Consider the following 72089-nt stretch of genomic DNA (forward strand, 5'->3'; position numbering starts at 1 on the left):
CGCTGTGCATATGGATAATTGTCTTTACCGGATAGGATCTCTCTTGGAAGAAGGGCTTGCTGACAGTTATATCCGATTAAAAGACCTACTTCGCAATCCAATGGTGGTGGAATCTTGTCTGCCAACTGTTCCAAATGTGGCCATTTTAGAGCTGTCTCTGAGGTAGGAATGTGTGACCTGTCAACTGGAATGAACTCTCTTGTGAAAAGAGGTGGCAAAGGAATCATTTTTTCCAGGTCGTATCCCCTCACTTGAAGTTCTGTCAGTTTCTGACAGGGTATGACTGTTGACTTTGTTGACATTGTAGATAGCCGCAAACGAACATTTTCTTTGTTTGTGTCAAGATTTTGGGCCACTTCATCTAGAATGAAAGTCGTGTCACTCTGTGTGTCCAAGAGTGCGTAGACAAGAACTTCTTGTTCTGGCTGTTTTGTGGATGAGACCCAGACTGGTATGATTGCGGACGTTAGTGTGCTTGGGCCTTCTTGTATGACTCTGTTGGTGGTTGCAGCGATTTCTTTGGTGTCTGTTTTGTCCTTTGAGATGTCGTCTCCATTAAAGGTAGTTGACATTTTGCCTTTGAACTTGTCGTCATGCAAACACGTTGGATGTCTCCTCTGACACTTTTCACATGTGCTTTTGTCATTGCACGCCTTTGACTGATGACCAGTATTCAAACATCCAAAGCATAGCCTTTCTGCATACACAAACTTGATGCGATCTTCAACTGTCTTTTCTACAAACTTTCTACACTTTGGGAGGACGTGTCCTGTTCCTTTGCAAAGGATGCATGTTGGGATGCTACTTTGTGTTGTGTTTGTGGACAGTGTCTTTGCTTGAATAGTTTGGCTTCTTGGATTCTTTGTTTTTTCACTTTCGACACTCCTGATAGCTTGTATCGAGGATATGGGATCACATGCGAGATCTGCTTCCTTTGATATGAAATCTACAAACACTTTGAATGGTGGGTAACCACCATTTGCATGTCTGGCCTCCATTGCTTTTCGGTTCCAGCCGGATACCAACCAATCTGGCAGTTTCATCAATATTTGTTGACTCTCGTTGCAGTCATTCAGTACTTCTAATGTCTTAATGTGGGGCATTGCAGCCTCACAGCTCTTAAGGAAGTCTGCAAATTCTCTTAGTTCGCTGCCATCTTTAGAGCTTATCTTTGGCCATCCATGTAGCTTGTCTCTGAAGGACTTCCCAATAATAAATGGGTCTCCAAAACTTTTTTTTAACAGCTGCCAGGCAGAGTCATATGCTGCTTCGGTGCCTAACAGGAAGAATCCTTCTACTGCTTTCTTTGCAGCACCTCCTATGTACTTTCTAAGGTAATACAGTTTTTCATTCTTTGGAATGTTTTTCCTGTCTATTAAAGTTTCAAAGGATAGTTGCCAGTCTTTGAATTTCAAAGGATCTCCTGTGAATAATGCAGGCTCTGGTGTTGGAAGGTGATTTGCACTTATTGCTTCTGCTAGTATTTTAACCAAGTCAGCACTATTCTGCATCTGAGCTAAGGGCATTGAGGTTGGTAGAGCTTGTGGTACTTGCTGTGGACTGTGGAGACTATAAGCTTGACTTGCAGGTTGTAGAGGTTGAGGTATGAACGGAGGACTTGAAGCATTGATGACTTGTGCTGTTACTGGCTGAGACTGATAAACGAATGGTGGAGTTGTGGAGTACAGAGCTTGGGTTTCTCTAGCTGGTTCAACATCATACAGTGAGTCGATTGCTTCATAATTTTCTTCCATTCGATTGTACACCTTGACTCGAGCTCTTGCGGCTTTCAGCTTTTTAACCTCTTCTAGGCGTTCAAGCTTTCTGCGCTTTTCTTGCATTGCCTGAAGTCTGGCTTGCCTTTCGAACTCAAATTGTGCCATCTGTTTTTTATCTTCAGTCTCCAGCCTTTGAAGTTCTGTTGCTTCCTTTTCTTGTTCACCTAAAACTGCTAGGACTTCCTGAGATGCAGCGGCTTCAGCTGCAGCTTCAAATGTTTTGAGAAGACTAGAATGAGCGTAGCTACACTTTGATCGACAAGACAGTGGAGATAATGAAGAGTCAGTTGAGTTTAGAACAGATCCAACTTCGGGCCAAGATTCTTCCTTTAAGTCTGCTGTATTCTCTTCAAGCTGTCTCTCTGCCTTTCGAATAATGAATCCTGAGAGTGATATGCATGTATCAACTCTGCGTCGCAGGTTCGGTTCAGGAGTATGTATGAGACGTAACTCTTCATACAAGGCTTTTACATCTGAGCAAGAGCTTTTTATATTTGCAATAAGCTCTCTCAATTCATCCTTGGAGGCGTCATCATTCAGTATTTCTTTGCCTATTCTCACATGGTACCTCCATTTCTCATAGACGATTCTGTAGTGACGTTGTACACTTTTCAACTTTTCAGCTTGGAGTTCTTTTCCTTTTTCTGTTAGTGTTCGATTTCTTTCACTTCTTCGTAGCTCTTCCACTTCTTCTGCCAACTCTGTTTCTGTTGTTTCAAGTTGAGCAGATGATTTGGCATTTTTGTGGCAGGTCTCAGTCCCTGCTTCTGACATTTTGAGATTACTTAATAACTTATAACCGACTGTAATAGAGCATGTGTAACTACTAAGCTTGAATTGGATCTCTGAATGTATACATAAGTAATCAGTGAGGTTATCAAATGTATGCACTCATTAACAAGTTTAACTTGACCTCAGCTTTACAACAAAATAACAACAAGAATAAGATTTAGCTTGTTACTAATAAACCTTAAATGTAGTGAAATATGCTTAGAAAGGCATTACATCACTTATACTTTACAAAGAAAATGTTTTTGTCAGTGGAATTACCCTTTAAAGCTCAAGTAAATTGTCCTTTAAGTGTAATACCTTTCATAAAATGTGAAAACGTTCTTCTTTTTTAACTTGAACTTATAAATAATATCTTCTTTCTTTAATATTAACTTATAATTTCTTTACTTTCTTATATGATTAATTTTCGTCTTTAAACCCTTTGACATGTACCATTCATGAACACCAACACATTAGCTTCATCACCAGCATAGGCTTAGCATAGATGATAGACCTGAGTCCTTATTTGCAATTTCCAGATTAACCACTTCTCACACCACCTTTAACTTGAAGGATGTGGTAGAGCACTTCCTGGCTTTATCCTGAAATGTTGCGACTTTGACACAGTCTAATCACCGTAGCTTGCGGTCGTCATGCCGACAGTGCACCGCTGGCGTTGCTTCTCTGATGTGCTGGATGGTCCTTGAACGCAGCGTCGTCTCTCGCTCCAGTCTCGTTGTCTTTCCCACCCGCGCTGAGCAGGCGAGTTCTCACTGTAGCTCTTTTCACGACACAGACACAGGTCGGTTCTTTAAAACGGGCGTTTATTTCTTGGGAGTTTTCATCCTGTAGTCTTCCCTCTTCCGTTACACCGTGAGAACTACAACACCGAAATGACACGCATACATAGCCAAACACATTAGCATATTGTGCTACACATATGAATGAAAACAAGAAAATGAAAACACAAAACAAATACCTCGTTGGCCGCTTGTCGTGAAAGGAGATTCATTTAGTTCCTTTTCTGCATAACTTCGTCACAGACCTCCCGTCACACTAAACTGTATCACAGACCTCAGCAGAGCTTCAAAAAGACGTCAACCCACATGGAGTTGTACAGTGTAACAGCAAAACACGCAGTACCAGCACATGAACAAACATTAGTTCCTAGGCACAAGAAACACATACGCATATCGGCCCAAGATGTAAAACAAACTGTATTAAATCATGCCATATTTAACGATTATAAATAACATGAAATAAAGTATTCATTTATCCAATTGAACTATGACATTAACCGTGTTACTCCTTTTAATTAAGGCAACTTCGTTACGTCATTTACACGCACGTAACATTGAGGTAGGCCCGCCCCAAGGCCGCTTACGTCTATAGAAATCTCAGTAGGCGAATGCTTGCATAGAGGGTAGTACCCATAGAGTCCAGTAGAGGGCGGAGAGAGAGAGAGAGAGAGAGAGAGAGAGAGAGAGAGAGAGAGAGAGAGAGAGAGAGAGAGAGAGAGAGAGAGAGAGAGAGAGAGAGAGAGAGAGAGAGATAGAGAGAGAGATAGAGAGAGAGAGAGAGAGAGAGAGAGAGAGAGAGAGAGAATGTAGATGAGTCTTCACAGTGCTGTGGGGGAATGGGCTGCGGTTGGCTGGCCTGACTGCAGGCCGCTCTGTGGAAAAGAATGACTTTTTAAATTACCCATACATCACTGTCACTACAGCACAGACTAGGGCTACTGTGCTGCGATCGCATACACACACTCACACCTCTCTCTACCCCTCCTCATTCAACAAACTCAATCCCATGTTTACAGACATGCAAACAAACTATTTTGCAATACAATCCTGAACACACAAACATGTTGGAACATGCAGAAAGGGAACATATGGAAACATGAACTCCCTAATACAGAATTCAACCTGGGAAAATGTGAAGCTAGGCATAAAAAACGTAATTGCAGACCCATTAGCATACGGTGAGTCCTTCTCCAAAACTGATCTCCTTTCCTTTCTGCTTGGCATTCTTCCTCCTTCTCCTCCCTCTCATCTAATGAGCTGGATCTTAATTGCAGGCAATTAAATTGCTGGTGGCTTACAGAGCCAAGAGTGCAAGCACCATACAGTATGTGTCTGCTCTAAACCCAGAGACATGACACTGCTAACGGCTAGCCTGGTTTACATATGGTCAGAACTCGGATGGATGTTGCTTCATTATCACTCCGGTTCCTCCTTGCAACTTGTAATTAGAAACTCAGGAGATGTGGAACGCACGCCGGACGGCCACTCTGTTAACATGCAAATACACACACCCACATGAACTGCACATGCTGCTATCTGAGCTGATATGTGTGATGAAGTGTTTGAGTGATAGCTACTGGGAAATGATAGAGGAGCGAAGCAGTGTTTGCTGGAGGGCTGGTCCATGTCTTACAAATGATGCTTAAAATAAAGTAGAGGAAACATTATCACACACTAATCAGATTTACAGATCTGGATTGTTTTGGTAAATGCTCTTAACCTGCTTAATTAGTTGAATACTGCAGGTTTGCCACCTGCTCTGTACAACTGCCATCCTCCTTCTGTATCAGATCCTGTTCTTCCTCCATTTTCTAATAACTGAGCATGAGTTAGGAACCTCTTTCTCAGGTAAAACAGTAGAAAGGTTGCTGGCCCTTACTCATTCTTAGTTGCTGAAAGTGTGTGTAGATGGGTTTGTGCCTATTTCAAATATGATTTGCTGTGGGACTCCTTCAAAAATAATATTAAGCCTGCTGACAATAACGCTAACATTTTTCAGAAATTAATAAGGTATGTTCTAATCCTTCCTTCCTAAGAATTTGCTAAATCTAAGCAACGTAATATCTGAAAAGGAGATTTTCTTAGACATATCTTCCGTGCCCTAGATTGGTCAGTGGTGTTAAAAGCCTATTAATTTATGCATCTACACAGTATGTGATTATTAGCCAGCTGTTCTTTCTGCATCTGGAATAGAGGACAGCATTTGGAAACAGCAGATCAGATCATCGCAGAATGTACAGAATGAAGATAAGAAAAAACATATTGTTATTAGGCTGGTGGCAAACAGGACTGGAAGAGGACCACAGGACTGGAAGATGACCACAGGACTGGAAGAGGACCACAGGACTGGAAGATGACCACAGGACTGGAAGATGACCACAGGACTGGAAGATGACCACAGGACTGGAAGATGACCACACCTGGATTTTTGCAAAATCCTGTCTTTCTTAGAGATTAAGATGATCTCTATACCATCAGGTTGACAGTTTACAGGTTTAACTCACTACACTTTTGTAGCCAGGTTAAGAAACAACTTTATTCTACATGCAAACATATCCTGTGATAACTGGCCTCGGTCGAAGTCAGTCCCTGTAGTCATCACAACAAACCTGATCTACCTACATTTCATGCATATGGATGGGATTGTTTCCTGTCGCATGAACGCCACCTGTGATTTCTTCTCATAGATTAAACATCAGCCTTGAACCGAGACAGGGGGAAATGAGATGCTCCCTCTGTCAGGGTGCATGATGGACAGCTGTGGTGGAAGTGTGTTGTAACTACAGATACATTTTCATAAATTAATGAGGAATAAGGTGTTTACATCATAGACATGTACTGAGATGGGAGGTGGTACTTGAAACTAGGGTGGAGCTGAAATCAACTTGTATTAAAAATTCGAATTGCTCAGCATTGTCTGATGGGGGATTGTTTTTGATTGATCATATATTGGAGCTCAGTAGTGAAGCACTAAACTGACGTTATGCTTCCAGTTTGAATTTTCTTTTAAATAATAAAGCTGGTATTCTGTATATTTCTTCTTTTCAACAATCCCAGCAATATATTGATTGCTTTTCGTTTCCAACGCGTTCACTTTGAATGGGGTGACGTCACTTTTCGCCGAACTGCATTGTGGGAAGCAGAGCGTAGCTTTTCCTGGCGTTTCACAGCCCGTCCACACAGCGGCGTGCGTTGAAGCTTCCAACGCTTTTGCCCATTCACTTTGAATGGGGTGACGTCACTTTTAGCCGAACTGCATTTTGGGAAGCGACGTGGAGCGTTGCTGGCGTTGCTCGCTTCAAAAGTTGAGCAATGTTCAACTTTTGGCGCCTCGGCAGAAGCGTTGGCCAATGAAATCCCGTTTATGCAAATCTGCCAGTACAAGCGCTAGCCAATCAAACCGCGTGTATGCTGGGAGAGACTACGCAGGTCATTTCCTCATATTCCAAAAAATGGAGGGAAAATTCATTATAGCGGTAGTGAATCACCCGGTGCTGTATGATTAGTCTCTGTTCATCTACCGGGATACAAACCGGAGGAGCGAGGCATGGAGGGAGGTGGCAGAGACAGTGGGTGAAACTGGTAGGTTTTCGCCTGTTTGGGGATTTCATATCCAGTTTACTTCGTTTTAACATTGCTATTGCTTTGTATGTCGGGGGCGGGAGATTCATGTGATTGGTTGTTGGTCGCGTTGCTCGCAAAAAATCCCCAAGCTTCAGATACGCCCACCCCCAAGCGTCAACGCACGCCGCTGTGTGGACGGGCCGTCAGGCTGCAAAAGTTGAGCAATGTTCAACTTTTGAAGCTTCTGAAGCTTTCGGTGGAAGCGTCAGCCAATCAAATAATATGCCAGTACAAGCTCTAGCCAATCAAATCACTGCTTGTGTGTCAGGGGCGGGAGATTCATGTGATTGGTTGTTGGTCGAGCTTCAGACACGCCCAGCTCCAAGCTTTTTTTGAAGCTGTAGTGTGGACGGGCCGTAAGAAGGCTCTGCTGCTCCGCGATGATGGTCTAGATTCAGCAGCTACATTACCTACGGGTGCGTTCGTTAATATTAACTGTGTGGTCCGGAGTGACTGTGGCACAGACTAGACCGCTGGTGAACAGCTGTTAGAACGGGGCGTTCAGGTGTTCAGAGCAGAGCTCCCTGTCGGAGCGGCAGACCATGATGTGAACTGAAAAATGTTTCTGTCGCAATATTATTTAAGGACTCGTTGAGCTAGCTAACTAGCATACATTGTCACTATCTGCTAACATTAGCTTTAGCCTTCGTTTTCTAATATATATATTTTATTTATTTTTTCATAGGCTATAAACGGAGGTGGTATAAGTATAGATATTGTACTTGAGTAAAAGTAGAAGCACCCAGATCTTGTACTAGAGTAAAAGTAGAAGTACTCAGATCTTGTACTTGAGTAAAAGTAGAAGTACCAGAGTGTAGGAATACTATGTTACAGTAAAAGCACTGCATTCAAAATGTTACTCAAGTAAAAGTATACAAATATTCTCATCAAAATCTAGTGAAAGTAGCGACAGTAAAAGTAGTCATTGTGCAGATTGGTCCATTTCAGAATAATATATATGATATGTTTTATAATGATTGATCATGAAAGTGTTCTCAAAGCTGGTAAAGGTGCAGCTAGTTTGAATGACTTTGTATACTGCAGGGTAGCTGGTGGATTTACTCCAGGTGGAACTGGTCTGATTTAAGAGTTCATTACATTTCACATCATTCATCCAGATCTGTAAAGCAACTAAAGGTATTAAATACATGTAGTGGAGTAAAAGTACACCATGTCCCTCTGAACTGTAGAGGAGAAGAAGAACAACGTAGCAAAACATTGAAATACTTAATAAAGTACAAGTATCTCAAAATTGTACCCAAGTATAGTACTTGAGTTTATGATCTTAGTTAAGCCTTACACAGAGGCATGAAAATACATTTTCAAAATGCTCAACAGTGCTGCCAAAATTATAAACTGACTGCTACACAATTAAAATAAATGCTTTTATATATTTCTATATGTGACTCTTTGGCGTTCCTGTTATTATTAACACTGCTGCTTTAGTTGTTCTGACTGCTACAATCCTCTGTTATTCCTAATTTTAAAGCCGATATTCCGTGGGGTCGGGGGGCTCGGGTCCTTGTCACCTTTTTCATACCTGATGAGTTAGCATCCCTTGGCCTTTATGCCCCACAAATAATTGTACGTCCTCCTACGGCCACCATGGCCTTTGTGCCCCTCACACTGTTACAATCTCGCTTTAAAAGCGTCAGAGCAGTGGTCTGGTCTCTGAACTGCATTAGCCTATGCGAATATTTGCATTGCTCTAATCCCTGGAGTCTCACTGCGGCTGTCAGCTGTGTTTTCCCCTGTCATTCAAACAGGACGCGCTGGAGAGGGGGCGGGGCTTATCTCCATGTAAATACTGTGGTAGACTCAACTACAACAAAATTAACATATTTTACCGTGATTTAATTGTAATACACGTTTCAAAATGATGCCCAATTAACAACATACTGATAATGGTTAGTAAAAAACATGAACTAATGCTTTGACAAGTCTGCAGACAAGAAGGCAGGCGAAACACCTTTTAAAATACGTGTTTTCTGAATGGAGATCGGATCGATCAGGCTAAATTAACCTGTGCTCCGTCCACACTCACAATAACATGATACAGACACAACAGCGACTGTATTCACCATGACACAGACAGTCTGTGGTTTGTACTTGTTTAACTTTTAACAAATATTTGTGTCACTGCATCCTGGTAAAATACAAATATAATGTATAATGTCTGTACTACGAAGCCAGTTCAACATACCCTGGACATGTTTGAGTAACAAACAAACTAACAACAACAAACTAACAAACGAGATCTCGCTAAGCGGTCCTACGACGCTGGTTATCAACTCCGTAAATCAAGCCAGGGTTTCTCTCTCCAGCTGAGAGCGCGTTCACGTGAAAGGGGCGGGGTTAGCTACATTTGACCAATCACAAACAGGGACAAGTGTACTAACAGCGCAGCGTCATACTTCATTAATGAAAAGTAAACTAATATTAGACAAATATGAGCTTTAAACATCCATGACTTAAACATATAATCCAGGAAACCACAGAGTTGCACCTGCAAGGTGAATACAGAACAACTGGTTTAAAATAACTAGGCCTACCGAGTGTTTGAAAGCGTATAGTTTTATGATATCACTGCCCCATCTAAGACACGAGTGGATCTGACTTTAATTACATTTGACTCGAGTGTTTCGTCAACATAATGTGTTGCTTAAAATAATACTTCTGCATACAGTATGTGACACTGTAAGTGTTGCACGGCCAGATACGGCTGGAGAAGCTGACTCAGATAAGGAAATATATGATATATTATGATATTATATGATCGATGATCTGATTGATGATGTAATATGAATGATAAGTGCGACACGTCGGCGTCTTCTCTGCATACGGCAGTTTAAACTGTATTTCCTTTATCCTGTAATATGACTTGAGAGATTTAAACTCCGCACACTGAGTTGATCTCTTTTCTATAGACGACGGAGGCAGGCAGCGTCAGGTAAAAAAAGTTATTTAGCCTTCCCAAACCTGAGCCTCACGCGCCGCCTATGCATATACCTATTTATTTTGAGTGCAAACATAATGTAATAACTCTGATAAATGTGTGTCCACTTTGCTGGCAGTTATCGTGTGCCTGAATGAAATCATCTCAGGTTTCATTAAAGTACATTTGAAATCAAATGCTCTGAAGACTAAAGGATTGTTCTTTAGTCTCTCCATGTGAGATTAAAGAAAAACATGTCTCAATGATCTGCTGTTTGCATTCTCTGCATTTATTTAATGTATTTCAAAAACTGAATTTAAATACTAAACAGATTACTACCTACATACTGATATTTGATCCTTTCTGTAAACACAGACACAACCTGCTTTGTGACAATCCTCATACTGATTTAGTTTACCAAGTTAAGTACGAAATATTTTAAGCAGTTAACATTTGGTTATAGTTTTCTTTCTCAAGGAAATCATAGTGTTTTTCAATCTCATACATGTGAATATCCACATTAAAATTGATCATTTCATTTATACCCATCCAATATATGAGAGGTAAATATTGAGGTATTATAGAAGGAATAGACTTTACTGTTGGCCTGAAGCTGATTTATGGAGTAGTGTCGCCACCTGCTGGTCCTATGAATGTATTGTTAGTCTGATTTCAATGTTGCTCCTAGATTTGTGACAAGCTAATCTTTTAATTCATCAGATCATTTCCTGGTCAGGCCATGAAGGCCACAGTGTTTAGCTGTAGATGAAGAAGTCCTGGTGCTCCATAAAGGTTGAATAAGTGCTATGTTGCAAATCGACCAAAAATATTCAAAATAAGATTCATGGAACTTTTATTTTGGAAATGTGGTTTTCAGGCAGTTGCTCCATTTTTATAATGAAAAAGAAAAAAGATACAATCAAATAAGAAATTGAATAGGAATACTTATACAAACATAAGAAGTAAGCAAGAATTAAAGTTAAAACAAATATGTATAAACATAAGAATGTAAAAAAATCCTTTTGATTAATAGTATAAGGAAAAAAAAAAATCAAGATATTAATATAGTGGAAGGATTAAAAACTATTTTTAAATAGGTTTTAAGAAAATCTTATGTATTCATAAGTGTATAATTGTACTATCAGTAGTGTTTTTTACTGACTTTTTGATCGATCAATGCTCGACTATTTTAAGATTGTATTACCTAAAAAAGTCAATACACTTGTTGACGTTCACTATATCCTCACGCAAGAAATCAATCAAGACATTTCAAATTCAGGAAAGTGACCCTCAGACAGGCGTAGGTGAACAGAACATGGTGTGTCTACTTTTAAATTGTTTTACACACAGCTGGATTAAAAAATAAGCAAACCAGCACACCGCCCTGCAGCCTCAGACACCCAGGGGCCCATAAAGCACCAGGTTTGTGTCAGTTGTTGTTTGGAAACTTGACTAATTGGAAAAATGTACACTGCAACATCATCTTTGTCCTGCATATCACGTTATTTCCTTGTCTAACAAAATCATATTAAAAAACATTCCGATTATACTCTTTGCAAGTCCATTTACAATCTAAATGTGTTCATATATTTTTTAAATACGCAGAGTTTAATGTTTTTATTGTATCCTTCTTCTTTTTGATGTATTTGTGTACAGTGTGTCAGGACATCGACACTAACTGATGAACCCAAATGCACGACCCAGAGACAAAGTCTTGAATATAAAAAAAAGAAGTATATTTATGTATACAGTTCAGGTAATCCCTCTTCACAGAGTAGGTGGTGGAAATTAAAGGCACTCACAAAGAGGACTTAATAAAAACTCAAGCCTAACAAAATAAACAAACATAACAAAACCTGACATGAGAGAAAAGCGATCCTTTCTGAGTTGAGGCTTGGCTCGACCATACGGGAAAACAAACCAGACGAACTGACACAGGACAGGGGGGAGACAGGACTATTTAAACATGATGTGAGTGGGGACAGGTGGAAACAATCAGGGGCGGGGCAGACACTGATGATGGCGGGAAAACACACAGGGGGAGGAAGAAACAGGGCCTGAAATGAAAGACAAGAGGTAAGTAGAAAATAAAACAGGAAATGACAGACAAAATATATAAACATAACCAACACATTTGACGAGACACAGCACAGTGTTTACTTATTCATGCATTTTACTTGCACTTTTTTATGTTATTTAAATGTCTTCTTTCACCTTTTTTTAATTTATTTTGTCATTTATGCCTTAGGTTTATTGTATGTTGCATTGTTGAAGGAGCATGAGACTTCACATTTTCATTACCAAAACTATGGTGAAGCTATTGTGGATCTGTGAATCTTGAATAATCTGACATACAGAAGTGTGGGTGTGTGAACAAACAGTGAACAAAAGGCAATATGTATAATGCCATCCTGTCCAGACCAGATGAACTGAAGTCTGAGAGCACATTCAAATCAGGATTAGTGAGACAGTTTGGTGCATGTGATCCATTGTAGTGACCCTCTGCTGTTTACTGGTCATAAACCTACAACCCAAGACAGTATATATGTGATTTATTTATGAGTTGATAAGATAAGATAAGATAGTTTATCTTATGGGTGGAGGACACCTCTTCTTTTGTCAGATTTTCTTCAGATTAGGTGCTCAGGTAATAGAACCATATAGATTCCAATGTTCAAAACCGTTTGTTAACAGATCACAGAGAAAAGGTTAAAAAGGCAGGCACGTTCAGGCAGATAATTAGAAGTGTGGTGCTCTTGGTGCTCTTGGTGCTCTGTGGTGCAGTGTGTGAGTCCTCTGTAATGCTGCTGATCTGCCTCGCTGTGCTCGGCCTCACCAGCAGCTCTCTGTCTGCTGCTATCCCACCACCAGATGCTACAGGATCCAGAAACAAGCTACTGCTCATCTCCTTCGATGGTTTCCGCTGGGACTATGACCAAGACGTGGACACCCCGAACCTGGATAAGATGGCCTGGGATGGGGTGAGGGCAGAATACGTCACCCCACCCTTCCTCACCATCACCAGCCCAGCACACTTCACCCTGCTTACAGGTATTCTGAAAATCATCTCAAACTATTTACCTTGTTGATAGGATGTTTAATTCACTTTTTTCAGAAGATATTAACAATCAAATATATGAGAGGGTAATGGATACACAACATCTTCGGTATCAAAATGAAATTGGCTGTTGTATCCCCCTCTAAATTTAAAAAACATCCACATTTAGATCATCAGGAAACTGCATGCATGCAGCCTGTGTTATTTTGTTTGTTAAATATTCATAAGAGTTATGCATATCCAACATCACCAGTACGAAAATTGGTCTGTTTACAACTTTTGTTTCTCCATAAAACAATTCAGACAGGAATGCTGTTGTTTGCCACCTATATATTACAAAGAGTTATGGTTCAGATCATGAGGAGACTGTGGCTGCGAGGGGGTGTGGTCGCTTTCGACCAGAAGGTTGTGGGTTTGATACCAGCCCGTTTAGTCAACAAGTCGACGTATCACGGTCAAGATACTGAACCCTGAGTTGCTCCCGATGGCCAACAGTGTTTGAATGTGTATGAATGTTAGCTTCCCTAGAGCAAGTGGCACTGTTCTGTATGAGTGAGGTGTGAATGGGTGAATGACTTGTATGTATGTAAAGCGTTATGAGGGGTCGAACAGACCTAATAAAGTGCTATTGAAGTGAAGTCCATATAGCCTTACGTTGTAATATGAGATATGTTTTGAGTTAGTGTATAAGTTTTCTTACAGGAGCCCCCCCTGGAGAAAAATGCACCAGCCGCCACTGGTACCATCATATAAATGAATAATCTATAATAGGATCTAAATGTTATTTTCCTTGGCTTGCTTCTCTTCATCTTGCTCTTTCATATGTATTTCCTCTTTCCAACAGGACGTTATGTTGAGAATCATGGAGTAATCCACAACATGTGGTTCAACACTACCACTCAGGAGAAGAAGCAGTACTACCAAAGTCAGTTTGTTGATTCCTACTGGGACAACGGCAGCTTACCCATCTGGATAACAGCACAGAGACAGGTAATTCAGTTCCATCTCTTTTCTACCTGCATATCTCAAAGGCTACTTGTCTTCCTGGTTTTTATATCTTCAGCTTCATGTGTCATTTTTTGAGGAGCCCCTTATTCTAGGTAACTGTGTTTTTTTATTCTTCCAGGGTCTAAAAGCAGGTTCTCTGCATTTCCCTGGAACAGCAGCCACCTACAGAGGGGAGACTGTGGGGGTTAGACAAGTGGAACCTTTTCTCTATGATCATTCAAATGAGACCGATTGGAGGCTGAACATTGACAAGGTGATTGGAGAATGGTTCCACCAACAGGATCTGGACTTTGTCTCCTTGTACTTCGGAGAACCAGATTTGATTGGGCACAAATATGGACCAAATTCTGAAGAACGCCGTGAGATGGTCCAGCAAGTAGACCGTACAGTGGGCTACATCCGGGACAAGGTCCAAGAACATGGCCTTACTGACCGGCTCAACATTATCATCACTGCCGACCACGGGATGACTACAGTTTTAAGAGGTGGAACCTTTGAGGAGATCACCCTCTCTAAGATCCCTGGATTCAGCTTCAAGGATGTCAAATTCCACCTGGTGGATTATGGTCCTGCTGGGATGCTGCTTCCTAAAGAGGGGATGCTGGAGAAGGTCTACCAGGCTCTGAAAGGAAGCCACCCTCACCTTCATGTGTACAAAAAGGAGGAGATGCCAGCTAGACTGCACTACGGTAACCATCCTCGGCTCTTGCCCATCATCCTCTTTGCTGATCCTGGATATGTAATCAATGGGGTAAGAGAGCTGAGAACCTATTCACTGTCACCATGCTGTCATTAGATAAGTCTTGCTCATTCAAAGGCCTACTTCCACATATTCTTACTATTTCAGATAGTAAGAATATCAAAATGTACCATATAATGTTCTTGTCTTTCTCCATACAGTTTTTCCCTGTGCAGTTCCACAAAGGAGAACATGGCTTTGACAATCAAGTGATGGACATGAAGCCTTTTTTCAGGGTGGTGGGACCTGATTTCAAGACAAACGTGGTGTTCCGGTCTTTTGAGACAGTCAATGTGTACCCACTGATGTGCCATCTACTGGGGATAAACCCAGAAGTCAATGATGGACACCTGGACAATACCAAAGACATGATGGTCCCCAACAAAAAAAACAGTAAGAAACGTTGTGGTTTGACATTCTAGATATCAATTACTTTTTGGTTTATCTCACATTTTGCTTGTGAAACTTACTGATCAGCATTTAACCATGATGGTCTCTTCCTCAAATCAAGGTATGTTGCTCTTAACTGACCCTACAAATTGGTGGCTTTGCTGCTGACTTGAGATGACAATAAGTTTCAAAACGTCTTTCTATGCAACACACACACTGCGCAAGATGCACGATGGTGTCCCTTTTGGTGCAAACCGTCACCCTAACAGTAATCATTTTGAAAGAACAGAGCACTGGTGTAATTCCCCCACTGGTTGGACAAAAAACTAAAATAGTGTGTTTCTTTTAGCAACAACTAAACAGTGCTACATTTTTTAGATAGTCACTGGAAAACACTACACTATATCAGCTTGGAGTGTCAGGTTTATTGTGTTGCATGTATGAAGACATAACAAGACAATAATACAGGTAGATACATGTTTTAATTACATGTAATGGAACAGCTCAGTTCAAGATGAGCAAGCTCTTATCCCAAAGAAACAATTTGGTGTACATCTGATTGTTAATAATAAGGGAAACCGTTTTTCTAGAAGACAAGAGGTGTTTTAAACATTATACCAGGTGTGTTACAATGTGTTACAGTTACTATGAAAATGAAAGATCGATCCTGTAATACGGTTGGTCTGTTTCGTGTTTCTGCACTCATCATTGCAGTTCGTCTTCCATCCAATGCAACACTGGTACATTTTTTATGAAGGCCATATAAAACCAACTGCATCCTTATCTCTGTTCTCTACTGACTCCAAAAAGTAGTTAACAGTCAGAATCTGTTTGTCATTTCTCTAACATGCACTTTGATTTAAGGTGTCTCTGTAGCTTGCACTAAAGTGAGAGTACAAAAACTGAAAAGCAGATTATTTGATAAGCATGGAAGATAATAAAAAGGATTAAGGACTATCAGATCTCATATTGCACTTGTTTTATGGAATGTGCTGTTCGGTGTGCCAGTAAGTAGGCCTGGTAACTGGCTGGGAACTTGGGCTGGGTTTAAGTCCAGAGTGTGGACTAGTACTTTGAGCGTTGCCAGTTCACCACCTGGGCACTGCCAAGGTGCCCTTGAGCAGAGCAGCGGTCCCCCACACTGCATATATGAACTGCACTTGGTGGTCATGGGTCAGGCAGGTCAATAAAATATCTTGTAGGCATTATCTAAAAGTTTCACTGCACTTACAATTTTTATTTTACAAAGTAAGATGGAGTACACACAGTCTATAGTAGAGATCAACATGAAAAAAGATGACATCAATTTGAACTGTTGTCTAATTTCTCTAGAAAAACATGTCATAAAATCATTTTAAAAACATTTGATCCCATAATCTCTACACATAATGACTTTAAGTAACATAAAGTGATAAGGAACAGATGATAGCCATATGATTGACTTTTGACTTGACCTGACACTGTAAATCATCACCAAGCAGATTACGATAGCAGATAGAGCAGCTATGGACTGAACAACACAAGGTAAACTCCAGATGAACAAGAGATCCTAATGTTCATCATGACAGCCCTAGGGTGACCATATTGACCGGGTCTTGGCATTATCACTCAGATGTAATGAAAATGCTTATTAGTAAATACAAATGTTGTATTACATTATCGAATACTTTTTTATTTTTACATTACAAATCTTGAAAAACTGACCCTTTCTGACATTCATAGAACAAACACAAACAGAGAGGGATTGTATCCTCTCCGTTTGTGTGTGTTCTATGAATGATCCGCCCCAGTGTTGATTGAATGAACTATGAGAGTGCATGTAGACTACTTATGTGACACTGAATGTATCTGTACACAACCACTGGAGGGTTAGGGCTAGGAAAATAACTTTTTGTAACAGGCCTGTTGGCACGGTTAGTAAAACTGCAATCAAGAACACACAGCTTGTGAAAGTGCCAAATCCAGATCAGTAAATATGTGAAGGACGTAAGTAGGGAAAGTAGTTTTAGTGCAAACTGTCCCTCCTGGCATTGAAACAAATAGGAACGTCAGCCACTTGGTCAACACATTTGAACCTGCACATCGAGTGAAAGCATTTGACCGGTTTGAAATAAATAAAAAGAAGAAATGAAAGTGAACTAGTTTATTTATGGAGGTAAGAACCACATTCAATTATTAGTTCAATTGTGAAACTATGACTGCGAACTTGTTCATTTTCATCTCTGATAACTGACCTTTGAGCTAGCTCTCCAAGTCTGCACTTGCACAACACCTTGTCTGTGTTTTAGTGTGTTTTTTCAAGATGGTTAACTTTTTTTAAAACAATATTTCTGCTCTCTGTCTCCACATCAAGAACTGAATGCCCTGTCTCAAGTGGTTGTCGGTTTATCTGCAGTGACCGTTTTTCTCGCACTGGTGTTCATAATGACCACTTCCTATGCTGGGTGTAAAAGGAATCGAGTAGAAAGGAGGTAACATGCTGTCATTATACCATGAAAATGCATTATAATTGACTTGTTGCCCTCTCCTGGCCAAGTCCCCCTTATTCCTTATAACGATGCAACTTGACAATGTGTATTCAACTTGTCAGGTTAATCATATTACGGATTAAACACTCTGTACAGATACATTTTACATCCTTTTCAGATTGCATACATTCCTTATTCCGTGTTAACTCTCACTCCACCTCTCTGTGGTCTTTTCTTTCTTTCTCAGTTTCAACATGGAACATGCAGCTGGGTACATTGGGGAAGAAAAGACAGACATCAAGCAGAGCAGCTTTTAAAAATTAAGACTGATTTTGTTTTTTTCTAATCTTCTTTCTTATTCAATCCACATCCTTCCATTAATGACAGATACAACATTCTGGTACAGAAGCACTTCTCTATCAAAAGGTAATTGTCACTAAATATTACCATGTCCATACATGGAGTGGATGACATGTAGCCTACTTGATTTGATGGAAGAACTTTTTACAATTTTTTCATGAATGACAAAATATAGCAAATCTATCCCAAGACTGTCACTGTGTATATTTGAATGGAGATCACAATAAAAATGCAGATTAGAAATATAGAGAAATGTTTTAAGTTTAGCCTTTTTGAGTGCTTTTCCGTCGACTTTCATTCATTGTGAATTCTTTATGATGGCTTTATCCTTTTTTTCACATCATCTTTGCCAAAAGCTACAGTTAACACCTTTTATTAAAAATATAAATGTACATTTGTGTGGTTCTTATTTTATCCTTTTATTAATACAGTAAATTACCATAACATTAAAGTCCTATGATTGAATGATGATCCGAGCCTATTCTCTGGTGATTGTGATAGCATTATTCTGCCTTGAGTATTGCAAAGACATGACCCTCCTGTCTTCTTCAAAATAGTACCCTTCCTTAATATTGACCTCATTATTACTCCGTGTTTGTTTTTTATTAGTATACATGTTGTATTTTTACAAGGTGTTTTAGCCCGTTTTATTATGAAGTCATATAGTCTTGGTGTTTTTTCAAAAGACACCATATTATTACCGCTTTATCATAGAGCTGTAAATAGGAAGGAAGGTACATTCAGCTTGGTAGTAGTTTTTCTTACATGACAAAAAGGAAATACAGTTTAATCTGGAAGCTGTCCCATTGTTTTAGGTGTGAATAAAACATGTATGTTGTCCTCTATTGGAGCCAATATTTGAACAAATATTTTCACATTAGTTGAATTCAGCTACAAACTCACAAATTAAAAGAACACTTGCTATACCAAATCATGTTTGTGTTTAATGCATATTTGTTCAAACTCTACTTAATAACAGAGACACTAAGGACAAAGTGCCAAATATTGGAGGCATTCATTGTAATGCATGTGTGTACTGTATGTCTACTCTTTGGCTGTCTGTAATTGTGTTGGGTGTTGACAAATACAGACATTGTTTCAATCAAAAACCTCTACCTTGGGAAACAGCAGTTTTAAAGAAGGAAGAAAGGAGGTGGAGAATAACTTTACCTTGTAATGAATGTTGAATATAACATTTTAAAGATTCTAATAAATCAGTTTTATATTTGTTTCAAGTCAAAAAAGTAATAAATCCAATCATAAAAGGAACTTTAAGGGAACAGCTTTTTTCGGTTTACGGTCAAAGTTTGAGAATTATTCTCAGATATCTGTTCTTCAAAGACAAACATTAACCCTGTCATATCACTGCACTTTGCTAATAAAGGTATAAAATATATCATTATAGGTTGATAAGGGCTGCAATCAATACCGCAAGCATTGATTAGAATGTGTCCCGGACATTTGTTTCAAGATAATTCAAGTCATATTTCAGTAAGACTAGACGGATGGATACATTATTCTGAGACTAAACTGACCCTGCTGAAGAAAGGTTACATAGTTGACCAGTGGATTTTCAGGTGAAAGTCCTCCGTCATGCTGCTGCTCTGCCTTGCTGTCCTCTGCCTTGGTGCTAGCTCTCCCTGTGCTGCTGCATCACACCAAGGCTCCACCAACCCCACCAGAAACAAGCTGCTGCTCATCTCCTTTGACGGCTTCCGCTGGGACTATGACAGGGATGTTGAAACCCCTAACTTGGATAAGATGGCCCAGGATGGGGCGAAGGCACTCTATGCTACTCCACCCTTTGTGACCATTACCAGCCCTTCTCACTTCACAATGCTGACAGGTAAAAGCAACAGTTTAATGTGTTATTGTTTTTAAACTGTAGTAAGTCTGCCAAGACGTATCAATAGACTCAGAGTGTGTATGTAAATGCATAACAACTAATGTCATGCACATATTCTGTCAACTCACTGACAGGAAACTGTTTTGAAAAAGATGTTCTCAATTGAGGTCCGTTAGATGTTGTTTATTTGACCACTGTAAAAAAAAAATCATAACAGGAAGGTTTATCTTGAGTAATTAACAACCGGTTACCAAGTCTAGGATTGTTTTTCACAAACATGTGTTAATAGCTTAATACCTTAGCTCTAGCACTTCAGAAGCAACCTTCTTCATAACTTGTGTCTACAAGGTTTAACATAATGGGGCAGAGAAAAGTGGTAATGCAGCAATCAAACAAAGGACCATGTATTGTTTTAACGGGGTTATGTTATCCAAACTCAAACATTTTAAAGCACAAAACAAAGTCCACCTTAGACGGAGCCTCCTACTCTCTGCCACTATTAACTCCTCAGTTGCCTTTGTCTAACTAGTTGTGGAGATCAGCTCCAGGTTTGTGGCTCTCCACACCTGCTCACAATGCTGTTAATTAGCAGTGGGTAGAGTGTAGGAGTGTAGCAATTCCATTTGCAACAGTCCCTGTAAATATAGAAAACTCTCCATTCAAATGTAAACTTGTTCCGTTTTCTAGACTTAAATAAAATAAAATATAACCATGAAGTTGTTAACAATATATATATAAATATGACAATATTAAACGTCCATCTTGTTTTTTGATGATGTGTGCCTGCTGTGAGAAAAAAGCACGATACTTTTCCAATGAGCTCTTATGAGTTGTTTTACACAGGCTTTATGAACGTGGACCACATTGAGATATATTCTTCATGGTCAAGGTTAGAATTGAATCTTAATGGTTGCTTTGCACTCAACCTCTTGTCCACACGTATTAATCCACATGAGTCCAAATTTGTATGATGATCGTATGACAATATTTGACCCAAATACCAAATATATGTAATATATGCAGAACTAGTTAGGAATACACATGTATCACTGTGTATATCACATATCACCAAGAAACCCCACACAAGTCAGTAAACATTTAAATGTGGAAATGTGTTTCAAATCCCTTTTTTTTAATTTATTTATTTTTTATTTATGTTTAACGATCAAAACTTTTGCACGTTAAGGCAGATGTTGTTAAATTCTGAATAAGCACTGTAACTTACATGATCCGCGTTTCCCGGTCATGGTGGGTTGTTTCTGTTAATGAGGGAATGTTGTGTCACGGTAAATCTTGCGGCTGTAAAGTATTGTGGGACAGCATTTTCTCCTTTCCTTTCCAAAAGAATGGTCCAGTGTATCCTGAGCTAAAGTAGATTATGAATGAAAGTTTCTAAAGTCCTTTCCTATCATCGAGAGCAGGATTCCTCATTGTATGGTATCGGCCGATACTGATTCCGGCGATCGGCCCCAAAATTGGCGATCGGAGCATCCCTAGGTGATAGATATGATTATACAGTGCATACACATAAAAACATTCAAAACAAGCAGTGCTTTTACATATAACCCATTAAAAAACTGAACGTGTTCACTCTATTAGCCTACAAAATATTATATAATAATAGTTGATAAAAGATGCAAAAATAGACAAGAAACAACATATTTAAACTTGCCCGCCGACACTGTTGACTCTATCAAGCACTACATGGCGAATGTGCTCTTAGACGGGTAGATACATGGTGGGATAGTCTAAAAAATAGTATCTTATCATGTGCATGCTCATGAATATGGACATTTACCTCTCAATATATATCTGTCATAGTCTGCTCCATCATTTACCAGTAGTTTTCCATTCACCTGTCTCACCTGTTTTCCACACCCACTCGTTAGCTCACTCTCTTTCTCTTCTGCACCCATTAGCTTCTGCCAGTATTTAAACCTGCACCTTACACACACTCTTTGCCAGATTGTACTTTGCCTCATGCTTGTCTTTCCCGCGTTTGAAACTAGATTGCCTACCCGGTTCCGACCCTGCCTGTCCTCGATCTGCCTGCTCTGCCTGTTCCCTGATCCTGCCTGTCCCTCGACTATCCTGTCTGGCCTGTTATCCGACCCTGCCTGTATCCCCGCTGACCGCCTCGCTTACTCCCTGACTCTCTGCCTGTCCCTGACTCACCTTCTGCCCGCTGTCCTCCGGTGCGTTAAACTGCTCGGTTGGTATTCCTCAGATCCAGTAGAATCTCCAATAAAGTTTATTACCAATTCTCCTTGGTTTCTCGAGTGCTGCATTTGGGTTCTCCTTAAGATTGTGACAATATCGCTAAATTGGAGCATTTCAATTGGAGGATACTACGACCAACCTGGCACTTTATTACTCTCGCTAGCTTGGCTCTCCATTCCATGCTTAGCAAGTGTTTTTGGATAGAAAAAATTAGCGATTTCTCATAAGAAAAGAACCGGGTGAACAGAAAGAAAGCGTGACAACGAGGGAAATGAGGATTTGGCTTTAGAGCATCCAACAACCGCAAATCAAGAGGAAGATGCTAGAGATGGGGTTTGTGGGCAGACATCAGGAGTTCCCGCTAAAAAAAGAAAGGTACGAGCCGTACAAGACGAGCATAGAACATTTCAGGAAAAGTGGACAGAGGATTTGTATTTGTCCTCCACAAATCGAACCCTTTGTGCTTAATATGCAAACAAACCCGCACTGGTTTCAAGCGAAGTAATTTGGAGTGGCATTTCCAAACTACGCATCCAAAATTCAATTAAACTTACGCTCCTGGAAGTGAAATTAGGAGGGGAAAAAATAGAGCAGCTTTCTTCTCATCTTTCTGGACAACAAAGGCTCATACACAGGACAACTAATAAAGCTGAACGACTAACTGAGGCATCTTTTGAGACCCGGGCAAAAAAAACATGATCAGACTCAGACATTTTGAAAGACTGCTTTTTGGCTTCAGCAGAAATATTGTTTGCAGAGTTTGACAACAAGGAGGCTATTATAAAGCAAATTAAAGGATTACAATTATCCGATTCTGTCAGTGTAGAGCGAAGCAGACAGGACCCAAATGCAGGTTTCACAGAATATTCCTTTATTTCAAGGTTAACTAGAAACAAACAGAACTCGTCCCTGTGAACACAGTCAAGACCAGGGGCGTCGCCTGGCCTGGGCATTCGGGGCTTTTTTCTGTGACCCCGGACAATTCTCCCTCAATAATATAATACATTAACCGTGCTTTACGTGAACCTCATCATGACACAAGAGAGGACGGCAGGACTGTAATTTCCCAATCTGAGAGTTGAATGGAAATAAACGTGTGCTTGTGTCATTCAAGCTCGGCTCTGTGTGTGTGTGTGTGTGTAGCGATGTGTGGCTGACCAGGAGCGGGGGAGCCTCACTCCCCTTTGACTCGCCGCCGGGAGACCCTGTCTCTGGGGTGGCGGGGGAGCGGAGACGTGGGACGGAGCCCCTGCAGCCGCCGAAGGGCGAGTCTGACGCCGAGGCGGTTGCTGTGGGCGTCTCTCCGCTTGCGGCCTCCTGTGGCCAGCGTGGACGCCGCGGCTGCTGCGGGCGTTGGTGCCACTGTGGGCGATCAGCAGGCTGGAGCCAGCTGGAGCCAGCTGTACATGCTGGCGAATGCCATCCGCCTGTTCCGCGGCCGTCTTCATGGACTCCACCATGGCGTGGAACTGGGGTCCGAACAGCCCGTCCGGGCTGATTGTCCAGTAGCACTTTTCTGGCCGTCTCCGTAACAGACGCCTGCTGCAGCCAGAGGTGGCGCTGGATCTGTTTCACCCACGCGGAAATCCTCGCCTGGGAGACAGCGACGGACGCGCACAAGAGTGAGCGCCGTGCTGGCCGCCTTGCTGATTTCCTCTGCCTTAATAATAATAATAATTCCTTACATTTATTATAGCGCTTTATCAATGACTCAAAGCGCTTTACATATACACACATTACACATATATGATACATGCAATGGTCAGATACTGTGGACAATACTGGAACCTCCTGATGGCCAGGAAGCGTGGCCAGATCGGGTCACTCCTGACTTGCTATCCCGATTCGTAGTCCAGCACACTATCCACTGAGCCACAGCCACCCCAAAGAACAAAAACAATAAAGAAATGCGCAGCAACTCATTTGATGCCTGATGTTGCACAGTATGAATTATATCTTTAGGGTTGTAGCTGGTGATCAATATAGGCCACATTGGTAGAGCAGCCAGAAGAGGAAAACATTTAGACTGCTCCAAAATAGTGGCATTATCCTAGAAATCACAGAGGGATAGAGAGTGCCTATGATGGTCCTTCCTTGGGGCTAGGTTAACACATCCAGGAAATGGGTTGTCTGTATCAAGGTGTTTTGATTTTGTTGGTGGACCACTGGATATGGGACGAGAAGGTCTGGGAATGAACGCTTGATGGACATACACTTTATCTCGGACATGAATAAGGAGGTGACATACATGCATGTAGACGTGTTAAAGGGGGACCTATCATGCAAAATGCACTTTTTGATGTATTTTATACATAAATATGTGTCCCCGGTGTTTCAAGGAACTCACAAAGTGTCAGAAATGAAAACCCTCTCTCTATTCCTCTGTACCCAAATCTCTAAAAACGGGGTTTCAACAGAGAATTTAGCGGTATCTGCCGGGTAATTCTGAGCAGGCATTAGCTCCCCCCTGCTCTTTTTTTTTTCAAGCTAAGGACTGTTAGATGTATTCGTTGTTCTCGCGTCCCAGGAGCGAAGCTTACAATAAGGAGACTAATGGAGTCTCTCAAAAGGTTCAAATGGAAGTTAAGCTCACTGTTGATATTCCGGAGACTTCTTCTGGTAAAGCTTTTCAAAATAAACTTTAGCAACAACGTTAGCCACAGACCGAATTTTTCAGAATAAAACAGTTTTAAGCTTACTGTATGTTTAAACTAAATTACGTCATTAAACATTGATTTTAATTTCTTACAGGAGCCAGAATCTACGTTTCTCTAACAGGGCTGGAATAGTGAACAGTCCTAAAACCCGGAGGTAAACTTATTCCGGTTCCTTCGTCAAAAAGCAATGAGATTTCTCAATAGGAAGACACAAGACACAAGGTTTGAGGGGGGTCTGACACAGAATGCTCTCTGGAGTCCAGAATTTATTTGAGTTCCTCTGACCCTTCATCTGAAAGTGGAGAGGACACTGACGGTCCGTTCTACCATCCACCACCACGGGGGGGGTTTTTCTCACAATCTGTGAGGACACCCTGGTTTTCCCTAGCTCCTGGGAGAACGACCTCCGTTCTTCTCTGTCCCCTCACTGTGGACGGGACCCTCAGTGTCTTCTCCACTTTCAGATGAAGGGTCAGAGGAACTCCAAGAAATGCTGGACTCCAGAGAGCATTCTGTGTCAGACCCCCTTGAACCTTGTGTCTTCTTCAGATGAGTCCTGCTGCTTGCTAGCAGAAGAAGGCTACAAGATTAGAATCTTTAATGACCACACAGCCAGGCTGGTGGAATTTGTGTTCAGTGCAGAGTATTACAGCTTGTTCCATACAATTCAACATACAATAAACAGACAATAAAAAGTACAACACACAGCACAGGGCAAATACATACATCATGACATATAATACATAAAGTTCAAGGTGTGATTGATTGTGATTGTTCATTGGGGTTATTTAGAGTCCATTTAGTGTCCGTATTGCAAAGGGGAAGAAGCTGTTTTTGAAGCGGGCGGTTTTGGTGGACAGTGACATATAGCGCAGAAATGATTTTCTTTGCCCTTGTGACAGTTCGTTGGTGGTGAAGTGATTCGAGTGATGGAAGGGGACTGCAGGTGATGTTTGATGCTTTATTGACGATACGTTGAAGTTTATTGCGGGAGAGGTTATCTGAACTGCTGTACCAGACTGTGATGGATGATGTGAGGATGCTTTGGATGATGGCTGTGGAGAACTGGATTAGGAGATGTTTCCTCACTCTGTATTTCTTGAGCTGCCGCAGAAAGAATAGCCTTTGGTTGGCTTTTTTGTAGATGTGGTCTGTGTTGGTCTCCCATTTGAGGTTATTGCTTATATGAGTGCCAAGACATTTGAGTGATTCTGTGGAAATGAGTTTGCCGGAGATAGATAGAGGTGATTTGGGCTGTGGCTTTCGCCTGAAGTCGATGATTATTTCTTGGGTTTTTGCTGTGTTAAGTAGGAGGTTGTTTTCTGAACACTAGGTGACTGCTTGATGGATCTGAGTGAGGTATTGTGTTTCATTATTATTTGAGATGAGTCCTGTTATTGTTGTGTCATCTGCGTATTTATATATGTTGACTGTGGGGTGCTGAGATGTGAGTTGGTTTGTGTAGAGTGAGAATAACCAGGGGGATAGGACACAGCCTTGTGGAGCTTCTATACTGAGGTGCAGAGGGAGAGATGTGGAGTTATTTATTTTTGACCCGTTGTCTGTTCCAGAGGAAGCTGTGGATCCAGTGACAGATGCAGGGGTCAGTGTTCATGTCCATTAGTTTATTGAAGAGTTTTTCCGGGTTGATGGTGGATTCCAGGTGTTGTAGAGTGTGATGGATTGCCAGGTTGACAGTGTCATCCACTGATCTGTTGGTTCTGTAAGCAAATTGATATGGGTCCATGAGGGGGGAGGTGCTGGGTTTTAGGTGCCTGAGAATGATGCGCTCAAATGATTTAATCGCCACAGATGTGAGGGCTATGGGTCTGTAGTCATTGAGGCAGGATATTTTATTAGACTTGGGTACAGGGATGATAGTGGATTCCTTAAAACAGTGAGGAACTGAACACTGGCAGAGGGAGGAGTTGAAGATGTTGGTGAAAACAGGGGCCAGTTCTGCAGCATTATTTCTGAAGTCTCTTCTGCACTGACATGCTTCTTCATTTTAGTTCCTTCTCTTTGCTCCAGGTCTTTCTCCTTCTCTGCTCACTAATGAAATAAACCCTTGGTCAAACTGCATGTATATCTTTGGCAGCCAGGTGCATAAACACACTAACAGTTGTTTTTGAGTAATCAAGCAGCTCTTCAAAGACACATCAAACACATCCCTCAAAAGATGGCCTTTTATTTACCCATGAAATTATCCGTGCATGCTTACAGACACACACACACGGAGAGGGAGGAGAGGTGTGTGCTGGTTGTGCACAGGCCTAAAAATAGTTGTTCTATCACCTGAGAGAGCACCAGGTCACATGCTGCAGGACCTGCTAGTCTGCTGCAAATGACACACACACACACACACACACACACACACACACACACACACACACACACACACACACACACACACACACACACACACACACACACACCTCGGGGCCCCCTGGTAGTCAAATGGCTCCATAATATAACTGGCAAAAATGTAAGAATTTCATGCATCGGCCCACAGTGGGAAAATGGTTGAATCTGTTGGAATAGAGTAGAAATATCAAATATCACTACTTTTCTTCTAAATGAAATTACAAAATGCATGGTTTTATACTGCAATGGCAGTGAGATCAAAAAATGTGGTCTGAATGAAAGTCAATGAGGCATTTTTGAGAGAAATTAAATAATTCAAATAATGAAACAGGCATTTAAATTCAAGATTAAATTCCTGCCAATGATTGAATGTTTGGTAGTTTTGAGTACGTTAGAAGTTGTTTGTGATTCATGAAAAAAAGTAGAAAAAAATATTGATGTATGATGATTTAATAGCAGTTATTATGGGCGTGTACATTTTTGCCACAAAGGTGTCCAGAGGTAGTACCTGACACTACGTAAAAAATAATAATGCAGTCAAATCGATTTTGCTGCTAATCTTTGACACATCCAAGACTCTAATAACCACCAAAGTTCCATCCCTCGACTAATTATTATATTGAAAAAAAATAATTTTTTGTTTTTCCGTAAGAAAAAATGAAATAATTCAAATAATTAAACAGGCATTTAAAGGGTTAAAATCCAGAAAATGATTGAATGTTTGGTGGTTTTGAGTACGTTATAAGTTGTTTAAGTGATTCATGAAAAAAATATATAATAAAAAAATATTGATGTATGATGTTGTATGATGATTTAATAGCAATTATTATGGGTGTGTACATTTTTGCCACGAAGGGGTCGAAAGGTTGATAATTTGAGGAGGGCACAAGGGTTAAAGACACTGTTTGAGTTTAATGATGAACTCAAAATGTAAAACAAAGTATGAAACATGTTTCTGGATTGATTAAACAGCAAAATAAAAGAAATAAAATGCACCCAGTGAAAAGACTTAGTTTGAGTGTGATGAACTCAAAATGTAAAACAAAGTATAATAATACATTTTATTTATATAGCGCTTTTCTACAACTCAAAGACGCTTTACAGTATGAGGGAGGGTAGACAAACAAGGACAGGCAAACAAATAAATATAGTAAAATAAAATAAACAGAAAAGGCAGTCAAGAGGAAGTTGATTGAGAGGGGGGAGGGGGGCTTATGTGTATGAAACATGTTTCTGGACATATGTGTTTACATGTGAAAAGACACTATTTTTCTGCCACCTTTTAGGAGAGGACGTTGGAAGTTCACTAGTAGGTATCTTTCTGGATATCCATTTGCTTGGGGATAGCAATGTTGATGTGCCGAAATGAAGAGCTGGTTTTATTTTTCTCCCGGCTGGGAACAGTACACATTATGTCCTTAAAAAGTACTTTGTAATATTTATAGAGGTTCTCCACAATCACATTTCTGACAGTGCATTCACCGCAGTGAAAGAGTTCAGCCAGATGAAGGTGTGTGTAACTATGACGCAGTATCATGAGTGTCATGAAAACTTGGTCTTCAAGACTCAGTGCTTTGGGGAACCAACCTTCTGGCAGTGGCGGCTGGTGGATAATATTTGTGGTGGGGCTTTTGATATAGTGAGTAAAAAAATTGTTTTGGGGAGAAATTACCCCTTGAATTAGGACTTCTGGTGATGTAATGGCGCGTTTCCAGTGCAGCGCGGAGTTCGCTTTAATGCTGCGTTCAGACCGGACGCGATGCGAATATTCGCTTTGCTCTAAACGCTCCTATCGCATCGCTCTAGTCGCTCGAGTTTCACCGCGGCTGCCAGCTGTGTTTACTCGCATCATTCAAACAAGACGCGCTCGGGAGCTACAACTACAACAAAATTAACATATTTTACCGTGATTAAATTGTAATACACGTTTCTAAATGATGCCGACGTAACAACATACTGATACCGGTTCGTAAAAACCATGAATTAATGCTTTGACAAGTCTGCAGACAGACGGCAGGCGAAAAACCTTTTAGAATGCTTGTTTTCTGAATGGAGATTGGGTCGACCAGGCTAAGCTAACGTTGTATATGCTCACTCCACACTCATAACAACGGCCTACAGACATAAATAAACCAGCGACTGTATTCGCCATGACACAGACAGTGCCGAGCCGTGCGGGGCCCGTTTTTGGTTGCGTTTCCACTTGGCCTAGTACCGGCTAGCGGGTCCTAATTCGCAGTTTTTCTGGCCCCATAAAATCGTGGTTCTAGGGCCAGGAACAACCAGGCTGAGTCGGGCTGAGTATGCTAAACTAGAGAGATAATCGCTGGCAAGGGGGCTACAACTACAACAAGATGAACATATTTTACCGTGATTTAATTGTAATACACGTTTCAAAATGATGCCGAATTAACAACATACTGATACCGGTTAGTAAAAACCATGAATTAATGCTTTAACAAGTCTGCAGACAGACGGCAGGCGAAAAACCCTTTTAAAATGCGTGTTTTCTAAATGGAGCTTGGCTAAGCTAACGTTATATGCTCCGACCGTCCACACTCACAACAACGGCCTATACAGACATAAATAAACCAGCGACTGTATTCTCCATGACACAGACAGTCTGTGGTTTGTACTTGTTTAACTTTTGTCTAGTTTCTGAACAGATCGTATCTGTCCCCGGCTGTTTGAAGAGCAAGCATGGGAAACAAAAGACAGCATTTACCTGTTTGCATCCAGCTTGCCATGCCTTTCTGGTGTACCAGCTACGTGAGAAGCCTCGTTGATACGTTTTGTCTTTTTCACGAGCTTGCTGCGATATATACAAATCGGGTTGGTCCGGTCCAAGGTCTTTAAGCAACAGTTTATCTCCCAAACTTCTCCTTTCGAAAGGATTGGAGATTAGCTCTTGAACGGAATTGGGCGGGGACCGAGGTCCGGCGACTCCACCTGCACACAAAGCCATTCTCATCCAACTACTGCGTCACCTTGGTCACTGACGAGTCTAAAAAACAACTCACGTCAACGCACGTAAGCAACGTGGGCGCCAACGTGAGCGCCCTCCTGACCAAAATATTTGACGGCGCTGATTGGCTGAAATTATGTTTCGGCGGCACAGTTTACTATTGAGACTTTTGCAACGTGCTGGTTGCTGCTGTTTGGCTCGGGGGCTCCTTGCACGGCGCCCGGTAATGATAAACTAATGCCACGGGCAAGGCCAGGCAGGAAACATGTGACTTATCAGTAACTTTAGACATCGTAACACAATTTTAAACGAGATTTTATTGTAGATTATACATTTTACTGATACCAATTGTATGATATTTACCTTGTTCATGAAGGATAAAGATAAGGCAAATGTGGCAGTGAATATAAGATATAGTGGGCCTATCATGGAAAAGCTAAGACATTGAGCTGTCTGAGTGGAAAAGTACAGTACTGTGTTAAAGTCCAACTGCTGAGAAGCCTCAGTGGAAATATACTATGTGAATACTGTGTGCAACAAAAACGCGGGGTCAACCAGATTAAGAACAGAGGCATCCTGTTATGTCCAAACTGATAAGCCACAAGGTTGCAGAACTCATTATTCTCACACTAAATCACCCACCAAGCAGGCGCAACAGTTCACAAGGGCAGTCTTGTGAGTGAAACCAGATAAGGAAGTGAGTGAAAGCAAATAAGGAAGTAACAAAAGCGCGCCGAAGGCTAACCTAAGAGTTGCTAGGGTAGCAACGGCAGATTACACCACAAGAAAGCAGCGAAGGTGGGGGCTCCGCTAGGAACAGTATATAAGCAGGATGTATTCAGTACTCGAGGCTCTCTTCAACTGGGATCTTACACTGACGAGCTTGTCACGGTGAGAACTCAAGAAGGAGTCCAAGGCGCTTTGTGGTATAGTATCAGATTGATGTATCTTTGTTGAACTGTGTAATAAAGTGCTTATTTGAAGAAACAATCCATTGGAGTGCAAAGTCTAGTTTTGTACAGCTAACAGAGAATAGTGTCTAGGACACAATTCCTTTTCCCTCAGAACTAAGAAACGGTCATCGGCAGATCCGGACAGCGACCCCGCTCTAGCCATATCCAAACGATCTGCGCGGAGGACGGACCTGGTCCGGTAGACTCCAACATTCATAAAAATAAAAATATAAAATATATATATTTAAAAAAAATAAAAAATAAAAATAATTTTTTTTAATTTAATTTAATTTGTTATATATATTTTTGTATGTGGGAAGAGGTGGGGCGGCGCACCTAGCGCCCCTATGGGCCGGCCGCCACTGCCTTCTGGGTATGTAATGGAACCCTCAAAACGAGCAACATACTCACACACAGCACTGAATGTGTCTCCATCAGGATTGCCAGATAGACACATTCAGTGTCTCTATCTGGCAATCCTGTCTCCATCCGAAGAACCTTTTCACTCAGCTGAGAGGCAGAATACTTGTCACGGCAGTAACTCTGCTTTGCCTTGGACTCCTCTATCTGGATCTCTAGCTGCATTATGTGTCTTTGCTGAGGCTGAAGTTTTTCTTCTACTGTGGTTGCTTGCTCCTCGGCATTCTCAGATAGTGGTTGAGGATCTTCATGTGTTGATGGACCTGCTTCCTCCTCAGTCATTAGACACGCAGCTTCTTCCTCCATTCCATCAATTATCCCTCTCAGACAGTTGGCTCTTCTACATTCTGTGCTTCAAATGAAACACGCCTTTTTCTCTTTTGTAAAGGAAAATGACAGCTGCAGATGCGGGAACAGGTATTGGGCTTCCTGTCAGCTCGTCTGTTGGGAAGATATAAAATATTAGTTTCATGGAAGTCACATATAAGACCATTAAGACATAGGCTAAAACAAAACAACTAAAGATATAACCTTGCACTTTGATAAGTCTCGTGAACATTTTCACTATTGACATTTTTATAGATCAAAATTGAACTAAAGAAATAAATGTTAGATTAATCCATATTGAAAATAGGTGTCAGCTGCTACACTAATTATAATAGTTATATTTCTTAATTAAGATATTACTTTATTGATCCCAATTTGGGAAATGTTTGTGTTGCAGCAGCATAAAAAGAAAAAGAAAATATAAGTTATTATATATACAAAAGTATGTGAGGGATGGAATATTAAATAGAATATAAATGTAAAATGTACATGTGATTTTACGTCCAAGAGAAGCTATGGAGCAGAGAGTTCTCTGCCAGCCAGAGGTGATTTGTTATTAGTTCAATATGTCAAACTGATTTCCCTGACTACAATCTTTAGTTACATGGTGAAACGTTATGCTGCTTGTACTAATTTGACTTATCATAAAAGCCACACAGGTTTTAATAGGATTTATTCATTATCTTTACTTATGTTGCGGTCTTTTCAGCAGCGCCATCTCTTAAATGACGATACAGTCACTACCCATCATTTAAATGTCACCGTGACATGGACAAAAATGTAACGTCAGCTTACCTAATAGCACGAATCCATACTCCCCTTTGGAAAACATTAGCCGGGAAACGATAGAACAAGCACGTTTCATGCGAAGACCTGTGGCTGCAACCCGGAGCAAAGCAACAAACCATTGCGTAGATAACTACTGTAGAAGCGCTAGTTTTAGCTAACGAAACGAACTGCCGAGTAAAATTGGAAAACACTGGTAATTAATTATTCTATAATTTGTAAAACGACGGTGTTAAAAACGACAATTTCAAATACAGATTATAATGGTCAGATATAGATATACAGATACTAAATATACTAAAGATAGGCAGGTACTTGCTTTCAAGCAGAACACAGGGGAAAACGAACTTAGCGGGAGTGTTTACGTGTTCGGCGTAATGACGTACAACGGCCTTGACAACTTCTGTAGTCCTATTCAGCCACTTGTTAACAACCATCGTTTTTCAGACACGTAAACTCTTCAAAAATCATCAGTGGGGTCACTGCTGATGTATTTAATGTCGTAGAACAAAACGTGATCTATCTCTTCAATTTGTGTCAACCACAGACCTTATTTCCAGCTATTTTCCAAAACCCTATGGAGAAAATGCAATGCTTTTTGACGAAGGAACCGGAAGTGGTAAAAATGCTAAGTTACTTCCGGGTTTTAGGATGCGTCACTGCGGTTCTCTATAGAGGGATATGAGGGATGTCTAAAATGCATGATCCGTTTGGTATTTTGAGTAAAACACATCATAGACATGTTTTTATATATTTTTATATATCTAAGACCCATAATATATACCTAGAAATAGCATAATAGGAGACCTTTAAGTCAATAAAGTTGTCTCATCTGAAATTAAAGCAATGTCTATGGATAGTTATTTACCATCTCCATGTCATCCGGTCAGTTAACCACATAAAGGTATGCTACAAGAAGAGTCTATTTAAAGTGATCAGCTAGCCTGGTCTGGCTAAAAATAAACCTAGCTTGGCAAGGCCGTCCAGTATGATACACAGTCGGTTCATGTAAGTAAAAGTGTAAAGTAAAATCCTGTCTTAAAGGTCTCTTATCACGCAAAATGCACTTTTTTTATGTCCTTTATAAATATAAATGTGTCCCCGGTGTGTGAGGGAACTCACCAAGTGTCAGAAAATAAAACCCTCTCTCTTTTCCTCCTCCCTCGGATCAACGGAGCTGATCCAGATTTGCTGCCGATATTATGATGTGGGCTGGTTTTACACTCATGGCCCTATCAGAAACGTTGCTATATCAGAAACAATGTGCGACGTGTTTTGGAAGTTAAATGGTCTTTGTTTACATTAGCAAGCATCGCTAACACTCAGAGTTAACACTGTACTGGAGAGTAGGGGTTGTTGGAGCAAGGTGTGGTCTGAAACCCACCTCGGCTCCACGTGTCCTTTTGATGAGCTGGGTCAGAGTTATAAAAGGAAGGAATTCAGAGCACCAGATACAGGGTTAAACAATAATCTGTTTTAATGATAAAAGGTAAGAATACAATACACTTTTAAAAGGGGTAGGCCCACCCCTGCTCTGGTCCTAATGCCGGGAGATCTCATCATCTTGACGGCAGGAGGAAAGAGACCGGACACAAGGACTCAACAGGAGATATTGTAAGAACAACGGGAGGAGCTGTGTGGATGCTCCTCCCATACAGGTCATCTATTGGGCGATATAAAAACGACAGCCTGTCGCAGCGAATCAGCACGAGCCAGCCAGGAGGCAGAAAGGAAAAAGAGTCTCTTCAGTTTGAGGGCAAAACAAACACATCTGGTGTCCGTTGTCTCACATTCCTGCACACACACATTTTCTGCATAGACTTCCCTCTCTGCTCCCCCTCCCCCATCAGTTTAACCCACACGCAGTAGATATGTCTAAAATATAGCTGTTTATAGTTGGCCAATACAAGCAATACATGTAAATGACCTTAATATCAATAATAACGAGGAAAACATTACCTCTGCTCTCAAGCAGTGAAATAGTAGAACTCTTACATAAACATATATAGAGAACACACACTCATTTCATTATGCAGCCCTCCACACAAATGTCACCTGCTTTCCTCTCTGAAAGCTATGCTTGGATAGGTTTTAACGGTCCTTTTCCCATGACCTCCCCAGGATCAGTCAACCAAGAAAAGTTAACTGTTCCCATACCCTCAGGCCCTCTTTGTGAGCCTTGCAGGAAATGATTCATTAACCAACAAGACTTCAACTGGATTATATCTGAGGAAGATCTCTCTTGGAGTTCCCCTGTTAATTGCAAAAACCATTGATGATTAACAAAGAGATTCAGGGCAGGGCCCCTCTTGATATCTAGAAACTGCAACAAGACTTTCTGCCATTCAAATTTAACACACTTCTTATATATCAGAATAAAATGAATATACCAGAAATACGCTGTATTAAACCTTCTGCTGTAACACTTTACTTCAGGGTGCATACCGGTACCCCGTATTACCAAAATACCAGTTACTGGCGGCTACGGTATACCGTACCGTAATCAGATCCGGTTTTCGATACTCTAATTTTTTTTATTTTAAAGTGAGGCTTAATATCCTTAAACTCACATCCAAACCGTCGAAATTACGATGTCAATTTCGCCGTGAAGCGTCACTGCACCACTTGCATAGACCTCACAGCGGGCGGAACTTGTCATAAAGTCCGCGAAAATAAAGCCCGCCCATTTAGAGGGAAGATATGATTGGTCAATTGTACTGTCATTTGACATTACTCTCTCGTTGAGTTACTATAGCTGGCCCTCTGTGAATGTAGAGAGGGACCAACAAGCTCTCCCGTCTTCACATAACTCGCAGAGACGGCATTTAACCCTTCACATTCCAACAGAAACTGAAAAGGCAGATTCGAAGGATTTATTTATTTGAAAATGTTATTTTAAATACAATTAAATCAAGTTATTTTGGTAAAACTAATGAAAAATGTAACAACAAAAACATATATAAAAAAAAATATTTAAAAAAAAATGTTTTTTTTGTTTTAATGTTTTCAAATATTATTTTGTAGAATATCTTAGGCCCTCACAGAGGGCCTAGAGGGCCCTGACGGCTCGCCACTGACTATTTGTTTAGTTGCTTTTTTTCCCTTCAACAGAACCGATAGAGTACCGTTAAAGGACCGGGTCGATAAGCGGTATCGATAAGTAGTACCGTTAAAACCTTAATGTTACCCATCCCTAGTGGCTGCATATGACTGCCAGTCTGAATGGTGGGGTCTGGAACCACTGCAAGAAGTTTATTTCTGAGAAAGGCGGCAACACATCCAACCTCTCAAAACATTTGCTACTGTCACATAAAATCAGAGTACAGGAATGTACAGTCTTCAAGCCCGTGTTGTTAAACGTGTTTTTCATTGTTTGTTCAGTACTAAAAGGTTGAACTAGTACAGTACAAGTGTTTTTACTTGTTATTGTTACTTCTCTGCAGGGCGTTCCGTTGAGAACCACGGAGTAATCCACAACATCTGGTTCAACACTACCACTCAGCAGAAGAAACAGTACTACGAGGCTCAGTTTGTTGATTCCTATTGGGACAACGGCAGTTTACCCATCTGGATAACAGCACAGAGACAGGTAATTTAGATCTGTTTAGTTTATCTAATTTGGTACCTCAATGTATTATATTTATTATCTATATATAGTTTTGAATTTTATGATGTGGTCACCAGAGTATATCCGTCTGAACTCAATTGTTTTTTTATTCTTCCAGGGTCTAAAAGCAGGTTCTCTGCATTTCCCTGGAACAGCAGCCACCTACAGAGGGGAGACTGTGGGGGTTAGACAAGTGGAATCTGGTTTCTATGATCATTCAAATGAGACCGATTGGAGGCTGAACATTGACAAGGTGATTGGAGAATGGTTCCACCAACAGGATCTGGACTTTGTCTCCTTGTACTTCGGAGAACCAGATTTGATTGGGCACAAATATGGACCAGATTCCCCAGAACGCCTTGAGATGATTCAGCAAGTAGACTGTACAGTGGGCTACATCCGGGACAAGGTCCAAGAACATGGCCTTACTGACCGGCTCAATATTATCATCACTGCCGACCACGGGATGACGACAATTCTACGGGATGGACAAGTTAATAAGATTATCCTCTCTAAAATCCCTGGCTTCAGTTTCAAGGATATCCAGTTCCAACTGTTGGATTATGGTCCTCTTGGGATGCTGCTTCCTAAAGAGGGGATGCTGGAGAAGGTCTACAAGGCTCTGAAAGGAAGTCACCCTCACCTTCATGTGTATAAAAAGGAGGAGATGCCAGCTAGACTGCACTACGGTAACCATCCTCGACTTCTGCCGATCATTCTCATCGCTGACCCTGGATACGTTGTCAATGGGGTGAGGAAATACAGAATTGTGTGCATTAGGCCTAAAGTCCATAGGTCACTAACATGCTGACTGCGGTCCGAATAGGGACCCAGACGCAGGTCTATACGGACCCGGAACTATAATCAATACATTATTAAGGGATTTGTAATGTTGTCGGGGCGCTTCTATTTCAACCAACGCAGACGAAGAGACAAGTGAGCGGCAAACAGGGAGAGAAACACAGACAGAGAGACAAGTTAGCGATACAGGGAGAGAAACACAGACGGAGAGAAGAGTGAGCGATAAAGGGAGAGAGAAATAAGTACACATTAATTAAAAGATAAAAGTGGACAGTGAAAACAGAGCTTTTTAGAGCAAACATACCCACTCAAGTCTGAACTGAAAGTTGCCTGCCTGCCTGCCTTCCTTTGATTCTCTCTGAACTGTCTGCCTGATATTTTAAGGTTTAATGTCAACCATATATTCAGATAGCATGAAGTAGAACAGATTGTTAAAGTTATCTTATCTATCTCTTATATTTAGCAGAGGAAAACAATTGTGACATCAGTTATGAAGTATTAAAATAACGTGTTATAGCAGGAAGTTTAATACAGTGTAATTCTGGTATATTCATTTTTATGTCACCTGATATTCCATAAGATGTGTGTTACTGAATTGGGTCACACACAAGTTAGAGAGACAATGGTCCTTCTGATTCTAAGTGAGCTGACTTCGGGTGGAAGGAAGTTCAAAGAAGGCCTGAGGGTATGAGGACAGTTAACCTTTGTTAGTTAACTAATCCTAAAGATGTCATGAGATGATCACGGTTAAATCTATACAAGCATAGCTTTCATTTTCAGAAGGGAAAACATGTGACATTTGTGTGATAAGCTACATGATAAGATGTGTGCGTTCTGTTAAAGAGTCCTCTGTCTGTAAAATTCTACTACTCCAAAGCATGACTGTGGGATCTGCCTAAGGGCAGAGGGACAAACACACACACACACACACACACACACACACACCCACACACACACACACACACACACACACTGTAAGGAGATGGAATCAACAAACTGCTGACTCATTGCCTAGGGGCTCGCCCAGAAGTGAAACTGGCCAATGGAGAACTACCAGCTCACTGTCTTGGGCTTGCTCAGAAGTGAAACCGACCAATGGAAAACAACCAACTCACTGGCTAGCTCGCCCAGAAGTGAAATCGCCAATAACAAATAGCTGGGGAGGAGCAACCAATACAATTCCTCCCACAGAATTTGTATTTAAGCTGTAACATTCTTATGCTCGGTGCTCTCTTCCTGACTGGCTGTACGTATATCACACGGTGGTAGGAATTGAGCCCGGAGCACTCTGTATTTGGTGCTGTTCCAGAGTGTTCTGTATTGTGTATTGTTATTTTCTACCAGTAAAAACAGATTATTGTTTAACCTCTATCCTGGTGCTTTGAGTTCCTTCTTTTGTAATTTGACTAGCTCATCGGTCATCAAGGGACGCGCGGAGCAGAGGTGAACCTTCATTGGGTGGTGCTCCAACAGTTATGATGGGATTTGTAGTCTTTCTAGTTGCATATTTTTCATAGTCTTATATTTCAACAGTTTTACGACAAACTGTGACTTTTTTGACAGGGAAATTATTATTTTTTAAAGATTGACAAACATCATATGTGTAATTCGTGGCACAATTTAAACGGGATCGAAAGATAAGTTCTCTCTCCATTGACTTCAATACATAATTTTTCCGAAATAAGGTCACATGGGCGTGACTTCGCCACTCTATATAATAAATTCACCAGGATCTTGACCCATTCATTCACTGCCCAACAACGCGCTAATGAGTGTTCCCTCAGAGGACACAAAAGCATTTACTCATGGAGGGGCTGTCAATGAGTGCATGAGTGCAGTAGCTGAAACCTTACTTGAGGGAAAACAAAAAGAAGAGCTTTGTGACAAAATAAAGCAAATACCTATCATCAGCCACAAAGAAAAGTGAAATACATAGGCTACTTCAATATATATACACACCTGCTCATAACGCAAGTTAGACATTATGATGTTTCGGACCTTAGCTTGAGGCAGATTTTCTCTGAATGGACCTCTTTACATTTTTGTTGAATACCCCTGCTATATTAAGTGGGTCCAGAGTTCAACAGTGTATTTAATCTTTCTGTGCTAGAAGGATTTAACTTTACTATTTGTTGTTAAAGAAAGTCAATGAAAGTTATTATATGACTATGTTTCTCATGGAATGTCTGATTTCTCTGTCCATCTAGTTTTTACCTCTACACTACGTCAAATGAGACCACGGCTTTGATAATGAAGCCATGGAAATGAAAGCCTTGTTCAGGGTGGTGGGGCCTGACTTTCAGAAAAACAGGGTGGTAGATCCCATCGACCTGGTTGACGTGTACGCTCTGATGTGCCATCTACTGGGGATAAACCCGGAGATCAATGATGGACACCTGGACAATACCAAACACATGCTGGTTAACACAGGAGGAGACAACAACAGTAAGTGTATACATATATTCACTTATATAGATATATTAACATTTATGCAACTCTAAACATTAATATTTTTACTGTGTCATTTACTTAGTCCATTATCTAACTTGTGATAATTACTTTGACAAAAACCTCTCAACCCCAGGTCCACTCACTAGCTCCTTTCTAAGCTTTTACCTGCATTTCATGGTTTTTATCAGCAGATGGAGTTCTCATGAAGTGGGTTCAGCATAGAAAACTGGATACAGAGTCGGAGGCGGGTCATCTTTCATTACTATGAAAGTTGCTCAGTGATGCAAAAAGCCCAAAACGTACCCGGAACATACGGGGCCTTTTGCTCATAGAGCATGCACACTTGAGTTTTCCCTTAATCCCCGCCTCTGATCTCCAACTCTCGGCTCAAGTGAAATTAATGGAGAGGGAAAGTGACTCGGGATTCAGCTTTTCGTGCTTTTAACAATACGTTAGAAACGTCTTTCACTTTATAGGGGCTATAAAAGTGATTGTACTGGGAAGTTTATTTAGGTACAGCACCTGGAAGGTCGGTCCGTGAAAATATTGTCTTCAGTGAAACCGGTCCATGGTGCAAAGAATATTGGGGACCGCTGCGTTAGAACTCTAGACGCTAAGAAAACTAAGAGAAAGTTTTCCACTCAAAGAGGCTAGTGTCACTTCATGTCATAGCACTATTTACTAGCATTCCCACCACAGTTTCCATTGAAAAAAAACAACTTGCCGGTCAACATGACCAGTAACATTTCAATTTACCGGACACATTTGAAATTATCTGATTTTATTATTAAGCTTGACAACTATTTAAAAGAAGGCTATATTAAGAATGACATCATCAAGGCATGTATATTTATATTTTATTGATGCACTGTAGTGCATTTGCTGTTGTATAACCAGAGGTGGGGACTCGAGTCACATGACTTGACTCCGACTCGAGTCGCATATTTTTGGACTTGAGACTTGCTTGACTAACATTGATAAAAGACTTGACTTGGAATTCATGACTTGAGACTTGACTTAAGCTTGAGACAGATGACTTGAAAGGACTTGAATTTTTCAAATTAAATATTTGCATTTGTTTTTGTATTGAGATATTACATTTAGTTTTTTTGAAATGTGATTGGGTGATTATATCGCCATGCGTGCAAACCTGGCAACCCACTAGTAGGCAGGAGTGTCAGTTAACATGGCAGCGGCTAGCGTTACTCCACAAATACTCAAGTTTGGATTCGAGGATTATTTTGTCGATGATGCTAATAAGAAGAGAACAGCGGTATGCAGGGTCTGCAGCATAAAGATCAGTGACACGACCACCACAACATCCAACTTCATTCGTCATTACAAAAAAACCCACAGATAAATAACGGTGCCGTGCAGGTGTTGTTAGCTAGAACAAGCTAACGTTAAGTTTAAGTACCGTTAGATTGTTTCAATCGATTATTCAGCATTGCAAGGAAGCAAAACGGTACATGAACATTAGAACCCAAGGGATTCATTGGAACTAACCCTGATACTGAAGGCTGTCGAGAGAGAGAGAGAGAGAGAGAGAGAGAGAGAAGAGAGAGAGAGATAGAGAGAGAGAGAGATCGAGAGAGAATATACGCTCGATACTAGATAAGATATAGCGCAGCTCACTCTATCTCTCTCTTATACTCTCTACCTCCTCGCTGCTATCTCTCTCTCTCTCCTCTCTTCTCTCTCTCTCTCTCTCTCTCTACTCTCTCTCTCTCTTTCTTCTCTGACAGATGCCTCGTTTATTTCCTCTGTGTTATTATCAGAAGTTACTGTACACTTTTGAATAATATAGTTCATCTACTTTTAGTAGTTTGTTTAAATGTTTTAATTATGTTGTTTTTGTTTGTAGAAATGCATCATTCTTTGATTAACACATTCTATTAAAAGGTGGGGTAGGTAAGTTTGAGAAACCGGCTCGAGATACACTTTTTGTTATATTCCATGGAATGCTCTTAACATCCGATAGCAATGAATATCTGAAGCGCTTTGACAACAAATCCATAATAAAATGTCATCTCTGGAAGCCGTGGCGCTGTAAAAAGCACGACCAATCATCTGAGCCGGCCCGGCTAAAATAACTGGATGGCCTACCTGCCTGTCAGCCTTCCATCTCGTGCACAAACTTATCTCGTGCCCCCATTGGTCATGGTCATTCGTGTGTGTTGGAGGAGGGGCTCTGTGAGGAAGTGGCAGATTTTTTCCGGCTGTGTATTTTCAAATTCTAGCGCACTCGAGCTGGTTTCTCCAAAATTACCTACCCCACCTTTAAGTGCTCTAACTAATAAATATATTCTTTGATTACGAAACCATAGCCTTGTTTTATTACTGGGTGATATTTGGAGTTGCTGAGCATAACAATCTCTCAAAGCAGTACGGTACTGTAGCTTGCATTCAGTATAAGACCTTTTGGGAACATCTTTTGTTATGATCACTGTTAAGATCGCGGAAAAATCTAGGACCCAAATGCAGACTACAAAAAAACTGAAAAAAGGTTTAGAAACCAAAAGCGAGCTTTATTTAAAAGCTGATGACAAAAACATGGCATAAATCAAAACGGTGGCACAGGAAAAACAATAACACAAAAACTGACCGTGAGAAACCATGGTTCCGGCTCGAGAGGAGACTCGAGAAGGGACTTGAGAGGGGACTTGAGAGGGAACTCGAGAGGGAACTCGAGAGGGGACTCGAGAGGTGACTTGAGAAGGGACTTGAGATGTTGGAGTCTTAGTGGTTTAAGGCCCACCTCGGCTCCGCGTGTTCGTTTGGTGAGCATCTTGTAAAATCATAAAGGAAGGAATTCAAAGCACCAGATACAGGGTTAAACAATAATCTGTTTTAATGATAAAAGGTAAGAATACAATACACTTCTCAAAGGGGTAGGCCCACCCCCTGCTCTGGTCCAAATGCCGGGAGAACCTCATCGTCTTGACGGCAGGAGAAAAGAGAACGAACACAAGGACTCAACAGGAGATATTCTAAAAACAACAGGAGGAGCTGTGTGCATGGTCCTCTCATACAGGTAATCTATTGGCCCATTTACAAACGATGGGCGTGTCGTAGCGTATCAGCGCGCGCCAGCCGAGATGATCCGGTTCCAGTTTGAAGCAAAACAAACACATCTGGTGTTCGCTGTCTCATTCTGTTGCTTTCACACACACACATTCTTCCGACTTCTTTCTCTGCTCCCCTCCCCCCTCTAGTCTCCTGTCCTGCAAACCTGCTCCTTATTTCCCACAGGAATGTATAAAACCACACCTATATTAGTGATAACATGATGCAACACACCTCTTATATATGGGTGACATTAAGATGAATATAATCTTCAATTCTCCACATTCCCCCTTTTTATCTCATTCTCAAGAGATAAACTTACACAAGGCATTTTGAAACATATCTACTATCATTCTTTTCTACTGTGTCTGTCCCCCAATATTGTATAAATCTATCAGAAACTGAGGCCTAAAGTACTTGAAACCTTTGGGAACAGAACACCACTTTCCATGGCAGTGAAGGAACCATGAGAGGGACAACCTGAGTGCTAGAAAGCAGTCCCCTTGTGTGGTGAATCATCAGCCCCCCCCCTCAGAGGAATAGCCAACAAGGGCATCTGATAGGGAGGGGGATATGCGGCTTTCCCTTCACGGGTGGAACTGATCAGAGAGAAGTAGACTCCTCTGCTGCCTCGACAAGTCCCCCAGCCCGCTGACAGCCGCTTCCGAGTAGTCTGCTGTAAGGATGTCTTCAGGGTCGTTCTCGTCCAGTCCACTGATGACAGCTTCCGAGTCGACCTCCTCTGCGAGGGCCACGTCCGTCCTGATGTCGTCCCCGGTCCTAGCAGGTGGTTTCCCCGCCGCACACTGGCACCAGCTGTCCCCCTTTCCTCCTACGCGGACGGCATGAGAGATCCGCTGGGTCACTCGGTCGGGCCGGAGAGCCAGGGGTTGAGCCACTTTGGCCTGATGACCTTCAGCCAGACGAACTCCGCTGTGTCGGCCTCCTGGGTCCCCCATTTGGCGCCAGCAACCTGTGTGGAGAAATCTGATACAAATCCCTCCACTGCGTATGAATACAGAATTCCAACAATCTGTCATCAAATGTCTTTCTATTATGAATTTAAATTAAATGTATATCCCCATAATGACCTAAACAATCAAGTATATGGCTTTTACTTCTTTACCAGGCTAATTACATAATGTTGTCTAAATTAAATTCTGTCTCATTACATTACTATGTTTTAGCTTTAACTGTAATATATTCTTTCTACATTTCAAACCTCAGTTACTTTAATACCTGTTGAAATATTACAAAATTGTTTCATTATCACAGGTCAACTTCTTCAGTATTCCATTCTGGAGTTACATCTCTCACAGTAGCCCCTTGGCCACTGATTCTGCATCTGTGTTACCTGTTATAACTCAATCAATATTAGAAACATGTCAACATCCATCAAACAGTATCTTATCCCCAGATATGGAGCAGGTTAATTCTAAAACTGTCAATCAATGGTCAGATTGAAAAATCGAGTTGGGGCAGCAGGTTCCTTTCAGTCCCAAAATGAAAAATGTAGATTGTGAAGTTTACACTCCCCCTTTTTACACATGAACTCATGTGTAACCAAAATCCTGTATGGGAAGAAAACCTTCAGATAATAATGGATTATAAGAAAATACCAAACATTTTTCCCAAATGTACATCCATCATTTCCACAGTAAACACTTCAGTGAAATGAAGTGTTTCTCTCCATCTTTCAGTCCTAAAAGAAACAGATTCTTTAGATTTTAGTTTGAGCTTCACATTTTGCAAACTGCCACTGCCTGTGGGAGTGAAATATCATCAAGTAGATTAGAAACGGGACACAAGTGCGGTTTTCCAACTCTGTGGAATTGTAGGAAACCTCTCATTTCCCACAGAGCCCCAGAATAATGTGTTAGTCCAAAAGCATGCTTGATTAGTCATTGTTTTAAATCATGCAGTTGCACTGTTCACATGCAGACATACACTCACATTCACACTCACACTGTCAGGTTGTAAAGTCAAGTTTGGTCAGGTTCACCCCAGAGTCAGTCATTGACAGTGCCTTCTCAAGTTACACTGTCGGTCAGGGTCAAAGGTCAGTTGGTCTCAGTCTTTTTGGCCATGTGTCGTGCTCTGCAGAGACTTTGATATTTCAGCATAGGCCAGTATCCTTTGTCTACAAAAATCTGTATATATGGAGCGCCATCATTAATTAATTCACGATTACCACTATCATTTTCCAGATATCTCTAACTTTTCATCGGAACAGCTGTTCCCCACATTCCCTGAAAAGTGTTAGCCAAAAAATGTCACTTCCTTATAGTACTACTACTGCAGTTTATTAACACCTAATCTATATTCAAATGTCTAATAGATCTATTTCAGAAACTTGTGTACTTAACTATTATCTTGTGTCAAAACATTACTAGGATCTGTGTAGCTTTGCATTTCATAGCTCATTATACCCATTTATCTTCAATTCTGGTCTACTTAAAAAACAATGTTAAACTCTTTAGCAGTGTGTGGAACCCCGGGTGTCCGAACATGCGACAATTACTCCCTACTTTTTCAAGGATTTCCTATGGTAATAACTATGGCACAATGGTGAAATCAATACTTTATAGATTGGAATTATATTTGGCTTGGCACCAGCTCTCCCTTTAGCCTTATCCATACAAATAAAGATTTGTCTTATAGAGTGGTTCCTAAAATTATCCTTTTAATGGTGATCAATATTGTAACAAATGAGATCAGTACTTTATTCACAGGTGAATAAAAATCTCTTGAAGAATAATTTGTTAACATGATGAAAAGATTGAAGAATATGGTTCTACTCTGTCATGTCTCCCCCTTTATCCCTCAGTGTGTTTTAGGATGATTCTCATTTGACTTTAATAGTTTCCTCTTTACTGCTATTTTTAATTTATCAATTGATTAATTCATGGTTAATACAACTTCTTATCTTCACTTATTTATCAAGTCAATTCAAGTTCTTTAAATGTGCGCTTATAATAAGTGTGTTTATGTGTAAACTCACTCATTCCCGTTGATTCCCTTCCCCTCTCCTCTGGTTTATCTCAAGCCGCGACCCCGGCCACCTCACATTCTGCTCTACCAACTTCTCTGACTCCTCCCCCTTTATCCATCAGCTGTTGAATCCATTCGCTGTAAGTCTTTGAGGCAGCCATCTGCCCAGCTACATCTGCAGCCCCCATCATGCCGCGGTTTTTGTACTGCTTTGCATTTCATCTCCTCCTTTACAGTCTCTCTGCTGCTTTATGGAGGGCGGATTCTGCTCTCATGTCCCACACTTTGCTCTTGTGCCAAATCTCGTGGCTCAGCTTGGAACTTCATGCCCTGCTTGAGGGACTGATGAGAGTAGATCTCTGCCTGTCAGCAAGCTGTTTGGTTCTGGATGCCACAGGTGGAGATAGTTCTGGCTGCAGTTCTTATTGTTGTTGTTGGTTCAGCTCGGGTTCTCTGTCTGGTCTATTGAGAAGGAGCAGTCTCCTGGTTGGGATAGGCCTTTGTTTGCTCCGGCGGATCGGGGTCTTAGCCGTCTGACAGGCCGAGAGAGAGAGTCCAGGTCTCGGGACGCATTACCTATAGAAATTCTAGCACACTGAGGTTAAATAAATCCAACCCTTTCCACTCTGTCTCTTTCTAATCATACTATTTGTCTTAGTAGTTAACTGCCATCTAAACAACACAATTAATGTCTACTAATGATATTACAAAAACTCCCTCTAATAATCGTTTCATCCATTGTGATATATTTACCCAAACTAAGTTTTTCAACACCTACATGTTTCCAGCATCGCATATTTCACACACTATGAAAGAACCTCCTGTACTTAAAAATCCCACTGCCTGGTTAGAACAATAGTAAACCTGCAGAGCACACTAATCAGATCACAGTAATGTAATTTGACCCAAGTGGAGGCCTATGTCGTTCCTGAAAATGTTAGCAAACACCAAACTCCATCTACAACATTTATAGATAAATTGATTTAGCAAAATGAAATCTTATGTAATTCAAAATGTGACAAAAGAACAATGATTTGTCTTTCACAAGATTGTGGTCTAACAGAATGACTCTTGACCTCATGGGGTCAAATAAATTGGATGCTGATCATCCTGAACATGTGGCCTGAAGAACAAAAGGACCTCTTACTCATTAACCCAATGGACTCTCAGAGATGAGATCTAGCCATGAGGTGGCTGACTTTAAAATGAACTGTGACAAAGAAACCACATGCGTGTGGGTACATTATAGTTTAGAAATATAACACAAAACAACACTACATTAAAATAATAACCATTCAAATGAGCTTTGGTGAAAAGCATGAAAAACAAAACAACTTAATCTACTCTCATTGTTCGTGTACATCTTTACTCCAACTATTTCACCATCCAGTAATGCCAACTGGCTGGCTAACTAACTAACTCATCTCCTATCATTTGATCATAGTTCTTTGTCTCTCTCTCTGTCTGTCTCTCTCTCTCTCTCTCTGCAGCTGCCTGCTCCTGTCCACAAGCTTCTCTCATCAATCACCTCCATGTGTTATCAAACCGTGTGAGATGGTTTTTAGCCTCGTGCAGCACCTCTGTAATGTTTAAACATTAACAGCTTCCCTCTGACTGACAAACTTACAAAACCTAATTGTGGTGAATTGTTTGCGCTCTCGGTTTCCTATCTCACTGCTGTATGATCAATACAACTCCTAAATAACATTACAATATATATTTCTTACAGTGAGTTTGTTATCTAATGTATAACAAATTCTCCTCTTTCTATGTCTAATCTAGGTGGAATAATCCACTATTATATTTAATTTGAATCGAACCTTAACCTACATGTACTTCATATACTCAGTAAACCTCTTTTTACTTTCCCTCAACGTTACTGTATGCAATTAAATTCCTCTGAAATATAATTAAGTACAATTCTCAGTTAATGACAAATACAACGAAATTCACAATGCAATGCAAAAGTAACAAGCAGTTCTCAAAACTTCTCATAAAAACCACAATGTGATGTAACTGTATCCCACAAAAACTATGCTAAAAACAACAAATTATAGTTTCTTAATTCTTTCAATATCTACTACTCCAATTCACACATTGATCTATTAATTTTCAATGTTATTCACTCCAACTTCAGATCACTCATTGATCTTTCACTCCTTGTTTTAAATTCACTCCTTTTTCTTCAGACATTAAAGAAGAGAGCAAACAGGAGAGAGAAAAAAGGGGGGGGAATACTCTCACAGACACCCCGGCTGGAGCTGTCAGGCATTTCAGGAGAAGGGGAGCTTTCTTGAAACAAGAATGACTTCGTATTTATTTATTTTTTTATCTGACTATGGCTTTTCTATGTTCAATAATATATTCTCTTCATTCACAAGCACATAAATCTATCCTCCACGCTGTCTGTTCAGCTTTTAAGATGCGATATTTCTTTCAACAGAATGGGTGTTAAACCTAACAGAACAAGACAGTGAGAAATCTGTTAATTTCAATGGCTTTTGAAGTTCGCGTTTCTCCTCTTGGATTTTTTACATATAATACAACTGCAGTTCCTATGAGACTGGAAAGTATTATTCAGATTGGTCACGGATGGAGACTCGATACTACCATTTGACCCCCCCAGGAAGTACAGCCTGTGAGAACTCAATATCTCCACTAAGCTAGAGACGCTATGCCCGTCCAGCCGTCAGAGACTCAATACCTGACGCTGAAAATACTTTGCTGCTTCACTTGTAGCTAACGAGTTTAGCCGTATGATTCTGAAAAATCTACGAAGCTTTTAACCGTTGCTTTATTTATTTATAACTTACCTACCTATGCTAAAATATGTATTGCATTATACCGTCAATACTATGACACTGGGAAATATCTTTGACAACTTCTAAAATTGAGTTTAGTACAGCCAATCACAGATTTTTGATATAAAACAGGCATCTGTTTTACCTCTTTCGTTGTCAGGGCCCTGTTGTCAGTTGTCAAAGATATTCTTGGTGCGGACACCTGGACCCAATGCGGTCGCTGTTGCTCCTTCCTTCGAAACCCCACTCCCACTGACTTGAGAAGGGACTTGAGATGTTGGAGTCTTAGTGGTTTAAGGCCCACCTCGGCTCCGCGTGTTCGTTTGGTGAGCATCTTGTAAAATCATAAAGGAAGGAATTCAAAGCACCAGATACAGGGTTAAACAATAATCTGTTTTAATGATAAAAGGTAAGAATACAAATACACTTCTCAAAGGGGTAGGCCCACCCCCTGCTCTGGTCCAAATGCCGGGAGAACCTCATCGTCTTGACGGCAGGAGGAAAGAGAACGAACACAAGGACTCAACAGGAGATATTCTAAAAACAACAGGAGGAGCTGTGTGCATGGTCCTCTCATACAGGTCATCTATTGGCCCATTTACAAACGATGGGCTTTCGTAGCGTATCAGCGCGCGCCAGCCGAGATGATCCGGAAACAGTCACTCAGTTTGAAGCAAAACAAACACATCTGGTGTTCGCTGTCTCATTCTGTTGTTTTCACACACACACATTCTTCCGACTTCCCTCTCTGCTCCCCTCCCCCCTCTAGTCTCCTGTCCTGCAAACCTGCTCCTTATTTCCCACAGGAATGTATAAAACCACACCTATATTAGTGATAACATGATGCAACACACCTCTTATATATGGGTGACATTAAGATGAATATAATCTTCAATTCTCCACAAGAGGGAACTCGAGAAGGGACTTGAGAGAGGACTTGAGAGGGGACTTGTGTCGGTCGGTACGCCGACAGGACACAGGGAGCTGGCGTCGGCCGGAGAGCCAACAGGCGACGAGGAGCCGGAGTCGGGACCATGGCTGGAACTGGAGCCGGAACTATGGCTGTATGGGCCGGTTCTGGAGCAGGGACCATGGCTGCATGGACCGGTTCTGGAGCCGGAACCATGGCTGTGGGAACCGGAACTGAAGCCTGGATCATGGCTGTGTGGGCCGGTTCTGGAGCCGGAAACATGGCTGTAAAGTCCGGTTCTGGAGCAGGAACCATGGCTGCTGGGGCCGGCACTGGAGCCAGAACCATGGCTGCTGGGCAAGGAACCGGAACACGGAACCATGGCAGTGTGGGATGGTACTGGAGCACGGTACCATGGCTGTGTGGGCCGGCACTAGAGCACGGAACCATGGCTGTGTGGACCGGTACTGGAGCAGGGACCATGGCTGCTGGGGCCGGTACTGAAGCCGGAACCATGGCTGCGTGGGCCGGTACCATGGCTGCTGAGCACGGAACAGAAGCCTGGACCCTGGCTGTGTGAGCCAGGTAATGGAGCACGGAAGCATAGCTGTGTGGGCCGGTACTGGTGCACGGATCCATGGCTGCGTGGGCCGGCACTGGATTACGAGCTGGCTTCCTGACCTTGCGTTTCTTTGAGGTCTTTTGGAGGCTCCGTGGACCTCCAAACGCCAGGCAGGATCCCAAAAAAGGGTCAGAAATGGAGACTGGCACTCAGGGCTGCGTGAGAAAACTCTGAGCCATTCAGGCAACAAGCTTCTCAACCATGGCATGTTGGCTACCTCCATTTGTGCCTTTCTGAGGATAGTCTCTTTGTCCCGTCTTGACGAGGTTCCACTCCAACGGCAAAATAACATTGAAGGGAAAAGTCTAGATCGAACAGATCTAACTCAAAATCTTCAATATCCGCTGGGTACATATTTGGTCGGTTCATTCTGTTATGATCACCGTTAAGATCGCGGAAAAGGTAGGACCCAAATGCAGAATACAAAAAAACTGAAAAAAGGTTTAGAAACCAAAAGCAAGCTTTATTTAAAAGCTGATAAGAAAAACATGGCATAAATCAAAACGGTGTCACAGGAAAAACAATAACACAAAAACTGACCGTGAGAAACATGGAAGAAGACCGGAGAGAAAAACATGAAGCGTGACGTGACGGGAGGACAAACAAACAATGAACCGACAGGGGAACACAGGAAGAGACAAGACTAAATACAGGAAGGGGTAATCACGAGACGAGAAACAGCCGGGCAGGGGAGGCAGAAACACAAGGGCAACAGGTGAACACAATCAGACACACCAGGGAAACTAACGACAGGGAGGAAAACACAGGGAGAAGGACCAGACAAGACACAAGGAGGAAAACATGAAACAGGGAGAACAGAACAGCAAAATAAACCCAAACCTACACATACAAAACTAAAAACGTGACATAACATAAGAATTGTGACATCTTTAAATTGTATTAGTCTATATCAGGCATGGGCAAACTAAGGCCAGCATTTTTTATTGGTCAAGACTAGCTGAAGAGATACCATGGTTTAGACTTGGTTCTCTTTGGTTGGTGCGCAGACTCAAATAGAGTCTCTTGGCAACACGATCCTCCAATCAGCATTCGGCCGGCCTGTGAAAGTCCCTCCCTACTCTGGCACCATCATACGTAATTTGTTTTGATGAAGCTTCTACAGAAAAGTGGAAACTTGGTTATACTGATTCCCATATGCGTGGGCGCAGAGCTAACCCAGGCGGCCAAGGCCATAGCCTCAATAACTCAATTGTTTCTACAGTGCCTGCATCTGGCTTCTGCTACTTTCTATTGCAAGCTAAAACTTTCTTCTGACTATTCCCCTCGTTGGTATCTAACCCATCAGAACCTGGGATTAGTGATTGTGTCTATTTATTATATAGTCATAGCAATCTCATGAGCACAATAAGCATATAATGTAATAATAAGAATCAGTCTTGTAATGTTATATCAAAATAGACTCCACAGCTTACTATGATATTATTACCCTTACCCAAAGACTTTCCCTTACCATAAACTCTCTCACTCCTCATGCGTAAGCCTTAACAATCAGACTAACAAAGGAAATACACTGAGTATTTTCAGACTATTCGAATAATGGACCATCGGAAACATTTCCAATTCCTTATAGTTTGGCTACACTTTTGTACAGTGGGAGGAAGGAAGTAGAGACGTGTTGTGTATCTTCATATAGCAGCATGGTTTACAATATAGACTGTAAGATGCTCTGGAAAAGCTAGTAGGTGGACCCAGAGTCAAGATTTTTTTGTAAAACGTAAAGGGGACCTATCGTGCAAAATGCACTCTTGTACGTCTTTTATACATGAATATGTGTCCCCGGTGTGTCAGGGAACTCACCAAGTGTCAGAAAACACAACCCTCTCTCTTTTCCTCCATACCCAAATCTCTAAAAACGGGGCTGCAACGGATCTGATACAGACTGATCCAGATTTGAAAATTCTCTGACGTCAGGAACTGTAGTCTGCCACAAAAGCAGCGAAGAAGACTTCTCACAGAATCAGCCCTTGCAAAAACAGGGCTAAAAAAGAGCAAATAGAGCGAAATGAGGCATGGCTAAAATGCATGATCTGTTTGGTATTTTGAAAAGAAAACTTCGCAGACATATTTTATATAGGTATGGCCCTACAATATATTATTCAAATATAGCATGATAGGTCCACTTTAAAAGATATATCAGGTGAAAATTCGGCTCCGATTATAAAAGTGTGTATATGTGATACATCTTTTTTTTTTAAATATATTTTCAGTTTTAGCAATAGTAAGTACCCAACACCTTGATCAAATCTTAATAAAAACATTTTAATCCTCATAAGGTTGACATTTACTGCAGCACTTCAACCCTGACATTACACAGGCAGTATTACATTATCTAAACAGCTGTAAAGTTCAATCTTATCAGTATCCACAAGGTTCATGCCCTTTCTAAGATTTCCAGACAATCAAGCAAGTGGGCAAAGGTAAAAAACAAAAATGTGATTCCCTTTCTGTTTTTAGACTGTTATTAGCTTTAATAGGCAATGTGCTGGCCCATATTGTGCCTCATATTCTTGTATGAATACATGTTTTCTGTCTGTTTGCAGATTCAGAGAAGAATAACCAAATGGAGGTGCTGATTGGCTTCTCAGCAGTGATTGGATTTCTTGTGCTTGTGTTCATCATAACTTTATCCTGCAACATGTGTAAAAGGAACCAAGGAAAAATATTTATCTTTAATTTCCAAAAAACAAACAAAAAGAAAATGGAGAAAATTAAGTTGAAAAAATTGTTTTAGTGTTTTATTCTTATACAGATTGCGGTTGCAAATGGTGATAGAAACGGTCTTTATTCATTGGTTTATGTATCACAGGATGGATGATTCAGGGTTTTCATTGTTGCTTCATAACAAAAACATAATTGTGTGATAATGTTTTAGGTAAAAATATCTGGTAAAATTATTATAATTTTTTATTCGTGTTTGCTTGAACTCCAAATAAATGTGTCAAAAAAACATTCTGCATGTTCTAAGATGTCCAGGGGGTCCAGCACTTTAAATAAACATAGCATTCCTGTAAATAAAAAAAATAAAAAAGGAACTCATGCAGTCTGTCAGTATCTTTTGTAATATATTTCTTGAGCTTCATTTTTAAGATACAAATGTTGTGTGTGAAGGGTTGTTGGGTTCAGAATTCCAGAAAGGACAGACAACTTCTAAGTTTAACTATTTATTGTAACGAGAGCAATATATATATATATATATATTACTTGGCCAAGGACTCATCACGTCTTTAGGAATCACAGGCAGCAAAGCTGTAATCTGTAACCACCAAATCCGTCAAGAGCCTCGAACCTCGTGCGACAATACATTTTATTACACAGGGCGTTGCCCGTACATTTTTGATTGGTCAAGACTAGCTGAAGAGATACCATGGTTTAGACTTGGTTCTCTTTGGTTGGTGCGCAGACTCAGATAGAGTAGGCTTGTTTGAGACAAGCGAGACCTGCGCAGACCTGCGCAGTTGCGATCAACGTCTTGCTAGTGCGTTGCATGATGGTTAGTCATTTTGTCCGACTTGCTCTGGAGGCCCGCCCACATGAGACGTTGAAATCTCGCGGGACAAAGACGCCCGCAGCCTTGAGAGCGAGGCGCGGCGAGGCGGCGCAGTTGCTCTCCACGGGCTGCGGAAGCGAAATGCTTGATGGGAAACGACTCGCTGGTATCTCGAGCTGAGCGCTCATTGGTGGTTTTTACCCCGTGCTGCTGATGAAACTCTCCAATTGGCTCGGCAAAAGTTTGTTGTTGTTTTGTGTCAGTTTTACGTCACCACATCCATTCCCATTTTTCATCATTGTTCCACAATATTTATCATCATGAAATTAATATCTATATATTTTATACTATACTTGCACTACTTACCGTTTTCATACTTTATATATCTTAGCATATTCATACACACTGTTCATACTCACAGGCTGCTGTGTATAGCCTATCTAGTGTATTCATACCCTGTTTATTCATCATTCAATTCATTCTATATTTTATTCTGTCTATTGTGTACATTACTTTTCACTTTACTGCTTGTTGCACCTGGTTAGAAGCTAAAGTGCATTTCGTTGTCTCAGTACCTGTAATATGTGCAATAACAATAAAGTTGAATCTAATCTGGAGCAGGAACAAATGTATTTACTTAGTAGGCCTACATATCTGACATTAACGATTAAACACATGTGTGCATTCTTTATAAATGCAAACCGAGTCAAGCCGACTCCGGAGGTGGTGGTATGCACCTTAAAGTTGTTTGCAATCCGCCAAATAACCGAGAGAAGAAGAAGAAGAAGGCGAAGAAGAAGGCGAAGAAGAAGAAGAAGAAGAAGAAGAAGAAGAAGAAGAAGAAGAAGAAGAAGAAGAAGAAGAAGAAGAAGAAGAAGAAGAAGAAGAAGAAGAAGAAGAAGAAGAAGAAGAAGAAGAAGAAGAAGAAGAAGAAGAAGAAGAAGAAGAAGAAGAAGAAGCCGACTTCGAGCTGTCCGACTTCAGGCGAGCTTTTTGAGACCTCCCCCGGCTGCGATCGGCTATTCTCGTCTACTTTCGAGGCGAGCCGCAACGCGTCTCAAACAAGCCTAGTCTCTTGGCAACACGATCCTCCAATCAGCATTTGGCCGGCCTGTGGAAGTCCCTCCCTACTCTGGCACCATCATACTCATTTGTTTTCTCTAACATTTCTTCAGATATAGCGGGAAACCATAATGTTGCTTCCTAGCTCTGCAGGGTAGCAGTCAAGGCCGGTGCGATGTGCTGTTCTGACTACCTCTTTGTGTTCTCTCAGTCTCTGCACCTGACCTTGCTACTTTCAATATTGCAAGCTAAACATGTTCTCATGTAACTTTTCCCATCGTTCCTGTCCACCCCATCAAAACTTGGGGGGGGGTGATTGGGTCCATTTATTCCTAAGTCACAGCACATACAATGAGCACAATAAGAAAATAATGTAATAATAAGAATCAGTCTTTCTAATGTTATATAAAAATAGACTCCACAGGGTCTAAAATCTTAAAAAATTGCCAAAAGAGAGAAATAGGCGTACTTCACCACAAATTCAATATGCAATCAATAGTAGTAGTAGTATTTTTGCAATTGCTCTCCTCTCCATTTGTATTCCTGTCAGTCATAGCCAGCTATAATTGTGTGAAAGTTAAAGGAAAAGCTGACAAAGGTAAAAAAAAAAAAAAAAAAGAAGATTTAAAGTGTTAAGAGAAAATCACATTCAGTTTCACACATTCTTTATGTAACCGTTTTATGCACATTTGTGGGGAGAAATTACTGATCTGGGGCCTCATTTATAAACGTTGTGTAGGATTCGCGTGAAAATATGGCGTACATAGGAACAAAGGAAGTACATACCAAGCCCAGGAAGTGCGCCGGACTCTGAGGAAAATATTCGTTGTGGCCAAACGGCGGTACTACAATTTCCGTATCAGTCTGTGACGTCACTGGGCCCAGAAATACTTTTTCCCATTGACTAACATTGGGAAAGTACGGAAGAGGATTAGGGCCACATAAAAAAAAATTTTGTGAGGATTTCAAAAAAAATATTATTTTTTTTGTTCTGAGAAAAAAGTCAGAATTCTGACTTTAATCTCAGAATTCTGACTTTAATCTCAGAATTCTGACTTTTTTCTCAGAACAAAAAAACATTATTTTTTTTGGGAGAAAAAAGTCAGAATTCTGACTTTAATCTCAGAATTCTGACTTTTTTCTCAGAACAAAAAAAAAACATTTTATTTGGGAGAAAAAAGTCAGAAATACCGGTAACTGTAGAACCAGCTTCACTGCGATTTACACATTGCAGATGGTTGTAAAATGACTTATTATGGTTCCCTCTTGGACCCCTCTGGCGCGCAGAAATTCACTCACGTCCTCCATTGTTGCCTACTGCAATGTGTAAATCGCAGTGAAGCTGGTTCTACAGTTACCGGTATTTCTGAGAAAAAAGTCAGAATTCTGAGATTAAAGTCAGAATTCTGAGATTAAAGTCAGAATTCTGACTTTTTTCTCCCAAAAAAAAAAATGTTTTTTTGTCCTGAGAAAAAAGTCAGAATTCTGAGATTAAAGTCAGAATTCTGAGATTAAAGTCAGAATTCTGATTTTTTTTTCTCCCAAAAAAAAAAATGTTTTTTTGTTCTTAGAAAAAAGTCAGAATTCTGAGATTAAAGTCAGAATTCTGACTTTTTTCTCAGAACAAAAAATAATAATATTTTTTTCAAATCCTCACAAAAAAAAGTTTTATGTGGCCCTAATCCTCTTCCGTAGGAAAGAGACGTCTGTAAATCAGCGGATTTTTTAAAAACAAAGTAAACTACCCAGTATGAACACTTTCATAGCCCTTCATACGGTCCTTAACCTGTTAAACCCGAGAGCCCTCCTGCAACATCTTGCAGGAAACAGTGTCTGAGGGCATGTTCATTTAATAAACTATGAATGTGTTATATATCCATGTAACGGAAAGAAACTCATCTAACTGATCATTTAAAAAAAAAATTGTTTTAAAAACCCACAAAGCTAACGCTGAGCCTCTGAATTAGCAACGAGCGAAAAATGCTAACAGATGACTGCACCTAAATTAACTCACAAAACCTTATTATTTATCTTTGCTGCACATCCAACCCATCGTTTCACATCGTGAGGTGACACAGAATCGAGGGGTACCCTTCATTATCACTCAATTATACGAACTCTTGAAGATAATAACAAGAACAGACATCAAAACATATGGAGCTAGGTAGCTAAAAACGCTAACATGGCTCACCTGTGTCGTAGTCTGGTCAAAAGTGGTCTTCAATGGCATTAAAACGATAAAAAACGATGCTGAAGTTAATCCATAGGTTAATCCAATGCGTCTGTGTCCCTTTGAATTATTTCTGATAATCCATGAGCAATAAACCTGCTTTTCGATTTTCAGAAGTCAGAGCTACAGACAGCTTCACTCTGGTGCAAAGCCCCCACCTTTTTGTTTTACCATGTGTGTGAGTGGGGAGATTCCCCTTTGATTCTAATGGCTCTAACGGTCAGAAAGAGATGTCAATCACCAAAATCGACCAATGGGTTCCAGAGAAACGGTAAAAACCCCCATTTCCACCCAAATCACCTCAGAGGTGGAGTTTTTTTTGCTAAACCTCTCTAAAAAAGGTAAAATGTCACTTGTTTTGCATCAATCTTGATACAGGGTACTTATTATATGTTGTACTTTGGATTCATAAAGCTTTTAGTCGACCTTACCATCATCCAAGGGTAGTTTTCAGTGTAAGTAAAAAAGAATTTTTGGACGGACACTATAATTTACAGTTTTTTACTATGTTCAATTTGAATTCGTAGTGGCTATACGGCGGTACTACAATTTCTGTATCAGTCCGTGACGTCACCTGGCCCAGAAATACTTTTTCCCATTGACTAACATGGGGAAAGAGACATCTGTAAATCAGCGGATAACTTTTTATAAATCTAAATAAACAACCCAGCGAACACTTTAGCCGTTTCTCAAAGTCGAGGACGCTTCCTTGGTAGGACATGTCCTTCCTAGTCAGGTCCTTCAGAGGCTAGGCAAGAATGGAGAACGAAGAATGGAACAGCCTTAAATTGAGCGCGATTTGTTTGAAGACTCATAACTGATTTGCGAAGATCGAAGATGGACACGTTTTTGTTGTTGTCTTTTATCCATCCATTTTTTGAGATGGAGGAAGAGAGAGCGGGAATATCGTTGGCGTCTGTCTGCTCGGAGGAGGAGGATGTTCTGTCTGCGCCTTTGCGGAGGACGACGTGCTCGGGTAGGGTCAGCTGTCTTCCTCTCCCGTGTTGTTCCTCGATACGTAAAGGCTGCAGCACCTTTGACAACTTCTCTCTACATATCAGACATACCGGTAAACCAGCATTGTTTGCTGTGAAAGCATATAACTCTGTCCACGCAGAATTAAACCCTCTGTGTTCCTCCGGTACTTTTCTTTGATTTATCCATAGTTCGCTCATCGAGCCGGGGGTCAGGTTATTCGCCTGCAAGAAAAGGCAATAGTGCGGGACCGTAGCAAGATGTGATGCATATTTGAGTTGACCTCATTAAAACCGTTTTGTTTTTTATTTATGTGTCACAGTATCACCTCAAAATACAAGATACGAAACATTTTCAACCATGCAAGAAAATCTAAATAGTCCTACAAATACTTTTATTTTATTTCCTTCTTATTTTTGTCTAAGCTCAAGGGAACCAGAGCAGAGGGCTTAAAGGGCTGCATGCAGCTCGAGGGCCGCGGGTTGCCGACCCCTGAGTTAGACAGTGAGAGGGAGGGGCATGATCGGGTTTTGTCCCACATGGCTCTAAACACCTCAATAGGCACACACTGTAGACACTAATTAGAAGAACACAGACTAAAATAGCAATGTACAGACGAATCAGATTAAATTAAACATGATCTTAAAATATATTTTATATATTTTTTTGCATTTTTTTTTAATAATTATTTTTAATACTTACTTACCGTACACCTAGTGTCAGCAGTGTCAGCGTGTTCTCCAGGTTCAGATGAAGCAGCTGTACAGGGTGCCCTTTGAGATAAATGCTGAAAGGGTGAAAGATCTGAGACATCAATATGCACAACATTGACTAAAGTACTGTAATAGACCAATAGCCGCTTTCACACCAAGTAATTTTCCGTACTTAGTTCCCAGCACTTAGTACCCCCATGGAACTAAGAGCAGATCGCGTTCACACCGGAATAAGTCCGTGAGGGAAGATTACACAAATTAAGCCGCTGACGTCACTTCTTCTTCTTCTGCTTTGGGTTTACTGGCAGGCCGCAAACCACTTCACGGTGTATACTGCCACCCGAAGTCCCCGGCCGGAAGTCCCCGGAGTTGGGGAGTTAATCGCCAGAACGCCGACACCTCCTCATCACTCCACCGCTTCCATGTTTTTTTTTTTGTTGCCATAAGTTATTCTCTCTCCGTTGGTGCGCGGGGCTAATGCTAATGCTAATGCCAGCAAATACAATGACGGCTTCACAAAACTTTTCAGAGTTTTACTGGGCGTGGTTTGCAATTCGCCTAGCCAATCAGAAATTGGAACCTTTTTCTCCCCAGGAAAGTACCACCTGCCAGCAGGTACTAAAAAGGAGGTAAAAGTTCTCGTGAACTTAAGTTCTCTTTTTGGTATGAACGCAAAATCCCAGGAACTAAACGAGAAAAGTATGGGGAAAAGTACTCCGGTGTGAAAGCGCCTATTGATTCAGTAATCCACACATAGCACAGCATTTTTTTGTACTTGTCTAAACCACTTTGATAAATTTTACTGTAATTTTTGTTTTCAGAGAGTACTGGAAATGGATGCTGATGTCATCAGACATGAATTAATTTGTATTGACGAGGCTGGCGTCAACCTCACAAAGACCAGGAGAAGGGGTAGAAACATTATTGGTCACAGAGTCATCATAGATGTCCCTGGCCAACGTGGTGGCAACATCACAATGTGTGCTGCTATCACACAAAATGGTGTCCTCCACCGCCATGCCCACCTTGGTCCATATACCACAGCCCACATTCTAACATTTCTGGACAGACTGCACCACATTTTGACCCAGGCAGACCATGTTCATCATGCAGAGCAGCCTAGATATGTTGTGGTATGGGACAATGTCAGCTTCCATTGTGCAGTCTTAGTCCAAAACTGGTTTGTTGAGCACCAACAATTCCGCCTACAATATCTTCCACCCTACTCTCCATTTCTCAATCCAATTGAAGAGTTCTTCTCGGCATGGCGGTGGAAGGTGAATGACTGTCGGCCCGATGAGCGCATGCCTCTTCTGCAGGCAATGGAGGAGGCATGTGATGACGTGAATGTGAATGCTATCCAGGGCTGGATACGTCACTCAAGACGCTTCTTCACGCGCTGTTTAGCCAGGGAAAACATCGCCTGTGATGTGGATGAGGTGCTGTGGCCAGCCTGCTAGGCGGCGAGATGCAGCCTAAGCATTTTTTCCTTTCCTTTGTTTTTTGCTCAAAATATTTTCTGTATGACAAAATGGACCAAGAGTCTCTTTAAATAAAGCTGATGATGATGATGTATATTTTTGTACTCTAAGTTTTCTTTCTACTGTATTTGACAGAAGCATCATTTTTGTTTTCTGATAGTTGTTAGTTTTTTCACTTTCACTATGTGCTGAGATGCATGTTGCACAATGTTATTTTTTTAATTAAATATGATTTTATTCAACAACTCATTTGTATTTCTTCATTTACTGTATTTATGTATACTCAAGCAATCTTTCTCTGAAGAAACCTCTATGTACAGAGCCCATAAAAGTGCTTTAGATTTTGCTCAGCAGTGTGTAGTTTGGTGGTCAAACAATCTAGTATTATGAATATAGTGTGTTATATTTGGTGCAAAAGTTTGCATTTGGTAAGTGTTTATGTAGTTTTGAGTGCAGTTCTTAATTTAGCTGGAGAAATTAGGTGTTTTGCACTTTGGGTGTGTGGTTTTGTGAATTGTGTTTAGTGTTCTGAGAAACTGAGCAATTTAAAAAAAAAATGTGTTAGCAATCGAGAAAAACTGTATTTGCAGCGTAACGGTTAAAGCTGTCTTTTCCATTTACTGTATCCAATAGAGAGCATACTTTTGGTTCATACATATGCAACTGTGTTTGCTGTGCATACATTTTGTTGTGGAGAGAAATATAAATGTTTTGTTTCAACAGATTATTGGTGTTTCTGCACATTTTTCTGTAGTGCATAATTTTCTACATACAGAAAAAAGCCCATAAAAGTAAGTGTGCTGGACCTCCGGTTTACACATGAGGCGGTAAGCAGCAAAAAAGAGGAGATCCCGGCCAAATAAGTTAAAAAAGGAAGAAAACCCCTTTAAATGCAATTCGAAGTTGGAAGAATAGGTCATGAGCAAATCACTAAGTAAGAAAGGAATGGAGAAAAAGACGAAAGTCGAAAAACAGTCGGGAAAGATGCAGGTCCAGACGGAACACAGACAGCAGCTAACGAAACTAAAGCTAGCAACGACGAGCAACCTAGCTGGGTGTCGGCGCTGCAGACTAGCTTAGATGCTGAAGAAAACTGTGATGCTCCTCTTGCTTCCAGGAAAGAAACTTAAAATAACGAGACTAATGGAGTCTCTGAAAAGGTTCAAATGGGTACTTTAATTGAAGAGACAAAAGCCGGCGTTGTCTCTGATGTGGCTGCAGCGAAGGAGAGAGCAAGCTGTGCTCAGCCGTCTGGTTGTATCCTCTTCCGTGCTGTGAAGGAGGGGGCCGCCCGCCTCAGTCTTCAATGTCCGACGTCGCGTTAAACAGAGGATTTCGACATTTTACATTCATTGCTTACTTCCACACGCCTTTTCTTCTCCTTATCTCTTTCATGGCTTATTATTTAATGCATTATAACGGCTTTAATAGTTATTTTAGAAATACTGGAAGTACTTTACGGCAGTTATCATTTACGGTAGACCCGGATGTCGTCATATGCTACCCACGTCTGTAAACAAAACGTATTCTTTCACACACAGTGACGTCACGAGCTACCCACAATGCAACACGCGCCATATATATATAAATACGCCATTTTCATGGAGGTGCAAATATCCTGGAAGTGCAAATATAAACAGCTAGCTAACGTAGCAAGGCAGAGCGCACTAGGTTTTTTTTCTGAATTAACGACCGAAGAAATCGCTGCATGTCTTCGGATTACATCTCTGGACTTGAGGGGTGTGCTCTAGGTCGTTACCAGCGTAAACTAGAGCTGTGTGGGTTGTCGGATTGCCCTTACAGACTGCGTCGATTTTGGCTGCATCTAATTTCTGGAAACACCAGGTGAATACCCCACTTGTCACAATAATATTATCATGCCATTGCATATATGTGGTATTTTAGAGTTGACTAGATATATATTAAGGCAATAGACTATGATATTCCGTACAGGAAGCTTAGCAACACCTAGGCGGTGTACGGCTAAACCCTTGGCCTGCTTGCACCTCGCGTAAAACGGCGGATACCGGAAGTACGGTGTCTCCCTCGGCCCAATACCCGTATGTGTGTGTGAAAGAATTAAAATAAACTGTACCTTCATTTAATATTCAGTAATAATAATATCTCGACGTCTATAGATGTAGTGTTAAAATCAGTAGGTTTTGGTGTGCAACACTCCGTGTCATTTCTAGAAAACGTAATATTAGCCATATGCTAAATGCTAACCGGAGATGAAGAATTTTCTGAATAAAAGCTTGGCATTAAGATTGTGCGAGAACTTCCGTTTTTTTCAGAATAAAACAGCTTTTAAGCTGACGGTATGTTTAAATTGAATTATGCCATAAAACATTGATTTTAATTTCTAACAATGCCATGCAGGCTAAACTCGAGAATGCCCAGCACAACATGGATGCTAAACTGGATCAAATTGGCAGCCAAATGGAAGAAAATCTAAGAGGAGTACGTGAAGAAATTAGACAACTGAGAGAATATATGGACAAACACGGAGAAGATATGAAGCAAGAGCCGCGTTCACTTTTCCCCGTACTTTTCGTGTTTAGTTCCGTTAGTACCCCTTATGTCGCGTTCACACCAAAAAGAGTACTTAGTGCCGGGAACTTTTACCCCCATTTTTAGTGCCTGCTGAGAGATGGTACTTTCCTGGGGGAAAAAAGTGCCCCAGTTCTGATTGGCTGGGCGAATTGCAAACCACGCCCCGTAAAACTCTGAAATGTTTTGTAGAGCCGCCATTTTATTATCCTCAATATATTATCCCATTTTATTATAGCATTAGCATTAGCATTCGCCCAGCGCACAAACGCAGAGAGACTAACTTATGGCAACACAAAATAAAACATGGGAGCGGTGGAGATGAGGAGGTGTCGGCGTTCTGGCGATTTACTCGGAAGGCTTCAGTAGAAGCTGCTGGGAGTCCCAGCAGCTTCTACTGAAGCCAGTCCCCAACTCCGGGGACTTCCGGCCGGGGACTTCAGGTTGCAGTATACACTGTGAAGTGGTTTGCGGCCTGCCAGTAAACCCAAAGAAGAAGACGACGAAGTCACGTCAGCGGCTCATTTGCGTAATCTTCTCTCAGGGAACCTATTCCGGTGTGAACGTGATCTGTACTTAGTGCCCTGGGGTAATAAGTGCCGGGGCACTAAGTGCGACAAAGTACTTGGTGTGAACGCGGCTAATGGCTTGAAACAAATAGAAACTTTGAGACCGCTGAGGCGGAGATACGGGCCCAAAAGAAGGATATTGAGATCATAGAAGAGCGTACAGCTGGGGTCGAGGAGTGGAGTACCGACGTCCAGGACATTCTTACGGCCTCTCTTGAACAACAAACCAAGCTCCAAGATAAGTTGTCCGACGTAGAAGGGAGGTCGAGAAGAAATAATGTACGAATTTAGGGGTTGAATGAGGGAATAGAGGGAGACTCGGTCCCAGAGTACGTCAACAGGTTAATTCACAAGGAGCTGGGAATGTCGGAGGATATTAAGTTGGAGATTCAAAGGGTGCACAGGGCACTTGCTCTAAAACCACAATCAAACAAACCCCCAAGAGCCATTATTGTCAACTTCTTGAGGTTCGAGGTCAAGGAGAATGTCCTGGCGAACGGTGTTGGAAGTGGAGGGACGGAGAGTGACATTCGACCACGATTACTCTGCGGAGGTGGCGGCTAAACGTCGGAAATAAGCCGGGCTCAAGAGAATTCTCAAAGATAAGGGGATTCGGTTTCAATCTCCAATGGACACACTGAGGGTTTACTGGAACAAAGGAACTATGGTGTATAAGAGTGCTCAGGACGCGGCGAGGGTGATGCGGCAGAGAGGCTGGCAGGTGCCGGACCCGGGAGAGGAGAGACCTACGCTGCTGCAAAGACTGGAGGCAGCGCGCAAGTGGACCAGACTTCGGAGACGAGAGCGGGGAGACAACAACGAGATGCGAGTGAGGGAGGACCGGCACCGTATCGGGGGTGTTGAGCCGTCTATGAGGGAACAAGATACGGCGTTGAAAACAATGAAAAGACAGATGGATGAGAGGTGACGGGCCACGGTGATTAGAAAACCCTAACTAACCCTAACCCTATGCTTTAGTTTAATTTCTATATCTACAAACAAATAATCGATATTTTTCTAAAACCATTTAGTGCTTCACATAATAAAATACACAATGGCTGTAGCCTGATTATATGGCGTGTGGCGCAGTGGATCTGGGGAATCACAGGTTCAAACCCCACTGCAGTCAGCAGTCCCTGGGCAAGACACTTCACCCCAAATTGCTCCTGTGGGGATTACCCACAGTATTGAGTATGTAAGTCGCTTTGGATAAAAGCGTCTAACAAGTAACATGTAATATAATGTAATGTTTGGTGTCCTATGCTTACTTTTAATACTTGTAAATAAAACTTTTGGCCCGTAATTTCAGTTCACCATTGTAGCGACCAGAGGGGGGGGGGGGGGGCTCTGATAGTGTTACGTTATTATGAGAGTGCTCTCATACTTGTTTGAATCTGAAATTGTATATATTTATATAAATATGTGCTGCAGGAGTATGTGGTGAGGGGGTCTCTACTCAGGGCCATCCAGTCTCTGTACTCCCAAAGCGAGAGCTGTGTCCGGGTCCTCGGCAGTAAGTCGGACCCATTTCCGGTGAGGGTTGGCCTCCGCCAGGGCTGCGCTTTGTTACCAATCCTGTTTGTAATATTCATGGGTGGGATTTCGAGGCGTAGTCGTGGGGGAGGGGGTCTGCAGTTCGGTGGACTAAAGATTGCACCACTACTTTTTGCAGATGATGTGGTTCTAATGGCTTCATCGGTCTGCGACCTTCAGCACTCACTGAATCGGTTCGCAACCGAGTGTGAAGCGGCTGGGATGAGGATCAGCACCTCCATTATTTTCGCCGCCAGCAAAGCGTGTTCCTGTGACGGAAAGTGTACTGCCGGCGAGCCTTGACGGGGGGTGCTAGTGGAGGGGCAAAGGATTCTGGTGGGATTATTTAAGAAAGTACTCACCTGTGGTCTTTTTATAGTGCTAACATCCTGATTGATGAGCCAACAATTATGCAATCAGGAGTTTGGTCAGGTGGAACGTGTTTCTTGATCATTGGGCCATGTGTGAGGCATTTTGAATATCAGTGTTTTAACCCTTGTGTGGTTTCCATTTTCAATGAATACAAAAAAATATAAGGATATTTTCGTTCAACCTGAAACTCAATGGCCGGTGCTTATTTATTGTGAAGGACATGTGGAATTGTTTTTATTTTTTTCCACTTATGAAAAAATGCCCACCCGCATTGATGTCCTTCATAAGAGGTTCGGGTCAATCTGACCCGGATACAATACCAGGACAGACAGACAGAGAAAAACACACAGAAACACACAAACTAAAGACACACACACACACACACACAATCGTATGCACAGAGAAGCTGTTTGATCCTGTTTTCCCTTGATCTTTACCCTTTGTAGTGTGTACACAAAACTATCCTAGAACATTATAAACATTTTAGATCTTCCAGAAATGTATAAACATTTGAAATGTTCTCGCACTGTCCCCCCTCGCACCTGCACACCGGAGGAGGGACTAAACAGAGACATAACCTCACATTACAGTGTAGTGCAGAACTACAATTATCTACCAACAAAATGGCCAAAAGATATTCTGCTCAGAGCCTTGGAGCTAATAATGGATGAGAGTGAGTGGAATGCATTAGAGGAACACGGTGAAGTGGGACAGGAAGACATTTCTGAAGATGAGGATAAACTGGCGGTAAACTCAGAATTTGACAGCAAATTGGAAGATGAACTTGACTCAGAGCCAGCTGCTGGAAGACCCCCACAGCCAGCCGCTAGAAGACCCCCACAGTCAGCTTCTGGAAGACCCCCACAGCCAGCCACAAGAAGACCCCCACAGTCAGCTTCTGGAAGACCCCCACAGCCAGCTGTGAGGTCTGTGGACCCTCAAAAGACTCCAAGACACAGACTACATGCAGCAACTGCAACAAGTACATCTGTGCTATACACACGAAGAAGTTCTGTACATCATGTGTTTCCTAAACGGACTTGCCCTATTGACTAACATGATGTTCTGCAGCGTCACTTCATCAATATAGTTTTCGGATATACTGTATTTTATGAATAGTGACTGTTAATTGTTTTTATTTGCTTTGTGTTTATATCTGTTCTATGTCATTTATATGGATGTTTCATTCCCTCTATATTTCACAGCCAAATACTTTTGGCTGAGTGGTTCTTGTGTTCCAATTGCTGATACATTGCTTTATTTCCTTCAGGGCTTTGATTATTATATGACAGATTAAAAATAATAAACATTAATGAAAAAATGTTTCATTTACATTAGTCCTAGAAAAGCATGAGCAAAATGTAAACCTAGTTTTTATTACAGTGTATTTTTTTTTAACATAAATTACATTTTTATCACAAAAAACGATGGACACTTCCATTGTTACATTTGATCTAGCAAAGAGTATTTTCAAAAACTAATCATATATTTCATTTATATTGTTGGGGAATGAGTTAAAGACACTATATATAAGGAATTGTGCATGTTGAATTTAGTTCTGTATTTTTTTTAAACCCTGAAATATGTCCCGGGTCAATTTGACCCGAACATTACCAAAGGGTGCGAAATGTGAACATAACACAAGGGTTAAACCAGCAAACACGTGACTTTATGTCAGATTCCTGTGTCTTACGTGGAGAAACGTGTGCAGTGGTTTGCAAAAAGTGCCATATTGATTTGCAAATTGTGTGAAAAGCTGAAAACATGTTCAGAGTTTTGGAGATTTGAGCCGATGTTTTGCTCTTTGAGTGTCAGTTAAAATAATTGTACTTTATGTACAATTTGTGTGTGTTAGCAATCGAGAAAAACTGTAAACTCTTCCCTCTTTCTTATCCTCCCTCTCTCTCTTATCTTTCCTCTTGCTGCTATCCATATCCATTGTTGTTGTAAATGTGGAGCCTTGTTCAAGTGCTTACATCCTGATTGGTGAGTCAACAATAAAGCAGTTTGGTGTTTATGTTCATTTGGTATGTGTATTTGTTGATTGGTTCATGTGTGTAGCATTTTGTTGGCAGTGTTTTGAAAATGGCAAACAAGTGAACATTTCAGATGTCTGTGTCTTACTAGAGAACCGTGTGCAGTGTTTTGCAAAAAGTGCCACGTTGAACTGCAAATTGGGTTTAGAGCTGAAAATGTGATTAGAGATTTGAGCTGAGGTTTTGCTCTTTGAGTTAAAAATAATTAGGCTATGCTTTATGTGAGATTTTTGTGTTAGCAACTGAAAAAAACTGTAAATAAGATTTTGAAAGTCAAGCTCTTTTTCTCGTTTAAATGGATTGTAAAGGAGCAGTTTTAAAATTAGGTATTTCTACTTTAGGTAGTTGGGTAGGTAAAAAATATGAGCAATTTCACCACCACTGGTAACTTATAATATTATTTTTGATTTGACCACCTTGTCATGGAACACATATCCCACAGGAGACAAACAGCTCCATCTTGTGGTTCAGTCTGTGTAGCACAGTATAAGAAAAACAATGGCAACCCAGTTGGCTACGGAAGTAAAATAGCCACTATCCATTTAAACTAGATAAACAGGCGGCAAAACGAAACCAATGGCACTAACTGCTATAGTATTTTCTGTAGTTTTACTCAGCCTTTCATGATATTCTCCAACCACATGATATTCTCCAACCACAGAATATTCCGCTGGGTTAACTACCAAGACGATGTGAAGAAGTGTTTATTTGTATGCAGCCGACAGGAAGGATATAACCTGCAGTGTAAGGCTACCGAAAATAACTGGAGTCTACTCATAACATTTCGTGTTCCGGTTTGCTAAATTGAAACGTTTTTGTCATTGAGAGTGTAGTTTTACATGTATATGCACTCTGTTTTGATATCGCTATTGCAAACAAAATGGAGGTTGCTAAGTTGTCTGTACCATGGATCAGGCTTAGTTTAACAGCGAGTGTTATTGAACTGTTTCTGTGAGAGACATAGTTACACATAAATACATTAAACTCATAGACGGATTCATTCCAGAATAAAAGCACAATATGTAACGTTAATGATTATGTTTACAATAAAACAGGGTGTTTTGTTATGGGACACGCCTCACTAACAGGCATTAAAACAATAGAATATTAAAAGGAGGTCCAGACACACAGAATGACCGACTCTGAGGACACAGACAGTGTTCCCGGCTGCTCCGGCCTCAGCAGCGGGGCAGCGCAGAGTTTTCCCCCGGGCAGAGGACTACTAGGCCGGGTAAGGAGTCTGTCCTCCCCCGCCCCCCCTGCAAGACTGACCTCGCTCAGAACAAGGGACTTGACACTGGGGGGAGTCTTTAAGAAACCAAAGGTAATGAATGATACACCTTTTTGAAATATGTGGTCATGTGTTTCATTGTTGGTCATAATGAAATGCCTATAGGATTTGGACTGAAACAAATACTGCAACAAAGGGCTGCCAACACTCACGCATTGAGCGTGAGAGTCACGCAATTAACCCATATCTCACGCACTCACGCCAGACTTGCCTTTCCTCACGCTAAGTTTTCGTCCAAAATAAATGTATATAAATATACAAATAAAGTGAAGGAACAGCAAACCGAGCGGTCTACGAAATGAGACGGTCTTCTGGCGTAGTTCAGTAAAGTTGAAACGATATTGGGAGATTCTGATTTCACGGATCAATAACTCATGAACAAAACGTTATTCAGACACAAATGACGTCTCCTAAGTACCGTGGTAAGGTTGACAACGAACTACAATCACATTTTGATAACAAAAAAAGCCAATACGCGCCGTCCTCCGAGCTGGACACATTACATTGGTCTCTATTCGCAGCCGGAGAAGAAACGAGTGCTCAGGGACCGTCTGCAAAGTGCAACTCCCAAAAAAGAGAATACAATAATATTCAATCACTATTATACAGTTTATTTCTACCAAACTCACCACACACGTCAATAGTCTCCTGTGTGTCAGCAAGGAGTTTGGAAGAATATGCTTTTGAATAATTTTGGGGAATATTTATAATGTAACATCTTCAATAACTATGGCATCATCTTAAATAACTTTACTATTACAGCATATTTCTACCAAACTCACTATTTGCATTGTTGTTGTTAGCATCTGGTTAGCTAGCTGCGCTAACAGATATTAGAAGCTGTTTCTAAAACAAGGAGAGGGAGAGCTCTGTCCTGTCAGACTGAGAGATAACTACAGCTCAGTGAGGTAAGGGACTCTCTGTTTAGATAGTTCACATTAGTCTAGTTATCTCAGTGGGTCTCAAATGCGTTGGTCACCATTTATGAGAATAAAGGAAAAACAGTTATGAAATACTATATGACAGTAAAACAAGCATACAGTTTAAAAGGTGAGTGATTTGTAAAATATCCATAAAGAAAAAACATCTGTTTACAGTTCTGTTTCATCTGGATGTTGAGAGATGTATCCATAAAATCATTTTGCTCTCAAAATGCACCAGGTTAATTCATTTAACTTCAATATTTAAAAAAAAAGATCTTCCCGGGGCATATGCTCCTCAGACAGGGGCGGACTTACAAATCAGCCCGGGTAACTCGACCGGCCGACCGGCCCAACTCAGTACCGCTAGTCAATAGTGAATTAATGGGAAACCCTAGTTTGTACATGTTCAATACATTTGTAACACTGTACACATGAACATTTATTTTTTCGGTTCACCAAAAAAAATCTCACTCCAAGCTGAACTCAAATGTTGGCAGCCCTGCTAGGCACCAAACAATGTTATCTTAAAAAATCAGCAAATGTTAGAGAGTCCAATTAAATAAGAAATGTCTTGAACTAAATGAGGTAAGTAACTTAAGTTAAACTAACTTAAGGTAGTCTCATATACTCTTCACTGCAATAGAGGCTATAGGCTACTGCATATACTCAGTTTTTGAAAGTACATATACTCAAGTAGGTGTACTTAAATACAAATTTGAGATGTATTTATTTGATTTGAGTATTTCCATCTCAGAATAATTGATACTACTCCACTACAATTTGGAAGAAAAACATTGTGCTTTTTGATAGAACACATATCCTCAAGTTACAGGTAGTGGGGGGCTCAGACTCTTATTTGACTGTGGAGGCTAATTGCAAGTGCATGTTTGGATCCCAAAAAAGAGATATGTGGTATTAACAATATGTTTCTTTCCTCATTGTGCTCTTATTCAGAAATCCTTTGAGCCAAATGTCCATGCTGTGAGGAAACACAAAGATGAGTGAGTGGTCTTAACAATATCATTTCAGGACTGTTTAGTAATATAAGTTGTTGCTGTTAGTTTGTAGTGTGTAATGATTATACATGTTAGGTCTCCTTCCTGAGTCGGTGACTCCCACAGCATTGCTACACAGACGTTTCCTCTACACGGTCCACAGGCTTCACTTTGTTAGAAAAAGTAGTGGGGACACTTTTTTGAGATAAAAAAAACACTACTGCATTGAGCACCCCCACAAATAATACATACATAATGTAAACAAAAGTATTGTAAGCATATTTCTGATATCTAAATACATACATATGCTTACACTGCTGCAAAGCTATTCTCTATTCAATTGTTATTTATATTAAACCTGTCACTGGTCCAAATTGCACCGCTTAGGTTAGCAGACATACACCCAAAAAGTGTGAACAGTCCTCGACATTGTACATGTTCTCTTGTGCAAATAAAAGTGCACATCACTTCTCAAAGTGTACAATTCTTTGAGCACGCTGTTTTCAGATGACTTTATCAAATGACCTAATGCAAAATGGTGGGGACATTTCCCCAGTGTCCTCGGTATAAATGATGCCTATGGTCATGTCTGAATCTACCCCAGGTTAAAGGAAGAGATCAGAGCGGCTCCTAAAAAAGAGAAGAGAGAGAGGGATGAGAGGAAGAGGGAGAGCAGGGGGAGGAGGAGAGAGAGGCTGCAGACCATCCAGTCTCACTCCATCTTCGAGCAGGGTCCTGCCGACACCGTACGCAAAACAGGTGCACATATTCTTTATTTTAGTTTTTAATGATTTTTATTTTCATTGGAACTCAAGCAGACAGTCGCACTTCCTTCCTCATCATCATCATCATCATCACGTCTCTGTGTTCAGGCTGGCGTGGTGCTACAGACCTACACGCCTCCACCACATCACCTGCCTGTAAACTGGTGAAGAAGGAGAGGAAGGAGTCGGAGGAGGAGGAGGAGTCGGATGAAGACGAGATACTCAGTAAACTACAAAGGGACGATGTGAGTACTTTCCACCTTAAGGGATACATTCACAATTGTTCCAGTTTGTGCCGCAGTAATGAGTGACAGGCCCACTGAAGGTCATACATTGGCGGGTTATTTTGAGTGGAATTGTATTTATTCTTGCGCTGCTGTTAGTAGTTAATAGGCTTTTTTAACTTCTTAACATTTATTTTTGAACAGCGATGAAGACTAGGACAATACAGCACAATCAGTGAAAATAAAACATTTATAATAAAAGCATAGGTTCAGTTCACAATGCATATAGATGAGGTCAGACATACAAATAATCAGGTACGTTTACACAAACAAGGAATTTGCTTTGCTGTCTGGTGGTGCAAACATAAACAATCTAATCAAATAAGTTGCAATAGTAGCTCAAATATATAAAGATAACAAAAATAAGTATTTTTAAGAAGACAAGTATTTACACCAAATGTAAATGTAAATATACAAAGGCATTGTTAAGGTCCTACACATTTGTAACAATCCTATTTTTCCCAATAATTATTCTCCTTTTGGAGTCGTAGAGTAAAAGTGACTTTCTTTGATGAGCACATAGATTAGTCTATGTGTTGTTGATAACTGGTGACTACATTATGATAGTATGGAGCCAGTAGCAGAGGTGATACGCTGCCTCTATCTCTGGGAAAACTGCACATTAAAGCTTTTAAACAGACACATTGTGGACCTTTCTAAAACCTAATATTTGACATAGTGTCACCTCATGAGGTTGTTGTTGGTATTTTATTATGACTCTGATGCCGACATGCAAAGAACAACATTAGAATGTATTGGATGTGGTTTTGTTCGGCTGATCTTTGTAAATCCAATATTGACTCCTCTTGTATCTCTGGTTGGCTGACGGACAGACGCCTTTCACTTTAGAGACAGTTATTTGATCAACTGTTAATATACAAATAATGACTTTTAGATCAAATCATAAACTAAATTAGGGCGCCCCAACTGATGCCCCAACTCCTTAGTCTTTTTAGTTTGGAGTGACAAAGCATGGCTTATTTCAAATAGTCTTATTCACAATTAGCAAGTAAACTCTTATTCACTGTGACAAAACTGACACCATCATTTTTCCGTCTAAACCTGGAAGACAGTAAAAGTGTGTT

At 41.0% G+C, this 72089-nt stretch overlaps 3 protein-coding genes and 1 pseudogene across 5 annotated transcripts in view; 3 read left to right on the plus strand and 1 right to left on the minus strand.

Annotated features, from left to right (window-relative positions):
* Window positions 1-3408, minus strand: part of LOC117560321 — a 7615-nt gene extending 4207 nt beyond the window's left edge. The window contains exon 1 of the mRNA XM_034237171.1: window positions 1-3408. This exon is cut by the window's left edge and continues 4001 nt beyond it. Coding sequence (XP_034093062.1) covers window positions 1-2552 — 2552 coding nt within the window. The 5' untranslated portion in view covers window positions 2553-3408.
* A 9301-nt stretch (window positions 3409-12709) lies between these two features.
* Window positions 12710-17966, plus strand: LOC117560313 (ectonucleotide pyrophosphatase/phosphodiesterase family member 7-like). Its single transcript, XM_034237160.1, has 6 exons — window positions 12710-12959; window positions 13811-13956; window positions 14093-14725; window positions 14875-15106; window positions 17457-17574; window positions 17819-17966. The coding sequence occupies exons 1-6, from the start codon at window positions 12710-12712 to the stop codon at window positions 17886-17888; spliced, it is 1449 nt and encodes a 482-aa protein (XP_034093051.1). The 3' UTR covers window positions 17889-17966.
* A 1558-nt stretch (window positions 17967-19524) lies between these two features.
* Window positions 19525-52734, plus strand: LOC117560314 (annotated as a pseudogene).
* A 14513-nt stretch (window positions 52735-67247) lies between these two features.
* zgc:171971 (uncharacterized protein LOC569690 homolog) overlaps window positions 67248-72089 on the plus strand; it is a 7330-nt gene continuing 2488 nt past the window's right edge. For all 3 annotated transcript variants that reach the window (XM_034237170.1, XM_034237168.1, XM_034237169.1), the window contains exons 1-4: window positions 67248-68071; window positions 69916-69962; window positions 70561-70715; window positions 70829-70965. In XM_034237170.1, the coding sequence (XP_034093061.1) occupies window positions 67880-68071; window positions 69916-69962; window positions 70561-70715; window positions 70829-70965 (531 nt within the window). In that variant the 5' untranslated portion in view covers window positions 67248-67879. The remainder of the gene's footprint in view (window positions 68072-69915; window positions 69963-70560; window positions 70716-70828; window positions 70966-72089) is intronic.

The sequence above is a fragment of the Gymnodraco acuticeps genome, unplaced genomic scaffold (assembly GCF_902827175.1).
Source record: "Gymnodraco acuticeps unplaced genomic scaffold, fGymAcu1.1, whole genome shotgun sequence".
Taxonomy (NCBI): domain Eukaryota; kingdom Metazoa; phylum Chordata; class Actinopteri; order Perciformes; family Bathydraconidae; genus Gymnodraco; species Gymnodraco acuticeps.

Bases quoted from the DNA above. Each gene is read 5' to 3' on its own strand.
- LOC117560313 (XM_034237160.1), top strand. From the start codon at position 12,710: ATGCTGCTGATCTGCCTCGCTGTGCTCGGCCTCACCAGCAGCTCTCTG. The intron at 14,726-14,874 runs GTAAGAGAGCTG...TTCTCCATACAG, and splicing joins CTGGATATGTAATCAATGGG to TTTTTCCCTGTGCAGTTCCA. The intron at 17,575-17,818 runs GTAACATGCTGT...TTTCTTTCTCAG, and splicing joins AGGAATCGAGTAGAAAGGAG to TTTCAACATGGAACATGCAG.